Here is a 72,089-nt window from a genome sequence, read left to right on the forward strand (position 1 = left end):
TGTACATGTGCTGAAATAAATGATAAAAAAAATCAGACGAACCTGCCACCTTCCTTACCGATGTTACAATAATAATTGTCACCTTGACTTATAAAGGTCTGGAGGAGGACCGTCGAGATTGTAGACATATTCCGGTCGTATTGTCGAGCCTGTTCACTTACGCATACACCACGCTCATATTTTCCTACCATTTCCATCTAAATTTAAATGCGAAGCTCACTTTTTTGCTTTTATTCACCACCTGCACTAGCCTTCCTGGGACCCATGTTGATTTCTCTCACAAGTAAATCCGCCGTGCTGCCGTCTTGCGGGAAAACAATGAAATTGCAACGCTATCATAAATCGTCGTATTTCGAGCATGTTGTCATATGTCGAGACAAATGATGAGTCAAATTTTACATCGGATGTCGACTGGATCTTATGTCGAGGCGTTTGTAAGTCAAAGTACCACTGTACACTTAAGATTACACACTTAAATTTCACATTTCACGAAGGCGCCTCAAACGCCTCCACGTGAGGGGTTTGATAAGACTGTCATTTGAAATGGTCAATTCTTGTCGTTTCTGTGGAATACATTTTACCAGCCCTAGGGACCCCTTTATTGGTCAGGGCCCAAAGCAACTGCCTGACTTGGCTGTCCGCTAACGCTGCCTCTGCTTACACAGTGTGCTAACAATTTTGACTCTTTCAAATGCAGAATGGGTAGATCTCACCGCAGAGGTGGGTAGTAACGTGTTACATTTACTGTGTTACATTTACTTGAGTAACTTATCGAGAAAAATGTACTTCTTGGAGTGGTATTACCACACAAAAATATTCACTTTTACTTGAGTAGATTTGTGAAGAAACGCTACTCTTACTCCGGTATTTTGGGCTACACTCGTTATTACATTTTTTCCTCTTTTTTCTACATATTGGATTTTACTTTTTTTCTACCAGTTTCACCAATGAGATGACGCAACAATAATCACATGACTCAATGATACCAATCAGACTCAAGATTGCTGTTTTATGATCATGCCGACATGTTCAATCATGTGGAGTGTTTAAAACACCATATTAAAAAAAAATGTATTTGCCGTAAACACGACTCGAAAGCGCATATTTTAACCTCTCTCCAAGTTTTTATTTGGCACCGATTGGAAAACCAGATATATGATCCATTTGGTTTCTCCACCAGAGGGCACTCATGCCTTTTGGACTAATGCTGCTTCATTTCTGTATTTATTCGTCTCTTGACGGAATTCAATGATTTTTTTTTTTTGTATTTCTTTGGCTTAATGAGGTTATGTCGTACATTATAGACTTTTTCTCTTTTTCTCTAACAGTTCATATAATGTAGATAACTTTTTGCAGAGAAAAAAAACCCATTGTTTTGATAAGAAAAAGAAATTAAACATCACAAGCAGTTACTCACAATGTAACTCATTGCTTGAGTATTCTTTTCACCAAATACTTTTTTACTTGTACTTGTTAGGGTGTGCGACGAGAGCGGATCCAAATGCAGACAGGGGTTGTTGCGAGTATTAGTTTATTGACGAGCACAAGCAATAAGGTGGCGGGGGTAGGTTGCTCTCCTCGGGGTAGCTGAGCCGACGTGAGGCGTGGAAGCTTGGAAGGAAGCCAGGTGTGGAATCAGACAGGGGCGCGCAAAGTCAGGACCTGGGGCAAGAAGATAAACATCGTAAGCCAGGGATCAGATAAATAAACATGTACGCGAGATGCAACTGACGTGGTAAACAGACTAGTTGATCGGGCGACGAGGTGGTGGCGTCCACTGGCTTATGAAGATGGCTGATTGGTATTGCCAGCAGCTGCGGCCGATCTACCCGTCTAGCGTCCAACCTGCAATCAATAAAAACACTCACACCTGTCCAAGGTGGGCCAGGGCTCAGGAGGGAGGGGCCGAGGCCCTAACAGTACTAGAATACATTTTTTGGATGACTACTTTTACTCTTACTTGAGTAAAACTTTTGGCTACTCTACCCACCTCTGGGTCACTGTATGTAATGTCCAGAGATACAACAAATATCTTTGTTGTATCATTTTATGTATGTATCCCTAATGTATGCTGATAAGTTCATGTTTTGTGTATTACATAAACATACTGTGAGGAACCTGTTTTTTGGTCAAACTTGCCTAATATCGATTTAGTGTAGTCTGTAGTGATGCATTCTTTCACTAGTGGTTTGATACGATTTCTTTTGAGGTAGAACATTTTTGCATATATTTGGACTGAGGCTGAAATGGTGAACTGGTTCGGGAAATTCCCTTGTCAAGAGGGAATTAATTATGCATTCCGTCGCACAGGGGGTTGAGCAATACTGTTTAAGGAGCTCTGAGAATAAGGACAACTTTGAATTTGTCCCTCATGTATTTTTTTTCACAAGTGCGCGCCAAATCGTCTTTGCCTCTCTTCCAAACATACACTGGCTCTGACTTCACCCACAGCTTTAGAACACATCCGGAAAAGATGCTGTTGCTTATATATGCCACACACGAATTGTTTACAGAGCTTTAAGATAAATACCTTCAAAGGTGAACTGCACCAGCCCTGAGCAAAAAAAAAGCTAAGTAATAAAAAAAAAACAAGAGTGTGAAATTCAGTGACATTTATGATATTTTACTGTGAGATCTTCAATAATCCATACTAGGGCTTCATAAATTGTAAATACATACAACAAGTATATTTGTTATATAATTCAACTGATTATATTCAAGAAAACCAATGGATCGTAGAAGTTTCAAGAAAGTAGGCATTTCTTTAGGTAAAAACTACAACAACCGTGTCTATGTCAACAGTGTTATATCTTGCAGTTGAAAGATCTTTCTCAACCTCAGTGGGACAGTTACATTCCAGTGAAGCCCACATTGAGCTCATGTTTGTTTTCCTTCTCCCTTGTCATGAATTTTTCATCAGCCACTCAGTGACATATTTCACGTGTTTCCCCTATAAAGAGCACAGTAAGCATTCTTCTAGTAGGTGATATTTGCTTCTGCCCTACTGTGACTTTTGATTATAGTCTGTTTACCCTTGCCTTGTGAGGGGGAAAAAAGAATGTTGTTTTGGAAAAGGCCGATAAGCTAGATAATCATGATCGTATCACAATGAATGTACTGCATATGAAAATGTTCCAAAATCATATTTGGGAGTGTTTATACTGTACATTATTTACTGTGTAAATTCTCAACATCCAGCTCTGTATTAGTGATGGTTAGCCAGTCATTATTCGTAAATTATAGTTACAAGACTACAAATGCCTCGAATTAGGATCATTTTTGTCCATATAATATCCTTGTAGCTGCTTAAAAAAACAACCCCCCCACTGACAAAACATCTATCCAATCAGCTATTTATCAAATCTTTTTATCTCTGTCTTTACAAGGACTAAGTAAAAATCCAACCGTCCACCTGCCAGTATATGACCCATCAAACATCAACTGACCAACCTAACAAAATGACTTGCTAAATCCCTATCATTTAAAAGTGGTGCATTTCGACTGAGATAAAACTGGTATATTGGGGACGGGCTAATTTTAGCCAGTATCGTAGAATCTTTACTCTGAGTACACAAGCAGTTCTGTTAACCACTAAAAACAATAGGAAATGTACATACAGTATTCCCCGAAATAGAAATGTATATTCTACTTCAAACCCATTCCACTTTTGCAAAGCAGCACTAAAATGACGTAATCGATAATGGGAGTACTAAGAAAAAAACAGTGTTGTTAATCTTAATTTTAAAAAAGTAATTAGTTACAGTTACAAATTAATTCTCCCAAAGTAATTCAGTTAGCAACTCAGTTCCCCCAATTGCAAGAGTAATTAATTACTCAGCAAAGTAACGTTATTGCAATATACATTCTACAACATCTTTCTGATCAAAAATGTTTATTTTAACTGGTCTAAGAAATAATATGTACTGTATTTTAGAACATTTGGTATTTATTTGGATCAAATATGTTAGTCTGTTCAGTAAACACACATAAATTGACCATTAATCAGCGCAAATCTCTGAAACTATATGTTAGGCACAATAAGCAGAACACTATCCTTGAATATTCTGTAATGTAACAATATTAAATATTGGAAATAATTCAAGTGCAAAAACCAATACCCAAAGCGTAAACTTGTGTAAAAGGACTCATTCTTGCCTTTAATTTCAAAGCGCGAAAAGTGATGCCGGTACTTCCAGTTTGATAACGCTACCTTTGAAATTCTTTGGCCTGTTGCCATTATCGTTGTCTTGTTGTGTTTGCTAGAGCGTACAGTGAAACAGGGCATGATCCGCCCACCTAGCCAATCATCATCACGTTTGCAACGGCGTCCCCACCCTCTTCCCTCCTTCCCACTCTCGCGCTGCTCTCTCCAGGCAGGAGGCAGCGAAAGTGTGACAAAATCAACAGTCAACAATTTGCGCTCCATTCAACTAAATTGCTGTAACGCAACCCTTTGCATCCTCAGTAACGGTAAAGGTGTTGCAAAGATAGGAAAAGTAATTAATTAGATTACTAAAAATATGCCGAAAAATAATAACGCTGTTAGAATTCCCGTCATACTCTAATGTTGTTATTAACAACAGTGGAAATAACGCCTCAATGCTGCGCAATATGTCTTGTTGATTTAAATTCCAACCACTGGTCGACCTACCCAAGATAGCCACCAGCTACACACACACACACACACACACACACACACACACACACACACACACACACATACGTGTTTTCATGATATATCAGGACGTGTCACAGAAACGTGAAAAATGGGTACATGCCTTTCCCGTGGTCCTACAGGCTCCAAAAAAAAATCGTATGTACAAAAAAAAATTAGGAACACAACCATCTATTCAGATTTTAGCTAGGGCTTAATTTATTTTTGATTTATGACAGGAATACGACATATGAGGACATTAACTTGTTTTTGTGAAATATGACGACCATCACCTCACACTCTTTGCTATTTCATGTTTTTGTGAAATTTGAAACCCATGACACACAAAACTGTCAAATATATGTGACATATAAAGACCAACTCATCTTGATTTCAGTATTTTTTCTCAAAAGCCCCTAAGTATAAAATCTGATTAACAAGGGTTATGTGCTCTAATCAAATGACCTCAGACAGAAAAATTGGTCTTCACATGTTCATTCCACATGGGAAAAACTGGCAAAAAAGGGTGTTGAAGCTTGTGGCAAAGCATCTTCGATCTTTACTTCACCTTCAAGTACAGTATATGTGGCATAGACTGTAAAGACCAACTCATCTTGATTTCAGAATTATTTTCCTCAAACACCCAAAGTATAAAATGTGATTAACAATAGTTATATGCTCTAGTCAAATGACCTCTGACAGAAAAATATGATATTCACACGTTAATTCTGCATAGGTAAAGTGGAGGTGTTCAGGTAGAAAAAAGTTGAAAACGGGATCTCAATCTACTGTTCTTCAGGTATCTCTATTTTTGCTTTTATGGTCAAATGTGAATTGCACACTGGAGACAGTAATGATGATCAAAATCTCAAATTATTTCAAAATGTAAAACAATGATTAGAACGTCTATTTAATGCCATTTATATCTTTATTAAGGACATTTGTTTTTCCATTTATGTCTGAACCAACTTATTAAATTTTCTTGTCAGATCTGGTTTATACAAAGCAAGCTGAGCAAAGTGTACTAATTGCTGACAAGTCTGACACATGTCATTTAAAGTGTGTACAGGTCATAATAACATCGCTTGTAAAGGTAAAATTTAAACTCAAAATCTAATGTCCCTAACTTTTTGGGAGTATTTTTTTTTTTAACAGTAATAAACATTGAAACATAACACATTGAAAATCAACCCCAGCCTCACCCTCCGCACATGTTTTTTGAGCTTATTTTATCTGATATTGAACTGTACCTGTATGGTGGACCAAAGCTGCCAAACTTAAAAGGGAAAAAATACAATCGAAAAAAATAGTGACTATAAATGAAAAAACAAGAAATGAGATCTAAAAATACCCAAATATATATGGAAATAAATACATAATTAAATACAAGTAAAAAATAAAACAATATAAGAAAAAAAATGAAATAAGATTTAAAAAAACAAAACAAAAAAAAAAAGGTCCTCCATATACAGTACCTGGGCCAGATCAAATGATTAAGCTCTAATTATTCATCTTTCTCTTTAAGGTTACTATTCTGTTGTGAATGTAGTATTTAATAGCAACCCAGTCTCTCTCTTTCAGAGCTGCTGGCTCAGCTTGGAGGCAAGCCTCACAGCTCTTTTTACCTGGTACTTTCAGGTTGCTTATGAAATCCAACATGTGCCGCTCAACAGCTTTCACTTCACCCTCTGTCCACTTACTTCTCGCCTTTCCACCTATGAAAAATGAAAACAAAAGAAATTTTCTTTATAATGATATAATGGATTTACCATTATGAAAAATGCGTCCTAGGATTGAAAATTCATTCATCCATTAATTTTCCGAGCCTCTCATCCACACAAAACTCGCAAGAGTGCTGAAGCCTATCCCAGCTAACTACAGGCAGCAGGTGGGCTACACCCTGAATCAGTTGCCAGGCAAACCCAGGGCACAAGGGGACAACCATGCTTGCACACACTAATACCTAGGGACAATTTTGAGCATCCAATCAGTCAACAATGCATATTTTGGGGATATGGGAAAAAAACGGAGTAACCGAAGAAAAACAGAAAAGCTCTTTAACCTTGCTTCTTCTTGCTGGAGCACCTTGACCGTGTTTGGGGTGAACTCGGTTGAAGTGCTGTCCTTTGCTGGGAATCTGAAATTAATATATATATCAATAGAATATGCAATTACTATTTAAAAAAATAATGGGCTTTTACTTGTTTTTGGTATTTGGTGCCCTTTATACAGTCCTGATCAAAACCTTAAGACCAGTAAAAAATATGGCAAGAATTTGCATTTTGCACTGTTGTATCTTAGGTTCTAAGTAGTGTTTCAAAATGCAAAACGGAGAAATGAGAGCAAGAGACAGTAGCCACGTTTACATGCTTTTATTCATACCGATTCAAATCATTCCGAATGGAAATTTCAGATCAGCTGTTACATGTTACTTCATCTATTCCGATCCACCGTTTACATGTATCCGCCTTTATTCCGAAAGGACGTTTGACAACTGCCGTCTGACATGCGCAGATTAATCAAAACAAAGCGTCACGTTGCAAAACATGGAGATCGATCGTCAGAGTGCTGCTGTTTTAACTTTTACCCACTTGTTGTGTTTGTGGGGTCGTATCCGCTTCTGCTGTTTTGCTCTTTTGCCTTGTAGTAGCCGGTTTTCAGCGTTTTCCACCGGTTTCTAATCTGGTCAACGCTCCGGTCTATTCCGGCTTCGGGTAACCGCTCGTGAACTTTTTTAAATAGTTCACTGTTCCTCGTTTTACGCCCGTCTAAGCGAGCAATTATATTCAATTCTTTTAAAGTTTGAATTAAATACAAACTTTCCGCCGGACTCCAATTAGGTGCGCTGTGCTTGGAAGCCATGTTGCAAGTGACGTTACTTACGTCACCAAGTGACGTCACCACGTCAGTATGGAGCATGTGCAGAAAGAACGCAACCAGACACCATTCCGCTTCCCTGTTTACATGATATAATTTTACTTCTAATCGGTTTGGGAAAAGGAATATTCCACCCCTGTGAAACGGAATGAAATTCCATTCAGTTTGGGCCTGTTCATTCCGAATGAGGTGTTTATATGGAACACATTTATTCGGTTTGAACATCTAAACCGATTGTAATTGGAATATTTGGCTCCATGTAAACGTGGCTAATGTTTTGAGCAGGCAATTTATTGAAAAGAACAATATAACTGAAATAGGCTGTTCATCAGCTGATCAAAAGTTTAAGACCATAGCTAAAAAAACAACAACCTAAAACAGAAATTAAAGTCTCAAAAACAGACTCAGTAATGAGTAGCCCCACCATTATTGTTGATCACTTAAAAAATTTGTGTTGGCATGCTTGATGCGAGTGTTTCCAAAAGGCTTGTAGGAATGTTGCTGCAAGCGGTGAAGATGGCTGTCCATTTTTGTAAACTTTCTTCGCCATCCATCCCCAAATGTTCCCAATTGGATTTAGATCAGGGGAACATGAAGAATGATCCAAAAGAGTGATGTTATTCTCCTGTAAAAAATCCTTTGTCAGACAGGCATTGTGAATTGCAGCATTGTCCTGCTGAAAAACCCAGTCATCACCACACAGACGAGGGCCCTCAGTCATGAGGGATGCCTGCTGCAACATCTCCACGTAGCCAGCTGCTGTTTGACACCCCTGCACAACCTGGAGCTCCATTGTTCCATTGAAGGAAAAAGCACCCCAGATCATAATGGCGCCCCCTCCGCTGTGCCGTGTTGAAAAAATCTCAGGTGGCATCTTCCTGTCATGCCAGTATCGTTGGAAGCCATCAGGACAATCAAGGTTAATTTTTTTCTCATCAGAGAATAAAACTTTCTTCCAACTTTGAACGTCCCATGTTTGGTGCTCCCTTGCAAAGGCCAAATGGGCAATTTTGTGGCGTTGAAGGAGACGTGGCCTTTGAAAACATTTTTGGTTTTTGAAGCAGTTCCTTTGCAGTTGCCGCCTGATAGTTATTGGGCTGCAGTCAGCACCAGTACTGGCCTTAATTTGGGATAAGGATCGTCCCGTGTCTTGACGGAAACCCTTCGGATCCTCCGGCTCAGTGCCGTGAGATTTTTTTGGGTCTACCACTTGATTTTTTTGTTCCATAAACCTCAGGATCTTTTAAGAAATGCAAAATGACTGTCTTACTGCGTCCAACCTCAGCAGCGATGGCATGCTGTGAGAGGCCTTGTCTATGCAGCTCAACAATCCTGCCATGTTCGAAGGCAGTGAATTTTTTTGCTTATCCCATCAAGAGGTCTTGACAGTGTGATTACTTGACAGAAAATGACATGAAATCCAAATTTTTGCACAGATTTTGGCTTGTAAAGGATGTGGTCTTAAACTTTTGATCAGCTGATGAAAAGCCTATTTCAGTTAAATTGTTCTTTTCAATAAATTGCCTGCTCAAAACATTTGGTCTCTTGTTCCCATTTCTTCTTATTGCATTTTGAAACGCTACTTAGAACCTTCTTAAGATACAACAGTACAAAATGCTAATTCATGCGATTTTGTAACTGGTCTTAAGATTTTGATCAGAAGTATATGTTATTAATTCTTGTTCTTCCAAGTGGTTGAGAGAGAATTCTTATGACTTTGAAAACAAGTCAACTTTTCTCGTTGTCTTTAAAAACATTTTACCTGTAAAACCCAACATGAAAGCCTGTGTTATCTGCCATTTGAACAGCAGTCACAAAAACACAACTTAACATCTGCTAAGAAAACTAGAAAAATCCAGTTCAAAAGTTCAGTACCCTAAAAACTAAAAATTAAATAATTTGGATGACTGACAATATTTACATGGACTGTGAGGAGAATAGTACCATCCATGTTGTCAAATGATGTCGAAGCAGGTATGTCTTCCATGTTACCAAACAAAGTTGAGGCAGAAGTGTCTTCGATGTTATTGAAAGAAGTTGAGACAGCAGTGCGATCCATGGTGTCCGGCATGGTTGAGGCAGGCACATGGCTTGGGTGTCCAAAGGTCTCAGTTCTTGAGCCTAAAATGTTTATTATATAATTTAATTAGACTTTTTAGCATTTCATTTGTATGTGACATTTACTAGTTTTTTTTATTTCTACCATCTAGACCAGGGGTGGGCAAACTATTACACAAAGGGCCGCAGTGGGTGCGGGTTTCCGTTCCAACCCATCAAGAGGAAACCTTTTTACCAATCTAGTGTCTTGCAAGCGCAATCAGTTGATCGCAGTCAGGTGCTTCTTGTTTCAGCAGAAACCTCATTGGTTAAACTGTCCTTTCTGGATCAATTGGAACAAAGACCAGGACCCACTGCGGCTCTTGATGACCGGTTTGCCCACCCTTGATCTAGACTTACTGGTTACAATATCTTCATCTTCAATATTTTCAGATTTGATTTGCACCATTTTACAGCTGATGTCTACCGTTGTCTCATTATGATTTAAATATAGTTGTTCCTAAAGCCTAATATTAAGATGTCTCTTTACTCTTATAACCTTAACATCTAAACAAAGATTATGAGGGCCAGGTTACCTTTTTGTTCACGAAGGTCAGTGGTCATTTCTTTGATCGAATCATAATCATCATCATCATCATCACTAGTGGGTATGTCATCTGGGTTGATATAGAACATACTCAGGACAAAGCATTTACATTCAAAGCAAAACACAAAAATGCAAATATTGAGTCTTTATAAACAAACAAAAAAAAAAAAAATCACCTTCAGGATTGATCTCAATATCATCCAGCCCTTTTCCCTGAAAGTCAGAGAGTTGTCCTTTCTCCATTGCCATCAACAGTTTGCTGACTTTTGCAAGCTGCAGGGTACTGTCTGGGAGGCGGTAAAATTCTCGGTGGACACGGATGTCGTGTCCGAGAAAGGTGGCAAGTTGATCCATTTCATTTTCTTTTAGGTTCAGTACTGTGGACAAGGTGGCAACTTGCTTCCTAAGTTTTGTGGAAGTGAGTGCTTCTGGGTGTTTTGCACCACATTGGTTTGCAAACTTGTGGAGGCAATCACAGCCTCTGTAATGTGAAAGTACAATTGGACGGGCAAACAGGTACACATTTTTTGTGTCGACTTGACAATCATTTCTCTTGTTCACAAGGAACTCCATTGCAGAAATCATACTCGGGGTGAGAAGCACAGGTACCATTCTTGACCTTTTACCACGGATCTCAACTCTGTCAAAGTGCTTTGCAAGCTTTCTTTCTAACTCAGAAAGACACATCATAATGTCCGGATTCAACTCTGCGCGATTCCGGGATGTGAAAGACTGTAGGTCCATTTTTGAAACTTCCCCTTGCCTTTTTCTGTTAAAAAGTATGACTTGTGTCAAAGTCACCTTAGCAAGATTTCCATAGGTTATGCTGTTGGGTTTTTCCTCCAAGTCCTTCATACACTTAGCTGACTCAGTAGCAAGAAAGTTGTGCAGCAGTGAAACATCCTGTGTAAATGGTAAAACCTGTGGTTTATTCCACTTCGCTTGTTGAAGTGTACCCAATGCGGAAGCTGAAATGGTTTCATTCCAATTTTTCTCATATAGAGTAACAAACTGCTTGGCTGACTCTGCAATACTACTACAATTTGCAATAATGGCACTGCACTGCACAATGCCTGCAACTTTGGCCAAACTGTGTCCTAATTTCAGAGCCAAGGATGGAGTTTTATAAGAGTTGCTTTCCAAATCATAACCTGCAACAGCCCTCACTGCTTGGATGACATGGGGGAAGTTACCCGGCATAACAAGGTCTTCTGTGGTTTTCAACGGGGTTATAGCTCTTGCTGTTATCAATAATCTTGCCATCTCTCTCATTTTTTGGCGAATGTAGTCATTTCTTCTCTCTTGTGGTTTTCTGGCATTGTATAATGACTCACCAAGGGAAAGGATGTGTCTTTCACTCCTTACTACAGAGGAAATGTTGTCCTGGTTCATTTCACAAGCAATCTTCCAAACGGCTTCACTGACTTGTTCAGGTCTCGGTAAGACCAGCTGAATTCGTTTTTGCCCAGCCGAAGGTCCCACCTCAAAAGACTTCTGAGGGCAGTTTTTCACATGCCTCCAAAGGCTAGCTCTTGCATATAGTCCTTGACAAAACCTGCAGTGACGGTAGCCATCAGACTGTGTTGTCTTTTTGGGTCTTCGACAAGCAACCATTTCCCCAGCACCACAGTTGATCACTCTGGCATTATGAGTAAAATTTCCCTTCTTCTTAAGAAAGCGTAACAAATCTCTTCTTTCCCGGGACCTTTTATCGTAACTTAAAGCCTTTGCAACAACAGGCTGTGTACTGTGGGCAGATTCAAGGTGTCTTGCCAACTTAGAAATGGGCTTTTTACAATAAAAACAATGCTGTTTTTTGTTGTATTTGCTTTGTTTTGATGTCCTTGGCAATGGTGCTACCGTTATGGGGTGGCTAATGTATGATGTGTTCCCTGAACAATTAGCACTGCAACTTGTCACTGAAGTGCAATGATTGCTGCTTCTCGGTGATGAACCTAAACTTGTAACTATCGCTGAACTGGAGATTTCCCCACACTGTTCTGCATCCATCTCCAATGGCACATTCTTAATCACATTTTGGGGAGCAAGAAATTCTGTAATGCTCAGATCCTTACTGCAAACACATCCATCTGAGGAATTCCCACTTGAGTCTGGAATATAGTCAATGTCTTCATAATCTGTACAATCTGAATACGGATCAGGAGAGCTCTGAAAGAAAATAGTTTTTTTTTTCTGTTTTCTTCCTCTTTTTCATTTTACATTAATATACATTTTGGATATCTATCAACACCCACTACTGCAATTCCATAACACTTGAGCATTCAAACTTTTACAGATAACATTGAAAGTAATATTTTGATTCTGACACAATTGTTTCTTTTTCCATAATTGACCATATAATCATCAAAGAACACGACATTCTGGACAAATGTATATTAATGCTTTGTAATTACCTGTTGAGAAGATATGGTAGCGTTCTCAAGAAGTTCGTGGTCCGTAGAAGGTTGAATGAGGATATTGATGCTTGTTATCTAAAGCAAACAAATACAGTATTAGAAATATTATACAACATACACAATACGAGGAACTTGACGATGGTTGAAAAGTCCATGTTCCTCTCATCTTAATAATCTTTACTTGTCAAAAAAAAAAGCTCTAAACCAACATGAAATGTGAATTGATTAAATGTAATCGCCTGTTGGAATTACACATGGTTGCTACAATAAAAGACATTTCATTGTCAAAAAACTTCTGTACTATGGCGTCAAATTCAATTGTAAAGAATAAATATTTAAGTTAACATTATCCATTGAAGGCTCTAAGGTCATTATGCTAGAATAAAGAAATTATTTATGCTGTATCACGCTGAAGACCAACAATACAGGACATGGTAGCAGACACTCACAGTGTTTGGTTGAGACAATATGAGGACATGAGTTAGGCTCAGACAAAAGATTTTTCTAAAAACACACTAGTTTTCCCACTCAAACAATATCAGGACGTGACGATGGGTAATAATTAGAATCCATTTTCCTGACGTCTAAATCTTGTTTTGATGTCAAACAAAGCTGTAAACCAACACGCAATTGTGAATTGATCAAATATAATCACCTGTTGGAATTCTCTCTTGCTCGCTTCTTCATTTTCACTTGGTTGAGTCAGGATCTCAACACATGGTATCTATAATAAACAAAAATACAGTGTCAGATAACATTTATACTATGGTGCTAGACTCAGTTATAAAGTAATAAGTAAATATGATGGAGTGAACATCGTTTACAGAAGGATCTGAGGTCATTATGCTAGATTATAGAAACTGTTTACGCTGTACCAACAAAATAGGGACATGGTAACACACACTCGTTCTTGGATGAGACAATATAAGGACATCAATTTGGTTCAGACAAGGGATTTTTCCTGAAACACACTAAAGCTTTTCACACTAAAACAATATCAGGACGTGACGAAGGGTAATAATTAGAATTCATTTTCCTGACGTCTAAATCTTGTTTTGATGTCAAACAAAGCTGTAAACCAACACGCAATTGTGAATTGATCAAATATAGTCACCTGTTGGAATTCTCTCTTGCTCGCTTCTTCATTTTCACTTGGTTGAGTCAGGATCTCAACACATGGTATCTATAATAAACAAAAACACAGTGTCAAATAACATTTATACTATGGTGCTAGACTCAGTTATAAAGTAATAAGTAAATATGATAGAGTGAACATGGTTTACAAAAGGATCTGAGGTCATTAGGCTAGATTATAGAAACTGTTTACGCTGTACCAACAAAATAGGGACATGGTAACACACACTCGTTCTTGGATGAGACAATATAATGACATCATTTTGGTTCAGACAAGAGATTTTTCCTGAAACACACTAAAGCTTTTCACACTAAAACAATATCAGGACGTGACGAAGGGTAATAATTAGAATCCATTTTCCTGACGTCTAAATCTTGTTTTGATGTCAAACAAAGCTGTAAACCAACACACAATTGTGAATTGATCAAATATAATCACCTGCTGGAATTCTCTCTTGCTGGCTTCTTCATTTTCACTTGGTTGAGTCAGGATCTCAACACATGGTAGCTATAATAAACAAAAACACAGTGTCAGATAACATTTTAAACTATGGTGCTAGACTCAGTTATAAAGTAATAAGTAAATATGATAGAGTAAACATGGTTTACAAAAGGATCTGAGGTCATTATGCTAGATTATAGAAACTGTTTACGCTGTACCAACAAAATAGGGACATGGTAACACACTCGTTCTTGGATGAGACAATATAAGGACATCAATTTGGTTCAGACAAGAGATTTTTCCTGAAACACACTAAAGCTTTTCACACTAAAACAATATCAGGACGTGACGAAGGGTAATAATTAGAATCCATTTTCCTGACGTCTAAATCTTGTTTTGATGTCAAATAAAGCTGTAAACCAACACGCAATTGTGAATGGATCAAATATAATCACCTGTTGGAATTCTCTCTTGCTTGCTTCTTCATTTTCACTTGGTTGAGTAAGGATCTCAACACATGGTAGCTAAAATAAACAAAAACACAGTGTCAAATAACATTTATACTATGGTACTAGACTCAGTTATAAAGTAATAAGTAAATATCATAGAGTGAACATGGTTTACAAAAGGATCTGAGGTCATTATGCTAGATTATAGAAACTGTTTACGCTGTACCAACAAAATAGGGACATGGTAACACACACTCGTTCTTGGATGAGACAATATAAGGACATCGATTTGGTTCAGACAAGGGATTTTTCCTGAAACACACTAAAGCTTTTCACACTAAAACAATATCAGGACGTGACGAAGGGTAATAATTAGAATTCATTTTCCTGACGTCTAAATCTTGTTTTGATGTCAAACAAAGCTGTAAACCAACACGCAATTGTGAATTGATCAAATATAGTCACCTGTTGGAATTCTCTCTTGCTCGCTTCTTCATTTTCACTTGGTTGAGTCAGGATCTCAACACATGGTATCTATAATAAACAAAAACACAGTGTCAAATAACATTTATACTATGGTGCTAGACTCAGTTATAAAGTAATAAGTAAATATGATAGAGTGAACATGGTTTACAAAAGGATCTGAGGTCATTAGGCTAGATTATAGAAACTGTTTACGCTGTACCAACAAAATAGGGACATGGTAACACACACTCGTTCTTGGATGAGACAATATAATGACATCATTTTGGTTCAGACAAGAGATTTTTCCTGAAACACACTAAAGCTTTTCACACTAAAACAATATCAGGACGTGACGAAGGGTAATAATTAGAATCCATTTTCCTGACGTCTAAATCTTGTTTTGATGTCAAACAAAGCTGTAAACCAACACACAATTGTGAATTGATCAAATATAATCACCTGTTGGAATTCTCTCTTGCTGGCTTCTTCATTTTCACTTGGTTGAGTCAGGATCTCAACACATGGTAGCTATAATAAACAAAAACACAGTGTCAGATAACATTTTAAACTATGGTGCTAGACTCAGTTATAAAGTAATAAGTAAATATGATAGAGTAAACATGGTTTACAAAAGGATCTGAGGTCATTATGCTAGATTATAGAAACTGTTTACGCTGTACCAACAAAATAGGGAAATGGTAACACACTCGTTCTTGGATGAGACAATATAAGGACATCAATTTGGTTCAGACAAGAGATTTTTCCTGAAACACACTAAAGCTTTTCACACTAAAACAATATCAGGACGTGACGAAGGGTAATAATTAGAATCCATTTTCCTGACGTCTAAATCTTGTTTTGATGTCAAACAAAGCTGTAAACCAACACGCAATTGTGAATGGATCAAATATAATCACCTGTTGGAATTCTCTCTTGCTTGCTTCTTCATTTTCACTTGGTTGAGTAAGGATCTCAACACATGGTAGCTAAAATAAACAAAAACACAGTGTCAAATAACATTTATACTATGGTACTAGACTCAGTTATAAAGTAATAAGTAAATATCATAGAGTGAACATGGTTTACAAAAGGATCTGAGGTCATTATGCTAGATTATAGAAACTGTTTACGCTGTACCAACAAAATAGGGACATGGTAACACACACTCGTTCTTGGATGAGACAATATAAGGACATCGATTTGGTTCAGACAAGGGATTTTTCCTGAAACACACTAAAGCTTTTCACACTAAAACAATATCAGGACGTGACGAAGGGTAATAATTAGAATCCATTTTCCTGACGTCTAAATCTTGTTTTGATGTCAAACAAAGCTGTAAACCAACACACAATTGTGAATTGATCAAATATAATCACCTGTTGGAATGCTCTATGGCTCGCTTCTTCATTTTCACTTGGTTGAGTAAGGATCTCAACACATGGTAGCTATAATAAACAAAAACACAGTGTCAAATAACATTTATACTATGGTGCTAGACTCAGTTATAAAGTAATAAGTAAATATGATAGAGTGAACATGGTTTACAAAAGGATCTGAGGTCATTATGCTAGATTATAGAAACTGTTTACGCTGTACCAACAAAATAGGGACATAGTAACACACACTCGTTCATGGATGAGACAATATAAGGACATTGATTTGGTTCAGACAAGAGATTTTTCCTGGAACACACTAAAGTTTTTCCACACTAAAACAAAATCAGGACATGACGAAGGGTAATAATTAAAATCAATTTTCCTGATGTCTAAATATTGTTTTGATGTCAAACAAAGCTGTAAACCAACACACAATTGTGACTTGATCAAATGTAATCACCTGTTGGAATTCATTCTGGCTCGCTTCGTTATTTTCACTTGGTTGAGTCAGGATCTCAACACTTGGTAGCTATAATAACCAAAAATACAGTGTCAGATAACATCTATACTATGGTGCTAGACTCAGTTATAAAGTTCTAAGTAAATATGATAGTGAACATCATGTACTGAAGGATCTAAAGTCATTATGGTAGACTATAGAAATTGTTTATGCAATACTGCCCTAATAACCATTAACACATTGGCATGGTAGCACACACTGTTTGGATAAAAAAAGTTGGATGTTCAGACAATGAAGACTGAAGACTTCTAAAACACTCTCAAGTCCTTCCGGCTTAAACAATATGAGTAGAGGACGACGGGTGCTAACGTGTGTCCAGCTTCCTCTTGTCTTTATAGTCTTTAGTTGTGAAACAAAGCTCTATACCACCACGCAAATGTGAACGGATCAAATGTAATTACCTTTTGGTATGATGCAGATGATCTCAGACTCACTTCTTCGTTTTGTATTGGTTGATTTTGTGTCTGCAATAAAACAACAAAACAGTATCAGAATAGTTTAGTACCATAGCACCTGACTATTCTATTATGTGATGTTCACACTTGTGTTTGGGAAAATTATTCACAGAATAGTTTGGGTTATACGGACATCCATTAGTTTTACAATAAGATATCAAACACGCAAATTGTTCTTGCTAAAATGAAAAGAGAGCAAGGTGATGGAAATTAACTCTATTTCATTTTCTTAACTTCTCATTGTTTTTTTTTTCTTGTGTGTGGTTTTTTTTCTTCGTTGTTTTGTTTCAGACAAAGCTGCCAAAAAACACACATGTGAACTGGGCAAAAGTAATCACCTGATGAAATGATGCATATATCTGACTCTGTTCTTGGTCTCCAGAAGGCTGAGTAAGGGTCTTAACACTCGGTATCTGTCACAATACAGTATCAGAAATATTCAGTTAGAAAGCATCTGATTAACTCTTAAATTATTGTTGATTCTTGTTTCGTTTACTGAAGGATCTGGGCTCATGCCAGACATTAAAAACATATAACTGTACACCTGTAAAATCCATGTATGTGAACTTATCTTTATCAAGGATGTACTTTTAAAATCGGATCGCCAAAAGAGAGCGAGAGATGTTTTTTTTTTTTTTTTTTTTTTAAATAGTCTAACAATTAATCAGTTTCATTGTCTATAATTGATTAGCAGTATTTCCTTACCATTGCTCGCCATGGCCACTGACATTCTCCATAGTCGTAGGTTATTTCATCCCCTGCTTGGATGTTTTCAAGAGCAAACAAGCAAAGATGTGGTTTACCCTTTATGGTCAACTTTTTCATTCTGCAGTTTGGGCCTTTATTAGCATCATTCGCCAATCGGCCCATTGAGTCATCTTCACGTGAGGCATCAATGCTGAAATTGAACACATCGCAAATGTTTTATCTATTTAAACCTTAATGTTAAGAACAAATTTATATTTATAAAGTCCTTTACTTACCACCACGTGCTACCATTCCATTCAAAATCAAAGAGGAAAGAATTTTGTTTTTCTGTGTACTTTTTCTGCCTCTTCTCCCGTTCATACTGTGAGATTAACTCCCCACGGTACTCCAACACAAAGGATCCCTTTTCAATTAGTTCATTGGTAAATACACCACGTCCTAATAGGAAAAAAAATCCTTATTAGTGTAATGTAAAACAACCTAAATTAAGTTGAAACTTAAACTTGAAACTTGAAACCATGAAAGACAATGAAACCATGAAAGACAATGTGGAAAAAAAAAACAGAAAATGACATTGTTTGATTTTTAAAGTATTTGGTCACTTACAAACAAGCAAGATTTCTGGCTGTCAAAGAGGTCTAACTTCTTCTAACGAGGTCTAACGAGGCTCCACTCGTTACCTGTATTAAAGGCACCTGTTTTAACTCATCCATCCATCCATCCATCCATCCATCCATCCATCCATCCATCCATCCATCCATCCATCCATCCATCCATCCATCCATCCATCCATCCATCCATCCATCCATCCATCCATCCATCCATCCATCTTCCGCTTGCTCCGGGGTCGGGTCGCGGGGGTTTTAACTCATTATCGTTACAAAATACACCTGTCCACAACTTCAGTCAGTCACACTCCAAACTCCACTATGGCCAAGACCAAAGAGCTGTCGAAGGACACCAGAGACAAAATGGTAATCCTGCACCAGGCTGGGAAGACTGAATCTGCAATAGGTTAAACTAACCTGTAAAGAAATCAACTATGGGAGCAATTATTAAAACATACAAGACCACTGATAATCTCCCTCGATCTGGGGCTCCATGCAAGATCTCACCCCGTGACGTCAAAATGATAACAAGAACGGTGAGCAAAAATCCCAGAACCACCTGGGGGGACCTAGAGAATGACCTACAGAGAGCTGGAACCACAGTAACAAAGGCTACTATCAGTAACACAATGCGCTACCAGGGACTCAAATCCTGCACTGCCAGACGTGTCCCCCTGCTGAAGAATGTACATGTCCAGGGCCGTCTGCGGTTCGCTAGAGAGCATTTGGATGATCCAGAAGAGGACTAGGAGAATGTGTTATGGTCAGATGAAACCAAATAGAATTTTTTGGTAAAAACACAGGTTGTCGTGTTTGGAGGACAAAGAACACTGATTTGCATCCGAAGAACACCATACCCACTGTGAAGCATGTGGGTGGAAACATCATGCTTTGGGGCTGTTTTTGTGCAAAGGGACCAGGACGACTGATCTGTGATCAATGATCCCAAAACACACAGCCAGGGGAACAAAGGAGTGGCTGTGTAAGAAGCATTTCAAGTTCCTGGAGTGGCCTAGCCAGTCTCCAGATATCAACCCCATAGAAAAATTTTTGATGATGTTGAAAGTCCGTGTAGCCCAACGACAGCCCCAAAACATCACTGCTCTAGAGGAGATCTGCATGGAGGAATGGGCCAAAATACCAGCAACAGTGTGTGAAAAGCTTGTGAAGAGTTACAGAAAAGGTTTGGCCTCCGTTATTGCCAACAAAGGGTACATAACAAAGTATTGAGATGAACTTTTGGTATTGACCAAATACTTATTTTCCACCATGATTTGCAAATAAATTATTTAAAAATCAAACAATGTGATTTTCTGGGGGGTTTTCCCCCACACATTCTGTCTCTCATGGTTGAGGGTTACCCATGTTGACAATTACAGGCCTCTCTAATATTTTCAAGTGGGAGAACTTGCACAATTAGTGGTTGACTAAACACTTATTTGCCCCACTGTAATTATAAAAATTATAAGTTTTTAAATTTATGTTAAAGACTGCCTCTTTTTTCCTCCTCAAGTATGCTTCTTAACTGACTATTGTTTGGTCAATTAATCAATTAAGCAATATTACCCAAACACTTTTTTATGGGCACAGATAATTTGATACGCATTTTATACATTTCAAATGCATGTTATTTTATCCCCAAAATTCATGAAGAGCAACGGCTGGAATGGCTGGAATTTTGTCAATGTATCCTGTTGATACTGTAATTTGTGACTTTTCCAGCCCCAATAATACGTTTTCAAATAAATGGATTAGTGACAATGCCAGTCAGTCAGTCATCCAGATGTTATCAACTTATTTCCTTCCTTTGTTTTTTTGTGAATGTGATTTCATTAATGATGACATTGTTTTAGATATTTAATTTGGATAAATGCTTATGCGGTATGTTTGATTAAAATTATTATTATAATCATGAATATGTACATATAAGTGAAAAATAGTTTTTTAATGATAAAAAAATTCACAATTTTCCAATTCGATCACCTAATTTAGTAAATAATACCTCATAAAAGATACTTATAAGTGATCTCCATGCAATAACCACAGGAACAATACTTTATGTATTTCAGTACATACCTTTATAGTCATTGATCCACTGGACTTTTAAGCAAGGCCTGTCAACTCCAGATAAAATAAACTGAGTAGCCTCAGATTCAGGACTGAGCCTGGCTCTTCTTTTCATCATGCTCATCACCATGGAAATATCTACAAACATTTATAAAAAATTACAGATTTCAATAAATTTGGTGCGAAGGCCAAAAGACAAGGGAACATGTTTCAATCTGTTAACAGCAAAACATTACATAAAGTATTAACCTAATGAAGTACCAACAAATCAAACAACTGCCATACTTCAATTACCAAAGTATTTTACTTCCACTACACGTAATGAGTAATTGATATACATATGCATTAGAGGTATTTATGTTGGAAAATATCAGCTAGGATATATATTAGTTAATATATATTATAGCTGATATTTTCTGGTAAATATATAGTATTATCTACTGTTAATTCCAATACATCTTTTTCCTGCAATAAATTTTGGTGACCAGTTAAATGACATTGCAGCTTAAACACAGCAGGTCTATGAGACATTTGTATGGTGAGCTAGCTAGCACATACTGTAGCTATCTAATTATTTCCAGCTAGCACGGGTGGGCATTGTTGAAAAAACAGTTACTTTTAACACCAACTTCTACTCTCTGTTACTTCTGATACAAGTAAAGCAATGACTTACCATTTATTGGGCAGACATTCCACAGTTTGAGTCCAAACTCCAGAGCATGTTATTTGGCCTCAATTTAGCAGGCTAGCTGGCTAATTAGCCAACCTAGTGTCAGCTGCTGTGCGTGTAATATTGAAGAACACTGCATAAAGAAGCTTTTACTCCTGAGGTGGATGTAGGCTTGGTTAGCCTAATAACTATCTTACCCTACTAGATGTATTGTCACTCAAAACTAGAATCTGGTTGTGTCTTTTTCAGAGAATTTACTATGGTGTGACTGCAGGCCTATCTTAATCCCGCCTCACCTGTTGTAATGTGTTTGTGAGTCAAAAAAAAGTGAAATATGAGGACCTGTGCAGTGACGTCACTGAAAGTGTGTGAAAAGTGTGTTAAAGTACAGAAGATGGCCACTAGGTGTTAAAATAAAAAGTGAGTCGATTGTTAAACACACTTTCACACTGAATTTCCCAAAATTATGACATTTTAGGACATGCGTTTTTTTTTTGTGTGGGAGCATTCTGGGAGGCCTCCCGGTGTCGTAGACGGCGTGGAAAAATGAGGACCCGAAAAATGTCCTTATTTTTCCACAGGTCCTGAGAGTGAAGGTGTGTTATCATAAAATTGTCCTGATTTGTCATGAAAACAAACGCACACACACACACACACACACACACACACGCACACACCCACACAAACACACACACACACACACAGAAAAAGGAGCGCTTGTCGCACTTTTCAAAACGATGACAAACGTCCAATCAAGTGGCATCCAATCATCCTTTTGCTGTGAATTTCAATAGGTTTATCACTAGAAGACGTCCAATGCATTTGAACTGCAATGCCGAATTATTATTTTTTTGTTCATTCGCTGCGAACAGTCCCACAGGATTGTACGTCCAACATCGTAATTGGCAGCCAATGAGTTAAGCAGTGTCTGACCAAGTCACGATAGCAATATTATTTTTTCATTCAAGTGAGTTTGCAGCAATTCGGTATTAAAGGAAATAGTATATTTTCTTACCCTGGGATGCCCTGGGTATGAATTGGCTGTCACTACGCATGCATCCATCCTAACAACCAAGCACATCTATATACGTACTTGCCACCATCCACACAGCCACATACCTAACCATAATCCATCTACAATTTACCCTTCCTTCCAAGACACTAATCCACCAGCGTGTCCATCCATCTGGTGGTTATTCTTGATCCAATCACTGGAGGCAGTGAGTGAAAGATGGGACATGTTAATATTCTCATGCCATTCCTTCGCGTTTATTTGAATTGGAGTCAGATTTGGACTTTGTATTATAATGGGAGGTAAACATATTATTTTTATAGTATAGTAAATATACTAGTGTTGCACCGATACCAATTTTTCCTCATACCAGACTCTGATAACTGGATTTCTGATATCGGCCAATACTTTAGCTATACCACGATTTAAAAAAAATATATATATATATATATGGCGGAAAACACTCAGGTGACTTGAAGTTCTGAGACCCCCAATTTGACTAAATTTAAAAATTGTCCTATATGCATGTGTGATACATCATTGGAAAGCTTAAAATCTGTATTTTCTGGGGGAAGAAAAATTTTGCACAGAAGGGCATTTTTAAAAAAGATTTCTTTTTTTTAAACAGCAAAACCCTAACTGGGGGCGAGAGCGAATTAAAGACGCCATGATTTTAACAAGATATTATCGCGTACTTATCTCGTTTCAATCCAAAAACTCCATGTAGCATGTATCATCGAGTGTCAAGACACAGATATGACTGGCCACAACCGGATTTTTCGGGGATTTTATGGGTGAAATATGGTAATATAACAAGGGTGGCGATGCAGAAATAGCAGACATCAACTAGTGGTTGAGATGTTATTTTTCATATATTTACCCTTTTAAACTTTTTTTTTTTTTTTTTTCTGGATCGATTATTTATCATTTAAGATATTGGGGAAAATGCGACAGTAATAAAAAAATACAATTAATCAATAGTTATGAGGTAGATATCCATGACTTTTTTACAGACGCCATTGTTTTTTATTGTGATGTCATTTGTTCAAAAGTTTAAAATATGCGAGTGAATAGTTTCCTAAAGTCGTATTTTTTTTTTTTTTAACGAAATATTAGACATCTATTAATGATTCCAAGGTAAAAATGACAGACATTTTGATTAATAAATATAATTACTTACCTTCTTTTTATAGCAGAGTTGAAACAAAAGTGGTTGCGCGACATCTGTAAACGGGGGTTTCCGGGGTAAAAGGGACAAATTAAAAATAGTTCAGTGGCTTAATGCGCCATGAATCTGCCATGGCAGCATATAGACATATTGTTCTATCAAACACAACAGTTCTTTTGGCTTAAAATACAGCAGTTTCTTTTAAAGACGAGTGCTAGAGCAGAAACTGCTTTTTCAGTCTTGGCTGTGTTTTCCGCAATATATACAGTACTTTTTTTCCCTTTAAATACAGTTATTGCGTACTCACTTGAATGTAAAATACTTCTCTCATGGCTATGACTGCTATTGACTGCGCTGGACGTCTAATACATTGGAAGTGAGAGGGCTGGCAGCGAGACAACGACTGCTCATTGGTTGCCACTCTACCGTTTCAAATGTATTGGGCGATTGGACGCCACATGATTGAACGTCTGCCATCGTCTCGGGAAGGGCGAGAAGTGCTTTTTAATGGTGACGTGCATAGCTGGCGGCCATCTTGGGTAGAGCGACTGGCAGTTGAAACCTAGATTTTAAAGACTATATATTTCTCAGCACCTGAACATACATTTCTTAGTACTTGTCGATGTCATTTCAGTGTCGTATCGGTACCGATACGCGCAACACTAAAACATACTTAATGAGATTTTATTCAAGTGGTACGAAGGCAGTATGTCAAGAAGACAGTGATGCTGTAAGTAAGGAAAACATAGTCAATTTTTAGCCTTAAGTGACCGTTCAGGAGCTGATCCCTCTGTAAGTGTATGTCAATACATCTCTGAATGTGGAAGGATTTAGACGTGTACTCCTGTGCTTAGAGGTAACTTTTAACTCCCTACAGAACAAATCCATCCTGAAATCCAACTGTCAAAGAGTCACACTACTTGTAATGGCCCTGCAGTTGGTATGTTCTGTGTCATCTAGGGAAAAGCCTGTCGATGTAAAGACAACCAGGCAATGAATGGAAACCAATTTGTTGGACATTTGACCTAACTGCGGTGGAACAAAATGGCCTCCATATCTACAAAAAGGTAACCTATGTTGAAAAGCATTTTAGCTGTGATTCAATTGCACAGAAACTGTAAACGTATATAAAAAAAAGGTGTCTCCTCAATAGCAACTTCTTTTTGAAAAGCAGTGCTATTACTGAAAAGCACAAATCGAGACAAAGTGTGCTGTCTACAGTGGTGGATGAAGGACTCACTTTTTTTTAATTGAGTAAAAGTACAGATACAGGGGCCAAATGATGACTTAAGTAAAAGTACAAGTATCTAAGAAAAAAAATACTCAAGTAAAAGTACAAAGTACAGTGGTACCTCGACATACGATCGCTCCGACACACAATCTTTTCGACATCCGACGTAAAATTTGACTCGCCATTTTTCTTCTATATCTGACGACATGCTCAAAATACATCGACTTAACAGCACCACAGACAGACGCACAGTGGATTTTTACTTGTGAAAGAAATCAACAGGAGTTCCAAGAAGGTTACTGCAGGTGTTGAAACAAGGGAAAAGGTGACGCTTACTATTGAAATTAAGAAAAATTTGAGCGTGGGGTGCGCATCTGTGAACTGGCTCAACAATATGACCGTAGAATGTCTACGATCTCCATGGGCCTCCTCCGACCTCTGTTCGCCAGTCTTTATAAGTTAAGGTGGCAATTATTATTGTGGTAACATCGCCAAATACATCGCCAGCTTTGTCAGGTTTTTATCATTTATTTCAGAACTTGTGTGAGACAACACGCCTAATGTCCACCACAGTTGACGGCAACAACAAAACATTAAAAGAGAAAGTGAAATCTCAATCACACCTTTCACTCTCTTTCACGTCAGCTATGCGTTACATTATTACAGGAATTATTATTATGATTATTTTATTATTTCGTTTTTTATTAATAATGTATTTGTTTTGCTCTGTGTAACTGCCATTTTTAACAGTACCAGCAGTATTTATTAAGGATTTAGTGTAGGTTTTAGGGCTGTGGAACAGATTAATGAAATAATAATGTATTCTTGTGGGAAAATCCTCCTCGACATACGACCATTTCGACGTACAAACACGGAGCTGGAACAAATTAACTTCATAAGTAGAGGTACCACGGTACTTACTTTAAAATTGACTTTAGAAGTACAAAGTAAAAGTATTTTCTTGCGAAGTAAAAGTAGATACGTATCAGTCGTATGAGAATGTGTATGCACTACTTTTGTTGCCTGGCACGGCCAGACTGTTCTCCCTGTATTTTTCAAACACTGAGAGAAAAGTCTGGGAACCAGACCATTAACGGCCTCTCCAGCAGGTACAAAATCAATCGACAAATCAGATTCGTTTATTTGCGTGACGTGTTCTTAACGAGCAACGTCACTCTTGCGCGTCGGAAGTCGTCTTCACAACAACACAGATGGTGAACAGGAGAGCCGAGAATATGTTCCAATCCACGGTAAAATCAGTTTTAAATTACCAAAAACACATCGACACGAGTCATTGACAACAGTCTGTCTCGCGCTAGCCATGTTGAATAAACGCCGCTCTCTTTGTATGTTTACTTCCGCGCGCAAGTCCCTCGTCCTGCCCTCGTCGTTTTACTAATGTCAAGTCTGCCCGTTGCTGATTGGTCCACTCCGCTGTCTGTTTGCTGTAGCTTGCTCCGCCCTGGAAATTTTATCCGCTGAATGGTGGCCAGACTCAATAGCTGGAACAGCGGTGAGTCTGGTGTACCAGGCAACTACTTTTGCACCAACAATATTACTATTTTCTTTTTCACTTTTTAAAACTGTGGAGAAAGGGAAAAAACGAGAACTGTGCAGAATGGGAAAAAAACAAGCAATAAAATTGACTGCACTGTAAACAGAAGCTTAACAAGCTCAAAAAACTCCGAAATGTAGTCAATGGCGGATTGCAAGCAACTATGAGATGCATACCCCCTCGTACTGTAAAAGGGTGTGCAGCACCCATCTGAATGTGTGCTGGTCTCACTGTTTTTTTTTTTTTATCTTAATATCTTGTTCACCTGCCTAATTTTGCTTGTACGTGTTGCTGCCTCAAGTGCTCAATTAGGGTATCGTTGCACGGGTTTTATCGATTGCGCCGGAAGTATGAAAACAAAACTATCAATTCACAACGAGAAAAAATGTAGGGAAGTAAAAGTAAAAACTACCATTTCATGTTTGTACTCCAGTTAAGTACAGATACACAAAAAATGTACTTAAGCACAGTAACGAAGTACTTTGACTTCGTTACATTCCAACACTGGCTGCCTATCTATTTCTCTTTGCCCGCTTGTGTTCACAATGTGTGTGTTATCACTGAAAAGTGTGTTGTCCATTGGTGTCTGTTGATCTACTTGTGTTCATAACATTATCATTGGTGTCTGTACTGAATATATGTGAGCAGTTTTAGTATACCATAAGTTTTTATACTAACATTCATACTATAAAAGCATTAGTACTGTAGATATATATTCCCATTTATTCACACAAATACATATCTGTTCATTTCACATTGTTGTACATGAACTTTTCATAGCTATGTGTTATCAATAGTACAAGGACTTCGGCTCTTTTTGTTTTGTCTAGCTATGGGCAGCATAGTATGCGTGCCGAGATTTGGGACACTTCTTCTGGGGTCACCTCACTGTGTTTTGGAAGATGTGTCCTGATCGATCAGCTTTAAATGACTTTTTCCTTAATTCAGTGTATCACAAAAGTGAGTACACCCCTCGCATTTCTGCAGATATTTAAGTATATCTTTTCATGGGACAACACTGACAAAATGACACTTTGACACAATGACACTTTGACACAATGAAAAGTAGTCTGTGTGCAGCTTATATAATAAAGATAATTTATTTCCCCCTCAAAATAACTCTAAATAAAACCAGTAATATCCAAACCCCTGGCAACAAAAGTGAGTACACTGCATGTGAACTATGTACATCCTTAAATGTCCAAATTGAGTACTGCTTGTCATTTTCCCTCATAAATGTCACGTGACTCGTTACAGGAGTGCTGTCAGCTTTAAGAGGTGGGGGGTCAGCCTGTTAGTGCTCAGACCATACGCCGTTCACTACATCAAATTGGTGTGCATGGCTGTCACCCCAGGAGGAAGCCTCTTCTGAAGACGGTGCACAAGAAAGCCCGCAAACAGTTTGCTGAAGACATGTCAACAAAGCACAGGGATTACTGGAACCATGTCCTATGGTCTGATGAGATGAAGATTAATTTGTTTGGTTCCGATGGTCTCAAGCATGTGTGGCGGCGACCAGGTGAGGAGTACAAAGATAAGTGTGTCATGCCTACAGTCAAACATGGTGGTGGGAATGACACTCCCAACCCTTCAATCTCTGCAGCAATGCTGACAGCACTCCTGCAACGAGTCACATGATATTTTGGAGGGAAAATGACAAGCAGTACTCAATTTGGACATTTAGGGATGTACGTAGTTCCCATGCGGTGTACACTTTTGTTGCCAGGGGTTTGGATATTATTGGCTATATTTTGAGTTATTTTGAGGGGAAAATAAATTAACTCTATTGTATAAGCTGCACACAGACTACTTTTCATTGTGTCAAAGTGTCATTTTGTCAGTCTTGTCCCATGAAAAGATATACTTAAATATCTGCAGAAATGTGAGGGCTGTACTCACTTTTGTGGTACACTGTAAACGTACAGTATATATCTTTGGTGATTAATGCTTTCTTTTTGTTTCTGAATTGTGTGTCGTCATCTCCTGTTCGTTAAGAGAATTAAAGAACCTGTAAAAAGGGAAAGAAAATCGACTTTCTTTTCCTTCAGTACCAATGGACTTCGTGTCATCTCTGTTTGAAAGCAATTGTCAAGGACAATGTGTCTGTCATTCAACATTTTTTGATTCGACATAGTACTCACAACCCTACAAAACCCTTCAACAACCAACTTATAAGACACACAGGAGAAAATGTTTCAACCATTTTTACTGAGTTGAGTTACAACTTCCATTCTTAATAGGTTGGTTTTTTTTTTTCAAGGTCGTGCATTCATATCATCTGCATGCACCGATTTGTAAGAATAAATATGTTAACACATTTTTGAGTCAAGTATCACAATTTATTACAAAAACTAGAACTTTTCATCTGTTAGTGCTGCCATGCTTTAAGCATATAACAATGCAGTATAAAACCTCCACCCAAAAATCCAGCAGTAAAAGCAAAGGTCATAGATGCTTGCACAGCATTTACAGAAGTTAAGACATGCTGTTACTGTACAGTTAACATTCCCATTAATGTACAAACCTTTGCAAAATGTCCCATTGCCTTTCATGAATTTCTGGACAACGCCGTTAAAGTTTAAAGTGTTATGATGACACATTTGGAAATTGGATTCAAGAAAATAAACAGGTACACACAAGCACTCAAGAAGGTGCTGACATTCTTTTCAACAGCCCAAGGCACTCAGGCTTGAATGTTGGCAATGGGCATGTCAACCTTCACACGAAATCACGTCAAGCAGTTGGCGGGAGATGAAAAGCAGAGAAACCCAGTGTTCTGTTGAAGAACGCACTCTCTTTAAAGAAGTTCGCCTTGTCCATTTTCACAGTGAAAATCTCCCGCAGTCAAAACAAAAGAAATCTCTGGAGGAAGTTGTTTTGTTGAATTACAGGACATCTTTTTTACAAAGACTACATGACCTTCTACTGCATTGAACCTTTCATTCGCGTTGCCATGAACATCATCAGGTTTCTGAAGTGGCAACATCATACAGGGCCACAGATAAACTTGTAGTGCATTCAAGCACCATAATGCTGTAAATGTTTATTACCAAAGTAGGCTTCCAAAGAGAAAATCTGAAGGAAAAAAAAGGTTGCACACTTTTTTTGTTGTTTTTAGTTTCTAGAACAATTCAGCCTCTAGCCACTAAAATATTTGCCGCTGTTGCCTTCAAATTCCTTTAGAGATGCTTGTGACCACCGTGGCCACAACAAATAAACTGATTTTCTCTCATTCTGTCTTTAATTGAGATGGCGGCAAGCTTCAAATGTCCACTTTGAGGCACCTCCATAAATTTCAAGGCTTGTTTCCAGCCAAGCAAAAACATTACCCACTTGCGCTTTGCTGCTGCAAGTTGCCAGGTTGTATATTTCTCCCATGGATAGTTTCCGATCCCAGATGTGAAAGTTGGCCAGATCTCCAACAAACGCTTGTGTTGCATCGAACCCACCTCCATAAGTGTCCTGTAGCAAAGACAAATTGAGTTAGTCCCTTAACTCATTGACTGCCATTGACGGCGATAGACATCCAAAACATTTGAATTGGGAGGGCTGCAGTGAATGAACGAATGTTCACTCAGCCAGCCCTCCCACTTCAAATAGATTGGAAGTCTTCACAAACTCATTTACTGTGTTTTTTTCGTCAACAATGAACAAAACAAAAATATTTTATCAAACGATAACTTCTTTCATGACAATGACGGGACGATAATGAGCTAAAAACATGTTTTTGGAGACTAAAACATAATGAAACGAGCGCTAGTTTTCGTGTGATGAGACAAGAACGAGACAAAAAATGCTCAATAGTTTCCGTCACATGTTCACATTATGTGTAGTTAGCCTGCATCGTAGGAGTGTCTGATTGTGTCACTCATGTTACGTGCTGTGGCCCCCCACTCCCAATTCGCCAGTGTCCTCTTCTCTCAAGGCTTGCACACACGGTTAGATTTGCTTTCTTATCTTGCCCAGAAAGAATATGCAATGTTGGTTTAGCCTTTAAAGGTCTGTGTTGAGTGATCATCACACACTAAAGGTAACTAGTAGCATTAGCATAGCATTTGCATTCGGCTAATGCTAACGGCAAGTGTCCTCTTAAACTATTGGAAAACTTTTTTAGATACAGTTTGTGGTGTCCGGTTGGGTAAAATTACTTTAAAACAACGTACTGTCTTCCTGCTGAGAATGTATAATCACTGAGTTGGCGTTGTCCTTGTAGCCGCTACAATACAGTGGGGCAAATAAGTATTTAGTCAACCACTAATTGTGCAAGTTCTCCCACTTGGGTTGGGTAAACCTCAACCATGAGAGACAGAATGTGGAAAAAAAAAAACAGAAAACCACATTGTTTCATTTTTAAAGAATTTATTTGCAAATCATGGTGGAAAATAAGTATTTGGTCAATACCAAAAGTTCCTCTCAATACTTTGTTATGTACCCTTTGTTGGCAATAACGGAGGCCAAACGTTTTCTGTAACTCTTCACAAGCTTTTCACACACTGTTGCTGGTATTTTGGCCCATTCCTCCATGCAGATCTCCTCTAGAGCAGTAATGTTTTGGGGCTGTCGTTGGGCAACACGGACTTTCAACTCCCTCTACAGATTTTCTATGGGGTTGAGATCTGGAGACCGGCTAGGCCACTCCAGGACCTTGAAATGCTTCTTACGAAGCCACTCCTTTGTTGCCCTGACTGTTTGTTTGGGATCATTGGGAAATTGGATTCAAGAAAATAAACAGGTACACACTAGCACTCAAGAAGGTGCTGACATTCTTTTCAACGGCCCAAGGCACTCAGGCTTGAATGTTGGCAATGGGCATGTCAACCTTCACACGAAGTATTTTTGGAATAATTTTTTTTTTATTATTTTACAGACGAAAACATTTTTAGTAAACGTCAATGAAAAGTAGACCAAATTATTCTTGGGTTTTCATTTGTTAAATAATCGCATTCCTTATATCCAATTTCTTATTGGATATCAGTAAATATATGTGAATATTATTTTTATATTTCTGTTTCTTTTCACTCTAAGTTGCTGGAAATTCAAAGTAAAGGATGGTTAGACACAAAGGACATTCCTTTACATGTTGTTTTTTTGGTTAAGCAGGTCAGATTCTATTGACCACCAGCTCATTATGTTGCTCCCTTGAATGCCAGACCTTGTTGTTTAAAAAACTGCTTTAAACCACTACCCTATCTCATGTGTAATTTTCCTTTAACAATCTCAGGTTGTCAATATTCACTGTACCTAGTCTAAGACGTAAAACAGGCCTCGCCACGCGTTCACTCCAGTTTGTCCCCATACACAATATCCTTACGTACAGTTCCATAAAATTACTGACTTTACCCAAAAAGTACACGACGCCAAATGAGATGTCTTTTATACAACTATTGTGTGAGTCCACGGAACTTGCCCTTTAAGATTTAAAATGTTTTCCTTTACGAGAAGAAATTTCAATGTAGCTAGGATAGGTCAATTAGAGCTGATAATGTACAATCGTTAGACGTCAATAAAGCTTGTCAATTATGCTTGTATTCTTTTTAGGGCTCACTTTCCCTACTGTCAGAATTTTTTTAATCACTTTAATTTTCACCCACTCCAAGTTATGAATTGCTGTGATGGAGTATTTCACAAAAACTCATGAAAAATAAATCACGTACACTGTAATGTAAAATTAAATACACAGATATAACCCAAATTTAAGGAAAAATACTCGCAGCTGTGGTTGCCAGAATTGTACTGTTCAGTAAAAGCGTAAAGTGATCATTGTCAAATTAACAACAACAAAAAACATACAACTTTTTATTTTATTTCATCTTATTTTAGATACAATGGGGCAAATAAGTATTTAGTCAACCACTAATTGTGCAAGTTCTCCCACTTGAAAATATTAGAGAGGCCTGTAATTGTCAACATGGGTAAACCTCAACCATGAGAGACAGAATGTGGGGAAAAAAACAGAAAATCGCATTATTTGATTTTTAAAGAATTTCTTTGCAAATCATGGTGGAAAATAAGTATTTGGTCAATACCAAAAGTTAATCTCAATACTTTGTTATGTACCCTTTGTTGGCAATAACGGAGGCCAAACATTTTCTGTAACTCTTCACAAGCTTTTCACACACTGTTGCTGGTATTGTGGCCCATTCCTCCATGCAGATCTCTTCTAGAGCAGTGATGTTTTGGGGCTGTCGTTGGGCAACACGGACTTTAAACTCCCTCCACAGATTTTCTATGGGGTTGAGATCTGGAGACTGGCTAGGCCACTCCAGGACCTTGAAATGCTTCTTACTTAGCCACTCCTTTGTTGCCCTGGCTGTGTGTTTGAGATCATTGTCATGCTGAAAGACCCAGCCACATCTCATCTTCAATGCCCTTGCTGATGGAAGTGTTAGGTTTTGTGTTTGTTTTCTCCTAGTGTGACTTGTCCCTGTGATTGCCCATTGCTCTCACCTGTGTGTGTTCTCCCAGTGTATCCTGCAATCTGCATCCACCTGTGTTACCCAGCTGTTCCTCGTCTTGTTACCCCTTGTCTGCGTGTGTGTATATAACGACCCAGTTTCTTGTCACTCCTTGTTGCGTCATTGTCTATGTCAATGTCCGTGTCTACATCAACGTTCAAGTCAAGCCCCGTCCAAGTCCTCGTGTACCCGTCCCTTCGCTTAAGTAAGTTTTGTTTGAACATTGCCTTGTGAGCCCTAGCCCTTTTGTTTGTACTTTGTGATTTTGTTAGTTATCATTAAAAGGTTTTTTTGAGTTCACTGCCACCTGCCTCGCTGCGTTTTTTTTTTTCCCTGCATTTGGGTCCATACAACCTGCCTGCCCGCGTTCCTTGACAGAATGACACAACCAATCCTGGACCCAGCGGGAAAGATTCATTTTCGGCCAGCGCGCCGACACCCTCAACCCACCCACAGACCACAACACATTTTTTTGGATTCTGATTTTTCAGACTTTGAGGAGGATCACAATTTATATGACCTCCTCTATTCTGATTCTGACTCCAACCCAGATTTTTTTTCCATGCCCTTCTCTTCACCCTCTCGGTTTTTTTCAGGCCTCCCCGCAGTCAAGTTCCTCCCGCGCCGGCTCTCCGCAGTCAAGTTCCTCCCGCGCCGGCTCCCCGCAGTCAAGTTCCTCCCGCGCCGGCTCCCCGCAGTCAAGTGCCCGCGCCGGCTCCCCGCAGTCAAGTGCCCGCGCCGGCTCCCCGCAGTCCTGTGCCCGCGCCGGCTCCCCGCAGTCCTGTGCCCGCGCCGGCTCCCCGCAGTCAAGTGCCCGCGCCGACTCCCCCTGTCTACTCCTGCGACCCCGCTGCCTTCCCGCCAGCAGACTCCTGCGTCCCCGCTGCTGTCCCGCCAGCAGACTCCTGCGACCCCGCTGCTGTCCCGCCAGCAGACTCCTGCGACTCCGCTGCTGTCCCGCCAGCAGACTCCTGCGACTCCGCTGCTGTCCCGCCGGCAGACGACCACGCTGCTGTCCCGCCGGCAGACGACCACGCTGCTGTCCCGCCAGCAGACGACACCGCTGCTGTCCCGCCAGCAGACGACACCGCTGCTGTCCCGCCAGCAGACGACACCGCTGCTGTCCCGCCAGCAGACGACACCGCTGCTGTCCCGCCAGCAGATTCCGAAGTTCCTGGCCCTCGCTCCGACGATGCTGCTCCCCGCTTCTTGCCGTGGCTTGGCGGCATGAAAGACCGAGCACTGCCTCGCCTGGGATGCCCGCCTGATCGGCCCGTGCGGTCGCCCAACGTCTGGCGCCCTGGACGCCCTCCAGATCGACCCTTGCGGTCAGCCCATGTCTGGCATCCTGGACGCCCGCCTGACTGGCCCTGACGGGCTGGTGTTGCTCCCTCCCCCGAGCAACCTTCTGACTTTTTGTTTCTTCGGGACGTCTGGAATCCGTCCCTTGAGGGGGGGGGGGGTACTGTTAGGTTTTGTGTTTGTTTTCTCCTAGTGTGACTTGTCCCTGTGATTGCTCATTGCTCTCACCTGTGTGTGTTCTCCCAGTGTATCCTGCAATCTGCATCCACCTGTGTTACCCAGCTGTTCCTCGTCTTGTTACCCCTTGTCTGGGTGTGTGTATATAATGACCCAGTTTCTTGTCACTCCTTGTTGCGTCATTGTCAAAGTCTGTCTACGTCCTTGTCCATGCTCTGGTCAACATTCTTGCGTCTCTCCAAGCCCTCGTGTTCCCCTCAGTAAGTTTTTGATACCCAGCCTTTGTTAGTAACCTGAGTTTTGTTTTCCGCTGTGTTTTTTGGAACCTCGTCATTATTTGTTGGTACTTTGTTTTTCGCTTGCCATAATTAAATCATTTTGCACCGTCAATCTGCCTCGTCTCCCTTCCCTGCATTTGGGTCCACACACAACCTGCCTGCCCGCGTTCCTGACAGGAAGGAGATTTTCACTCAGAATCTCTCGATACATTGCCCCATTCATTCTTTCCTTTACACAGATCAGTCGTCCTGGTCCCTTTGCAGAAAAACAGCCCCAAAGCATGATGTTTCCACCCCCATACTTCACAGTGGGTATGGTGTTTTTCGGATGCAATTCAGTATTCTTTCTCCTCCAAACACGAGAAACTGTGTTTCTACCAAAAAGTTCTATTTTGGTTTCATCTGACCATAACACATTCTCTCAGTCCTCTTCTGGATCATCCAAATGCTCTCTAGCGAAACGCAGACGGGCCTGGACGTGTATTTTCTTCAGCAGGGGGACACGTCTGGCAGTGCAGGATTTGAGTCTCTGGCGGCGCATTGTGTTACTGATAGTAGCCTTTGTTACTGTGGTCTCAGCTGTCTGTAGGTCAATCACTAGGTCCCCCCGTGTGGTTCTGGGATTTTTGCTCACCATTCTTGTTATCATTTTGACTTTACAGGGTGAGATCTTGCATGGAGCCCCGGATTGAGGGAGATTATCAGTGGACTTGTATGTCTTCCATTTTCTAATAATTGCTCCCACAATTGATTTCTTTACACCAAGCGTTTTACCTATTGCAGATTCAGTCTTCCCAGCCTGGTGCAGGACAACAATTTTGTCTCTCGTGTCCTTCGACAACTCTTTGGTCTTGGAGTTTGGAGTGTGACTGACTGAGATCGTGTATAGGTGTCTTTTATACCGATTATGAGTTAAAACAGGTGCCATTAATACGGGTAACAAGTGGAGCCTCGTAGGACCTCGTTAGAAGAAGTTAGACCTCTTTCACAGCCAGAAATCTAGGTTGATTTTAGGTAACCAAATACTTATTTTCCACTCGAATTTGGAAATATATTCTTTAAAAATCAAACAATGTGATTTTCTGTTTTTTTTTTCACATTCTGTCTCTCATGGTTGAGGTTTACCCATATTGACAATTACAGGCCTCTCTAATCTTTTTAAGTAGGAGAACTTGCACAATTGGTGGTTGACTAAATACTTATTTGCCCCACTGTATGTATATGCTGTACAACTGTTGTTTTACATCAAAAGACTGTAAAAAGTGCAACATTTTAACATTTGCAACATGCGACTAACTCTTCATTTGATAGTACACTTCTTAGGCTCTCATTGATTCATGTTTTTATAATCCTCTACACCACAGGTATCAAACCGATTCCAGAAAGGCCCAAGTGGGTGCAGGTTTGCTTTCCAACCAATGAAGAGGACACCTTTTCACCAATTAGATCTTTTACATGTTTAATCAGTTAAACTTTGTCAGGTGCTGCTTGATTCAGCAGGAAGTTCATTGGTTAAACTCTGCACGTTATCGGTTGGAACAAAATCCAGCACCCACTTGGCCCTTTCTGGAATCGGTTTGACACCTGTGCTCTACACACACAGCACTTCCATCAGTTGGTCTGCGATAGCTCAGAGGTTGACACGTTTGAATTCCAAGATAGCATTGTGGGTTTAAATCCCAACTGGAGCAGTGGGACAATGACAAAAGGAGAAATATGAGGTCACCAACATTTAAGACTGATTACAGTACAAAATATAACAATGTCAAATTCATGCTATAGTGATTTTCATTTTTTATTTATGTATTTTTTTAATGGCTACGGAAATCTACCGTAAAATTTACAGTAACTAAAGCACGATATGGTTACAGTAACCAAAGCACGATACGGTTTTTAAGTTATTTTTCCGTTTTTCCTGTTTTTTTTTTGTTTGTTTTTTGTTTTACTTTGCATGTAGACAGTCACCTTGTAATTAACCGATCCAGTTTGTAGTTTGCATTTCACCTTAATGACACCTTCAACAGGATTGTTACTACATAAATGAATGCATGTCCTCGACCAAGTTTTAACACTGATCAATTTCTATCTATTATGAGGTGTCACTGCCCCTTGGGAAACAAATTTCGCTTGTACAGTACATGTGACAATTAAAAAAATGTTAAAGCCATTACCTGCTCTTGACCAAGGATCAGCAGTCCTTGCGGTTTTATAGGATGGTATGGGGCCAAGTTCTCACCACTCCCTCTTTTGACACCATCTTGGAAAGCTTCCCAGACACCATCACGAGTGGTCCACGTCACACAGATATGATGCCATTTACCATCATTGATCAGGAAAGGCAGTTTTGCAACCTTTACGGGGCGCAGGCATAATGTCAAAGCGTGAATTTCAATCAGTCCATCCAATACAAATGACTCACTAAATGTTGCCATTCGAGCAGTATTCAAACCTAATACCTTATCATTGATCAGTATCTCCATCGGGTTGTTTCCCCATTCGATGAGCACTAGCTCATTAGCCTGACCGGGAACGGCATAGGAAAAAGGTGTGCCCACTCCTGGGGATGCGTTGGACTTGAGCCACATGCAGACAGTGAGGGCATACATCTCAGGCAAACTCTTCTTCACCTTTGCGTACATGTAGTTGGTTCTCAGTGGAAATGTAAGCTGGAATTTATCCAGAGGCCTATTTTCTCGCTGACCTGTTTAGAGGAAATAAAAAATGTGTTTGCATGGCAAGTATTTTGGATGATGCAGTCATCTTGCAGACTGCGGGTAGATCCCTTTATCCACAAGAGCTCGCCCAACCCATTTCCATTTCTGTAAAACATGGCCACTGACATTTACAGTAATTTTACCAAGCATAGATGCACAGTCTTATGCACTCTGGCTTTCTCATATACCTACACAAGACAAATGAAATACGAACTCCAATGTCTATGTTTGAACCAGGGGTGTCAAATTCATTAATGCCAAGGGCCACATTGCCATTATGTAGCCAACCTATTTAAATATTTTACTCATTTCACTGCCATTGACAGAGCAAGACGTCTAATCCATTTTGACTGGGAGGGGCAAATTAACATTCACCGTCAATGGAAGGCAAACTAGGGCTGCCATGACTAAACGATTAGCAAAGAAATCGTCATCTATTTGGATAGCCAATAAAGTGTAGACATTGCTGACCTAAAAATTGTCCAAATCATTTTTATGAGCCTCTTGATAATGATTTTGTTTTTTTAATTTAGCACCATTTTTTGAAATTTCCCTTTAAAAGAAAAATGTGGGAGATGGTAAATATTCTATTTTTGATTTATTTATTTTTTTAATTCATTTAATTAAAAAATATACAACACATTTAGTAGTTTATGTAATTTTCATTTTTATTAATTATTTTTTTATTTCTTATTTGTTTGTAAAGTTCAATAAACCGAAAAGGGAAACATTTGTAAGCTTTCCTTTATTCATTTTTTTTTTTTATCTAATTGACATAAAAAAAAAATACATATTTTAAAAATAAATAAGAAAATAAAGAAAAGAAAAGAAAAGAAAGAAAATAAAATAAAATGTATTTTCTTCAGTTTTTAATTGTTGTTTTCTTTTTTAATTTATAATTTCAAGAAAAAAAAAAACCTGTAAATGTCCTCCAATTTCTGAACTATGAAAATGTTAGATACATTTTATTTTGGCGAAAAACATGATTTTCTTTTGCCGGCCACACGAAATGATGTGCTGGACCGAATCTGGGACCACATGCTACCAGTTTGACACATGCTACCAATTCGACACCCCCTGCATTAATCTGTAGATTAATCTGAAGTACAGTTTTGCAGAGATAGCTCCTCTCCAAACAATATAATAAATTATTAAGTAAATATATATATATATATATATATATATATATATATATATATATATATATATATATATATATATATATATATATATATATATATGCATCTATTTAATATAATATTTATTTAATATTATATACTTAACTGCTCCCAAAATTGTTGACGAATGGCACATATAACTTTGGTACAATGACATGTTCTTCTACTAGAAGGTACATGATTAACCTACAGTTTGTAAAGATGCTGCACACTAAAAGTACATACAGTGCCTTGCAAAAGTATTCGGCCCCCTTGAACCTTGCAACCTTTCGCCACATTTCAGGCTTCAAACATAAAGATATAAAATTTAATTTTTTTGTCAAGAATCAACAACAAGTGGGACACAATCGTGAAGTGGAACAACATTTATTGGATAATTTAAACTTTTTTTTAACAAATAAAAAACTGAAAAGTGGGGCATGCAATATTATTCGGCCCCTTTACTTTCAGTGCAGCAAACTCACTCCAGAAGTTCAGTGAGGATCTCTGAATGATCCAATGTTGTCCTAAATGACCGATGATGATAAATAGAATCCATCTGTGTGTAATCAAGTCTCCGTATAAATGCACCTGCTCTGTGATAGTCTCAGGGTTCTGTTTAAAGTGCAGAGAGCATTATGAAAACCAAGGAACACACCAGGCAGGTCCGAGATACTGTTGTGGAGAAGTTTAAAGCTGGATTTGGATACAAAAAGATTTCCTAAGCTTTAAACATCTCAAGGAGCACTGTGCAAGCCATCATATTGAAATGGAAGGAGCATCAGACCACTGCAAATCTACCAAGACCCGGCCGTCCTTTCAAACTTTCTTCTCAAAAAAGGAGAAAATTGATCAGAGATGCAGCCAAGAGGCCCATGATCACTCTGGATGAACTGCAGAGATCTACAGCTGAGGTGGGAGACTCTGTCCATAGGACAACAATCAGTCGTACACTGCACAAATCTGGCCTTTATGGAAGAGTGGCAAGAAGAAAGCCATTTCTCAAAGATATCCATAAAAAGTCTCGTTTAAAGTTTGCCACAAGCCACCTGGGAGACACACCAAACATGTGGAAGAAGGTGCTCTGGTCAGATGAACCCAAAATTGAACTTTTTGGCCACAATGCAAAACGATATGTTTTAAAAGCAACACAGCTCATCACCCTGAACACACCATCCCCACTGTCAAACATGGTGGTGGCAGCATCATGGTTTGGGCCTGCTTTTCTTCAGCAGGGACAGGGAAGATGGTTAAAATTGACGGGAAGATGGATGCAGCCAAATACAGGAACATTCTGGAAGAAAACCTGTTGGTATCTGCACAAGACCTGAGACTGGGACGGAGATTTATCTTCCAACAGGACAATGACCCAAAACATAAAGCCAAATCTACAATGGAATGGTTCAAAAATAAATGTATCCAGGTGTTAGAATGGCCAAGTCAAAGTCCAGACCTGAATCCAATCGAGAATCTGTGGAAAGAGCTGAAGACTGCTGTTCACAAACACTCTCCATCCAACCTCACTGAGCTCGAGCTGTTTTGCAAGGAAGAAGGGGCAAGAATGTCAGTCTCTCGATGTGCAAAACTGATAGAAACATACCCCAAGCGACTTGCAGCTGTAATTGGAGCAAAAGGTGGCGCTACAAAGTATTAATGCAAGGGGGCCGAATAATACTGCACGCCCCACTTTTCAGTTTTTTATTTGTTAAAAAAGTTTAAATTAACCAATAAATTTTGTTCCACTTCACGATTGTGTCCCACTTGTTGTTGATTCTTGACAAAAAATTAAAAATTTCATATCTTTATGTTTGAAGCCTGAAATGTGGCGAAAGGTTGCAAGGTTCAAGGGGGCTGAATACTTTTGCAAGGCACTGTATAATTCCCAAGAGAAGTAGATGGAGAGGAGAATTTTTTGTTTTGTTTTAAAGGAAAGGGAAATAAATCACTGCATGCTACATCATCACAAATGATTCAAAAGGGTACCATAGAGATATTTGTTCCCATATGTTCATTCATTGTACTTGGTACATTAATTACTATGTTGATTTGTCTTTCTGACTGGATATGATTTGCACAGCTTTCAGCGGCTTCTCTGAAGCAAGGTCATAAACACAGCTTTTTAGTAAAATTACACTTTCTTGTGAGCCAAACCATGGGTTAATATGAGTGCCTGCCTATTTGCATTGGAAATAACAGAAAGTGTAGGCCTTGAGAGTTCAGGGAAGATCTTCTCGATGGCACCTGGGTGGGGTTCTCGGGGAGATTTGTCAGCCGGCCAGCTTTTAATTATTCTTTCCTCAATAAATGTTTTTCTTAGACATATGCCAATTACCGGTTTAAAGGTATACCGCGGTAAGAAAACGTCAAGGTTTCAAAACTGCAAAAATTTTCAGCACATGCGTAGTATTTATCTTTAGTGATTATTGTTTTCATTTTGTTCCTGAATTGTGTGTCGTCATCACCTGTTCATCTAATCACATTAGATCAAAGAGAATAAAAGAACCCGTGAAAGGAGAAAAATGACTTTTTTCTTCTTCAGTACGAACTAAAATGAAACTTTCTGTTTATATTTCGACATCATGAAAAAGTAGGCAGCACATTGGGATAGAAGTGCGCGTGACTCGGGTACTTCTGTGTGTTGTTAACATGTTCTGTCTGCTTCCCCTCGGATCAAGGTTGTTGATTTAACTGTAATTATTTGTATGAGCGTGACTGTAAATGGATGTTTGTCAATATGTGTTCTTTGGATCAGCTAGTGACTATTCCAGGGTGTGTCCCACCTCAAGTCCAAAGTCTGTTGGGACAGGCACTAGATAATATACTGTAAGTAACAATGAGGACATTCACGTGTAAAATATGAGTGTTTTATTGTTTAAAAGATTTTATTTCTAGTTGCATTTAAATAAAAATGGACATAAATCTAAATTGTGTTTTAATTTTGTGAGAACGTGCCAATTTTAAGGATTACATCTAAGACTGATTTGAAATAAAAATGTAATGAATGCACCTCATATGGCCAAAACATTAGGTTAACCTACACAATTTAATGAGATTTAATGCATGAAAATGTTGTGGCAAAAAAATCAGTAGTGGTTGTAGTGTTGCATGTTTCCAGTAAATATGGCAAACAGCGTGTTGTTTACAAATACCCCCCAGACATGGTCAGTCCAAAACATTTTGAGATTTTTTTTTTTTTTTCATCTATGTGGTGATTACACCATCTTTTTGCAACTAACTTTGTCACGAGTCAGTTATTCAATGTTCATGATTTCATCTTTAACACTGTTTATATTAACATTTTTCGGCAATTATCATTCAGTGTTTAGTTGTGTTTTTGCTGCACTTTCCTCTTGGTTTCTTTTGCTGTTGCGGGGATGCCTTTTTATAATCAATAATCGGAAGAAATTAATAAGCAGAAGCTACTTCCTCTGCTCCATCGCACATCAAAATGTTTCAGTGTCCAATGAATACATCAATCCCAACACACTCATACACACATACAGGGGATTTACATTGGAATTATACATTACACAACAAATCCACGATCGAGATTTGCTTTAATCTCAATTTGATAAATACATCTGAAGAGTAGTGACGTAGTGAAACCGTCATCTCGTGCTGCCACACGGTTGTGTCTGCCAGCAGATCAGAGCTGTCCCAAACGCATGCCCGCATTTTTAGTTTTAGCTTTCAAATGGAGGGATAAAATGGATTAATCTGCTGGAAGAGCAGCAAAGCCTCCCAAAATATTTGCTCCCTCACGAGTCGATAAACCTGCCAAATCAGAAAAGATCTGATCTCACACAGCTTTTTCTTTACTCGAAGAACTCCTTCTCAACCTACCAGAAGTCTGCTTTATGTGTGTTCTTTGGTTGCACAAACCTTTCTCCAGGTTGGTGATTCTCTGGTGCAAAGATGTGAGTGTGGATTCAACTCTCCCACGCTGCGCTGTCTCATTCCGGAGTCCGGGCTTCCCCTCCTCAATGCTATTCACTCGGGACAGCACCTGCTTCTCCAAGTCGTCGATTTTACTTTGGAGCAAGTCTTTGAGGCTGTTGGCCTGCACTGAGTTGTTACTTCGACTGAATTGCTGTGTGAAAGGAGGAGAGAAAGATACACTTTCAGCTTTATGTAAGGAAATCATTCACAATCTGCAGCTTTAGATACGCCTGCACAATTGAGCAAGATCCATGAGGGATGAAAATGCTTTGATAGATTTAATAATTTGATGTTGCATCAGACTAAGCACTAATTTTGATGTGTCTATTGTACATTTGTGGTTGTAAGGTTACATCCGCTGGCAAAATTTGAAAAATGAAATAATGAGAAGGAAGGAACATATGATTGATGACAGAACAGAGACCATCTCATTATTTTCTTCATTGTAATGTTTTATTTCATGACTGTTCCATTGTAAAATGCCTTGCATATTTGCGACTTTAAATCCCGTTAAAAGTCATCAGTAACTCATGTTTCTACAATACTTTAACCCTTTTATGCAAAGAAGTTCTTTTTTTCACCCTTACAGGGCACTCATTATCTCTCTGGCTGCCATTGACACTGCTAGATGTCCAATCCATTTTGACTGGGAGGGGCGAATGAACATTTGTTCATTTTTTCCATCTATCACAGGGCACTTATATAACTAACTGGCTACCATTGACGGCGCTAGATGTCCAATTCATTTTAAGTGGGAGGGGCGAATGAACCAATGTTTTCATTTACACTCAGAATTAGCAATCACAGCCATTCCTCCCAGTTTAAATGAATTGGACATCTATCGCCATCAATGGCATGCAAAGAGTTAAATATTATTAAAAAATAAAAAATAAAAAACTTACTTTTTCCTTCATTCATTTTTTATTAATATTATACGTATTTATATATGTATCTATAATTTTAAAAATAGATTAAAAATACAATAGTGATAATAATGAAAGAAAAATATAATAATAATTGCTAATATTATAATAGTAATAATAATGCTATGATATAATTAGCTAATAATACTAATACTTTTTTTTCAAATGACCAAAAATAGTCACTTAATATAGAAAGGGTTAAAGGTCTTAAGTTTTGAATACCTGTTCACTGTAGTAAACGCCGTCCCTGAAAGTGTTTAAGAAAATATTAAATACCTTCTGCTCAACTCATCATTATAATTGTAAAAATCACACCATTTTCAAGTATTTATCACATTTCAAAAAAAATAATCTTATGCAAATATTTGGCTCAGGAAAACTGAGTATTATTGTATCTGTAAAGATAGATTTATTGCATTTTATTGGATCACAACATTGAATATATCTTTTGGTTCAATCATCTTTGAATATATTTTAATCAAATGTGCTAAAAGAAAACATGTTTTCAGAAGCCCCATCTTACCTCAAGGTTCTCCAATCTCTGCTTGAGGGACTGTAAAGTCTGTGAGAGTTGCGCCAAAGTGTCGGCGGGGCCCCTGGATACATCACCCATGGTGTTTTTGGTCCCAGCCTCTTTCTTCCTGCCCCCGGAGCGCCCTTCCCCTGCCTCAGCACCACTCTGGCTCTCGCATCTGGCCAACTTTGAGGTCAGTTCTCTTATGGTTTCTTTCTGGTTAATGATGGTCTCCTTCTGCTGCAGGACCGTCTCCCTCAACTGCGCGACGGTGCTCTTCAAGTCATCACCGGGGACGCTGTTTTGCAAAGTGGCTGCGCATATGTCCATATCCTTTGGGACTGAGGTGCAAATAAATTGCGTCTGTCCTCCAAAGTCTTGACTGGAACTCTGCAAAAAAAGGCATGAAAATAGAAAAAATCTCCAAAAGCTCACATCCTCTGTAGTTTGCATGTTGCTTTTGGAGGTTTGTGATTTGCTTTGGTTTGGAAAAAAAAAAAAAAAAAAAACGAAGCCGCAGTGACTTCCCGCGTGTAGTGTAATCCGTGTGTGGAAGAGGACCCGTTTTATACAGAGAGCATGCTTGTGCGCAGAGCTGCTTCACTGCATCACCACCGGAGGGGAGGGAATCTGAGTCCCTCATTAATAGGCACCAGAGGCAGCGTCACTTCCCAAAGAAAAGCCCCTCCATTCTGCTCCAGGGCTTGCACATGTTCAATTTTTCGATCAATTCGACTATTTATCATTTATCAATGTTGATCATTGTTTTTGCGCGGCAGAAAGCCAAGACACCCAACTGTTTTTGTTATATTTTTTCACTCACTGAAAGATCTCTCATTCTCTCTATATATTTATCTCTCTTTCTTGCTCTCTCTCGCTTTCTCTCGCTCTGTTTCAAACACACGCCTCACAAAAGAACACAAGTTGAGTTTCAGCACGAAGGACAGCTACCTCCAAAGAGCAACGTTTTCCCCCTGCCCTTTACTTTTTACTTCAGCCACACGCACGCCCGCAGATGCATGCATGCACAAACACACAATCACAGCAGCATCATTAACCCTTTGATGCCTATTGTCGCGAATTAGTGACATTCCAGATCAAAGCAGCCTCAATGTTTATACATGAAATTATTCCTCATTCCTGCCGCTCATTCTAACGAGAGTTGAAGGGGTGCTCGAGCTAACTATCGGCTAACTATGGGAAGTAGGGGAGGTACACCCAGTACTGGTCGCCAGACAACCGCACGGCACCTTTAAATACACTGTATATAATAAAACAATAGAGCTGTGCATTAGTTACAAATTTTAATCACAATTAGTTGGATGACATTAATTGCGATTATTCGCATCTTGTATAGTAAATAATGCCATAGTAACAATTAGTACACTTTTAGTTTCAATGTACTGCCATATTAATTAAAAAAAAGAAAAAAAAAAAAGTCATATTACCGTATTGGCCCGAATATAAGATGACCCTGATTATAAGACGACACCCTCTTTTTCAAGACTCAAGTTTGAAAAAAGAGTTTTTGAACACCAAATTGATTTTTATACAGAAAATAATTACAGTACATCTGAAACAAATGATTATAACAATATATTTGAGAGAAAAAGCATGTTATTTTGCTCACTTTCCCAACTATTAAAAAGAATTTAAATCACTTTAATTTTCATCCACTTCAAGTTATAAATTGCTGTGGTGGAGTATTTCACAAAAACTCATGAAATATAAATCACGTACACTGTAATTTAAAAATTAAATAAATAGATACAACCTAAATTTAAGGAAAAATACTGGCAGGTGTGGTTGCCAGAATTATACTGTTATAGAAACAGTGAAAGCGTAAAATGTGCATTGTCAAATTAAAAACAAAAAACATAAAATACCGTATTGGCCCGAATATAAGACGGCCCTGATTATAAGACGACCCCCTCTTTTTCAAGACTCAGATTTGAAAAAAGAATTTTTGAACACCAAATAGATTTTTATACAGAAAATAATTACAGTACATCTGATACAAACGATTATAACAATATATTTGAGGGAAAAGCATGTTATTTTGCCTCATTCAAATCTTAATATCTGAACATTTAAAAAATGTAAACTAAAGTGCAATCACATTTGTAAATGAATGGCTTCTAGTTTTGAAATGTAAATACCCCAAAAATAAATGGCTTCTGGTTTTTGAAATGTAAATAAACCAATCCATTGAGATAAAACAACAACATTGCAATAACTGCATTAACCATCAAAGTGAGGTCTAACTGTAACTGTAGTCTTTAAAGGGATCCTCTATTTTTAAGGCAAGTAATTCTTAAAAGATAAATGTTAGTATGAGTTATAATAATTTGATATTAAAACCCCTCTTAATGTTTTTGTTTTAATAAAGTTTGTAAAATTATTTTAAGTAATAGGTCGCCATTCTTGCTACGTCGCAGCGCGTGACGTCATTGGTCCCGTTGCCGAAATTCCAGTGTGTCACTCGTTAGCTTCCCCAACATGTCGTCAGTTCTACCCTTCCTATAGACCCTACTCACATGACATCACAACCACGCCCCCTCACCAGATTGTCCGTCAACTCGTCACTGTTGATGCATTACCGCTACGTAAATTCCTCCTATTATGGCGTGTTTTTCTGCTCGTTAACATTAGTAATCAAAATGGTGAAGGCGTGTGTGGCGGTCGGTTGCAATAACAGAGAAGATAGACGGAGAGACTTGAAGTTCTACCGGATTCCGAGAGACCCGGAGAGGAGAGCGAGATGGGCTGCTGCAATTCGACGAGAAAACTGGGCTCCAAACGATTACCACAGATTATGTAGTAGTCATTTTATATCTGGTAAGATGCATTTAATATATATTTAGAGGGTTTTGGGCTGACAAACACAATTAAGATCATTGCTAGGCTAATCGCCGACAACATACACTCAGACGTTGTGAATGAACTATCTGAAAATATATAACTATAAGGGGATAATAAGACAGTTGTCATACAATTAATTTACAATTTCACTATTGAGGTCAAAAGCCAAAAAATAAATTCAACTAGGGACAATCTGAAGTAGTGCTATCGCACTTCATATTTATTACATATTATATATGTATGTAGTGAGAGTGCTATCGCTAAACCATATAAACATTAAAAGCCCTAGCTCCATTGACAAATGACATGAAATACGTTAGACTTGACAGTGGATGTTAGCAAGAACAAAAGATTTTGAATTGAAAATTTCGTAACTCACCTTCCCGAGCACAAGATAGATTCCTGCCGAATTTTCGTGGACGTGGACCTGTTTCACCCAACCAGCAACGAAGTATTTATAAGCCTCCAAGCTTTTAAAGTTTTTCAAACTTTCGTGAGAATAGGCTGATTTTGTGTGGACAAGGTAGGTGTAAATATCAGGGTAGCAGATGTCAGGCAGAGACGGCGAAGACAGCGGGTCGAAAAACATCGATTTAGGCATCAAATATGGATCTGGCAAATGGATAAACTGAAGCTTTTCCACATAACGCCTTTTATGCAACGCATCCAATGAGTTTACAGCGTCAGATAACACCGGGGCTTCCATGAATTGCTCTATAAATTGCACGACTAATTGAAACCATTGAGAATAGGGCTAAAAAATGACGGACAATATGGCGGCCGGATACAGCGACACGTCATTTTGTGACGTAGGTGAGTAGGGTCTATTTGAACCAGATCTGAAAAGTGAAGAGCAGGACAGCACTATCGGTCATTCACAAGACGAGCTTCAGGGGAAAATGTGTGCAGCAAATACCTGATAAGACAAAAGTTGGGCAAAACTGGTGATGCGAGAGTGTATGCTGTTTGGCACTCCGGTTGGGAGCGAGAGTGTATGTTGTTTGGAACTCCGGTTTTATTAGCAGATATTCAAGGTAAGCATATTGCGTTTTCAAACTTATCCCAAAATGATTATGTAGATTGTTAGCATCCAGAGCTGTCGTGTGCTTTACATACAGTACAGGCCAAAGAGCACACCTTGTGTAATCCATGTCTTGTACATTGTAACGTGTGGTAGCTAGGATAAGTGTATAAAAGTACCAAAAAGGGGAGAAGCTTCCACTTATGCACATTTATTCACAAAAAATAGTATTTCCACCTTGACCACTCTTCACTCGGGAGCTCAGCAATACGCAAACTCACATTCCCTGACGAACTCCAACATTGTTGTAAGGTCCACGTCAGAGTCACTGTCGTCACTGTAGCGTGCCATAGTGCTTTAATTATTCAGTATGATTTGGGGAAAACTCCCACTAAGAATAGTCAACATAATAGATAGCAATCGTAACCAAATCTGCATTTTTTTACTCACTCTAAGATGCAGGAATTAGACCGATCCCATGACAATGTCGCAGCCGCGATCAGGCCGTCGATTCCACAAAATAGACTGATCCGAAAAGCCGCTGTGGGACCGACGAATCAAAAAAATGGACAGATCCGAAACCAATATTGCAGACACGGTGGGACCGTCTGATCCAGAAAATAGACGGATCCCTTATTTGACTGAAAAATGTTCGGGCGCCAGTTGTAACGCATGGTGGATAGGATATGTGAATACAGGGACCAAAAAGGGGGAGAAGCTTCCACTTATGCACATTTATTCACTAAAAATAATAATTCCACCTTGACCACTCACTTCACTCCCCTTGGTTCCATTTGACTGGAAATTGCATCCAAAAGCAGCACATCGTGGCATTTTACTTCACGAGTTTAGGCAGCAATAAGCAATTGTTGAACACGCTACACATTTGGAAAGATCCCAATTACGTCATCACTGCGAGCCCGCAAACCATGGCGCCAACTAACGGTCAAAGTATGGACTAAATATTATAAAATATTGCCATTATTTAACATTTTATGTGTTTCGAACAACATATTTCAGTAGAAGAGAACAATTGGGGTTTATTAGAGCCTACATGTATTTAAGTTAGAGGATCATTTTAAACAAATCTGAATAAGGAAAAACAAATTGCAATAAAATAATGCGAACTGGTTAAAGTTGAGAGTAGCTGAGATCTGTCATGACAGAACATTTCTCCTCAAGTTCAGCATTCGCTTCAATGATATCTGGCGCCATCTAGCATCGTGAATCGTGGGTATAATGTCTACACCCCAAATATAAGATGACTCCCACTATTTCAGTCTTATTTCAATGCAAAAAAACACTGTCTTATATTCGGGCCAATACGGTAATCCATTGGCTGCCATTGATAGAAATAGACGTTCAATTCGTTTGAGCTGGGAGAGGCTGCCAGCGAATGATTGCCCGCCTTAAAATAATTACCCGTGAGATTAATTGCAATCACATTCTGGATGAGAATGAATTAAAAAACAGTACTGTGTTTTCGGCACTATAAGGCGCATCGGAGTATAAGGCGTGCCATCAATGAATGGCGTATTTTAAAACAGTTTTCATATATAGGGCGCACCCGTATTATAAGACGCAGTAATAGTAGTAGTAGTAGTAGTATTAGTAGTAGTAGTAGTAGTAGTAGTAGTAGTAGTGGTTGGGGTTGCATTATACATCCATTAGATGGTGCTGCACCAAAGGGACTGTCCTGCCATGATTGACAAATATTGATCCATACAGTATATAAGGCGCATCGGCTAATAAGGTGCACTGTCTTCTTTTGAGAAAATTGAAGGCTTTTAGGTGCGGAAAATACAGTAATTAGCACACGTTGATTTAAAATTTATTGTCATATTATTTCATTCACTGCCTTGAGAAAATTGAAGGCTTTTAGGTGCGCAAAATACAGTAATTAGCACACTTTGATTTGAAATGTATTGTCATATCATTTCATTCACTGCCAATGACAGTTTGAAATGGGACGACTGGCTTTGAGTGATTGTTTCACTACTATTGAAAACGATCGCTGCCAACCCTACCAGTCAGTTACAAGTAAGGATGGGAATTGATAGGATTTTTACGATTCCGATTCCATTATCGATATTGCTTAACGATTTGATTCTTTATCAATTCTCTTATCGATTCTAATTTGGGGAAAAAGAAGAACAAACATTTTGATTGGCATCGAGTTTGTTTAATCAGAAGTCACAACCTTACAAACTCACAACGAGATCAAAAGAGGCCCAAAGCCTCAATGTTAACTGTGGCAATAAGTGGCAAATACACAAGAATGTGTAACATTTTACTGAAACATTTATCTAATAGAAATACAAAATATTGGTATATATTGGCAGATAGGTTGTTGTTCTGCCTTTGGCAATATGTGTTAAAGCAGGGGTCCCCAAACTTTTTCCTGTGAGGGCCACATAACTTTTCCCTTCTCTGATGAGGGGCCGGGGTCAGTTTGTAACAGAAAAAGTGTGACGATTGCAGAAGTGCATAAATGTAAAAAATTATTGTTTTTCAGAAAGCCACAATCAAATAACCCTTTCTGGATTCTTTATAATAATAATAATAATAATAATAATAATAATAATAATAATAATTAATAATAAAAACACTATTAATTAAACAGATGATAACCAAATAACCCTCTCTGAATTCTTCAAGGAAAAGGCCAGGAAATAAATAACACGATTGAGAAAAAAAAAAAATTCAAAATGGCCGGACCAAATGTGGAGGCGGGCCGTATTTGGGCCGCGGGCCGCAGTTTGGGGACTGACTGCTGGGTTAACGTGTATTATTTTACCATTACATTGAATTGCATGCCTTTTAGTTTTTGTGGCGCTTACACGCTCAAGTGGGGGCGCCCTTGCGCTTCCTCACGCGAAGAAGAACGCGCTCACGTGAAGAAGAGCGTGCTTACACCCAAAGAAGAAATGCTGCATCCAAGTGAGTGAGCGAGTTAGTGAGAGAGGGAAACACTTCTACGAGCCTACGTTCTTTGTTAATGTTAATATCTACAGAGGCAACGCCTTTATGTATCATCTTTTGTGTTGTTGTTGTTGTGTTTCCACTCGCGATCGGACACTTAAATCCAGTTGTGTAGTGGTTTGAACGATGTGCTAATGCTAGCAAACGAATGCTAACCATTTGTTATTACTGTTATTAGCAGCTAATCATCGCTGATTTACGTTGATGCAAACCTGTTTGTTATTGGGGACGAAATTGATTTGTTTCATTTCTATTCTTAGTTTCACTCTTCAAGTGATGGTTGAATAAAGTCAGCAAATTATACCAACGTCTTCTGCATCGTCATTTAGGAGTTTAGCTAGCTGTATAGCCAGGACTGAGCCTTAGCCTCTCTGTGAGGACAGTGCAGTCGTATTCCCTCCCGATGCAGTTATCTCCACCTTGCAATGACTGCAAGTCGCTTTGTTGTAATTTTTCCGCGTGAAGTGAAGACACACTTTCGAGCGTTTGAACCTACGTGCTGTCATTGTTATGTTTATGGCTGCAATGCTCGTGCTTACCCGTCGTAACCTTTCATTTTCACACTCTTTCCTGGTGAAGTGTAGTCAAACTTTGGAGCGAGTGGTTCTTGGCGCCATGCTAGTTTGATGCGTCTGGACAACAACACACGTCACGACGCAATACGCGTCTTTAGGAATCGTTAAAGGGATCGTTAAGGCTTTTTCATTGTGATGTCGAGGCCTCGAAACACTCGGAACCGGTTCCGAATTGGAATCGGATTTCGATTCCCATCCCTAGTTACAAGCCATCGTCAGCGGCTTAGATTTTATTTTTTTCATATCCTGTTTTATTTTGGTGGGTTCCTCTGTGCCTTTGTGTTCTCTCAGGGGCCGTTTACATGGTGACTTCCTGAGAATACGACAAATTTCATGTTTCCATTTACATGGTATCATCCTGGTTCCGTCTCTATTCAAACGATGTTGCAATTCCGTGTGAAAACGATGTAGTATTAATGCCAGGCCCTAATGGGCCTGTGCAGTTTTACAAGGCGGCAGCCAATGATGCACTTCATTACACAACAACTTCCTCAGCCTGGAAAAAAACATACCCGCCCACTCGAAGCAATGGCGTGCACGTGTTTTTTTCTTTCGTTCCAAAGGGCACAAAAAAGTGAACATATAATATATTTGAATTAAAATTATTATAAAAAAAACTGTTAATTAAAGCCGATGTTCCACCATGTTTGCTGTTTTGAATGTTTAGTAGCAGCGACTGCTCATGCCCAAAGTGACTTGTGCCCATAAGTCAACTTTGTCTTTCCTCCTCTATCTACCTGAGTGCCTTGACCTGTTTACCATTTAACCCACTCCTTAAATACCCCTCTTGTTTGTTGTCTTGTGAGTTTTCCTATTTTGGAGTGCGGTGGAAAGCTACGTCACCAGCTTTAAAATGCCTTTGACAATTTTTTTTAAATAGCATTGTTATGTGAATTGAAATCATATTTTGACACGATTCGACTACATACAACAATTTGGAAAAGCGCATATGACGAGAAATGAGTCTTTTAAGTCTTTTGAGTCTTCTGCTGTTCAGCCCTGCCTGTCATTATAGCGCTCTAGTGCCTCCATCTGAGTGATGATGTCGGCAGAGTAACGATTTCAGCTGATTCAGAATTCAGCCCAGTTGGGAAGATTGAGAGGTTAGTTCGGCTTTTGTCCTTTCCCTGCCCCAGCTTCCAAGACGGAGGAAAGAGCGTAAACAAAACAGGAGGCACGAGAGCTAGGAGACATGCTAACTCGAACTGAGCAGCTCTTCCAAGTCTTTTCCTCACCTTTCGAAAACAAAAATCACACAAAAATAGTTCGACTCATGTCACACACGACGGCGGGGTTGATTGTCTTCATCGATCGGCCACCCCCCAGCTCGTTGTTCTGCTGCGGCAGGCCAGCAGTGCTAGTTGCCGGGGACGCAGGACGCAGAGGGGAATGAACGCCAAAAATGGCACATTTTCGGTGGACAAATTGGCCGACGTCGGAGCACCTGGCTGCCCGAGCCCAAGCCGAGTATAGCGCTCTCTAGGTGGGCACGTGAAGAGGGCCAAGGGGGGTCGAAGTCTCGACACAATCGAGATCCAAAGACGAGAGCGGAGGGCTCCCCGGGCCCAAGCCGAGGATAGCGCTTTATAAGCGGCATGCCTTTATCGACCGGCGACCGTGGTGTGTGAGTAACCTTCTCGGTGGACAGGGAGAATTGTTACCCACAAAATGCAAGCCACCACCTTATTAAAACATTTGCCATGATCCCAGTATTTGACATAACATAAAACACGTAATTTACCCACTTAGTCATCCATCCAATGGTCTCTTGATTGTCAGACTTGTTTTGCCCATTCTTCGCGATGAACAGGACCTTTTGGAAATCCAAAAAGCCTCACACCACTTTCCACAGTGTAGCAACAAAAGCTTGCAGCACATTGGGCTGGCGTGACGCAAAAACAAAAAATAAACAAATTAATCCGCAAAATCCGATGAATCCGCAGTCCTTCTGCGTACGATAGTAATGGCTGTATTGGGAAGATGATTAGTCCTCTTACATTCACATTTGCCTTCTTCCTCAATCCGAGATCATGACCAGAAGTCTCTCATTTTCATAGTGCGGGATTAAAAAAATGAATAAATATATCGATCGCTTCCACATACATCCAAGCAGTCCATTTCATTAAGGAGCATAAAATACCGTGAGTAATATGAAATAAACATGCTTTTTTGTGTCACAGGCACTTTAAGCTATGTTTTTTGCCTTTTGATGTTAATGCCTGGTCATGTTTTTGTTACAACTTTGGAGAGTGTTTCCATATTCCTTTTTGAATGAAACATTTATTGGACAATGCCAATCTCTCGCATCTCACACATTTGTGTCCAGACGTGTGTGGCCCAGCTTTGACACAGTCAAAATTAACTGGACATCTATCGCAGTCAATGGCACCAGATTTTTTTTTTTTTTTTTTTTTTTTTTTTGGGAGGTCAATGGGTTAATACTGTACTTTTTAAAATATGTTGCTGTACAATCAAGTCACCCGCACACACTTGCCACTGCCCCAAAACTTATTCATGGCATGCATTATGCAGGAATGACACATTTACTACTCTCCTTTGTCCATTCAGTGCACATCATTCAGTTAATGCTGAATCATAATACAAGACCATTCAATTAGCAATGAAAATGTATTAGATCAATTCGATTCAAATAGATGTATTAGCAAAGAGGATTGGGGGTGGGGGCTATAAGAAGAATGATTAACAAATGGATTTTATTGTGTTCGAGGAAGGTGCTTGGGTAGCGTTCAATGTGTCATGGATGGCTTCCATCATTCGCACCTAAATGGGTCATATACTGCAGCTGTCAATGTACATAATGACTTAATTTCAATGCAACAACACCTAATGGGAGCATCAATTAAACTAGTAGTTGAAAGCTCAAAGGTATAGCCCTTTATTTAGCAAATAACAGCAATCGATTTTCTGCGATATCCATCCCCACTTGGAGCATGGGTAATTTAGTTTATCACAGATCAATCGCAGTATTTCATTGACCATTTTATAAGCTTAGCTATTTGAAGCTTTTTAAAAAATATACAGTGCTGCTCGAAAGTTTGTGAACCCCACAGCGATGGTCAGATTTTTTGTAAAAAAAACTAAAATAACCTTATTAAATGTTAAGTTATACCCAAATCCACAATACTGACATTCCAACTAATGGACTGAAACAAAAGAAATAGTTATATTGTCATTCTTTATTTAACAAAAGTGGTTGATTTAAGAAAAACTCAGATATCATGTGTGCAAAAGTATGTGAACCCCTTCAGTTAATAGGATATTGCGCCTCCTTTTGCAGAGATTACCTCAACCAAACGGTTTCTGTAGTGACTAATCAGCCTCTCACATCTACTTTGGGGGATTTTTGCCCATTCTTCCTTGCAGAACGCAGTCAGTTGAGAGAGGTTTGATGGGCGTCTGGCATGAACTGCTCGCTTCAGGTCCCGCCACAGCATTTCAATGGGATTTAGGTCAGGACTTTGACTGGGCCAGTCCAGAACACGAATCTTCTTCTTTTTCAGCCATTCCTTGGTTGTATTGCTGGAATGCTTTGGATCATTATCATGTTGCATGATCCACCTTCTGCCAAGCTTTAACTTCAAAACAGATGGCGTCAGGTTATATTCTAGGATTTGACAATATTCCTCAGAATTCATGATTCCCTGGACTATGTGGAGTTTTCCAGGTCCTGAGGATGAAAAGCAAGCCCAGATCTTGACATTCCCACCTCCATGCTTCACTGTTGGGAGAAGGTTCTTTTGGTGGTATGCAGTGTTGACTTTTCGCCAGACATGGCGGTTTTGGTTGTGACCAAACAGTTCAATTTTGCACCTACATCAGTTGATGAAAACTCTTTTTAATTTAGTCTCGACAACACAACTGTTAAAAAAAAAAAAAAAAAACTACTGAATTGATTGATTAGGAAATCAGGTTGAAATAATAGAAAATTCCAAAATGTTGAGGGGGTTCACAAACTTTTGAGCAGCACTGTATCTCTGAAAAATTGATAACTAAAGGTGGATTTATACTAGTGTTGCACTGATACCAACACTAATATGGGTACTGATATGGCACAAAAGTGACAGTGAGTACCAAGAAATAACATGCTTTTTTTTAGTTCTAGTTTGCAAGCTCCAGTCGCACTACCCAAGATGGTCGCGAGCACCACACCACCATAAAAACGAAGCACTTGTCACCCTTTCCAATGATGATAGATGTCAAATTGTGAGGTGTGAGAAGTCCAATTATCCATCTGCTGTGAATTTTTATGAGTTTATCACTAGTAAACATCCAAACCATTTGAAGTTGGAGCGTGGCAACTCTCCCAACTCGAAATGAATTGGACATCTGGCACTGTCAAAAGCTGTCAAAGGTGTTTGGGAAGGGTGGTGTTTTTGTATCGTTCAATGTGTCATGGATGGCTTCCATCATCCGCACCTAATTGGGTCATATACTGTAGCTGTCAATGTGCATCATGACTTCATTTCAATGCAACAACACCAAATTGGAGCATTAATTAACCTGGTAGTTGAAAGCTCAAAGATATTGCCCTTAATTGAGCAAATAACAGCAATCCATTTTCTGCGATACCCATCCCGTCTTGGAGCGCAGGTAACTTTGTTCATCACAGTTCAATCGCTGTATTTCATTGACCATTTTAGAGCTTAGCTATTGAAGGAATCTGACCTTCTAGCCAGACCGCCGGAATCGCGCCAGCCGAACCACGGGACCCGTGCTGGCGCAGCTCCAACGGCTTGGGGCGGCGGGATCCCAAAAATCCGGCCAGTAGGCCAAACTTCGCGCGTTCACCTTATTCTTAACCCTTTGTACCGATTCCATTTTTAAAGGTTTAAAGTAGACTAACCGAAAACAAGTTGACAATTTATTCAGGTTGACAGCGGTCAAAACAACAAGGCAAAACAGAAACACTCAGGCGAGGAGGCAAGGTTACCCTATCACAAATCAACAAAAGGTTCCCGAGAAAAATGACCACGATTAGTTAAACATGCAGTCTTTTGAAGGCTCTCACTCGGCAGGCAGGAAGAAGGGTGTGTTTGGGCGTTGTTTAAGATTATTGTCTGTTTGTGGATTGGACAGGAGGATTCAGGAGTCACTGTTGTCAGGGAACGAGAATTGTGGATTTTGTCACCTCAGCATCAAAGGGGCTCTTGGAGTCTTGTCAGTCATGTTATCAGTTGGATATCAGGCGTTGGTTTTCCTTGTGTCGGGACAGGGCGTCCCGCCATTTGTTCTGGAAGGTCTGGAATACTGATTGCGGGAGTTGGTGCGTCAATCTTGCTCAGTCAGTTAAATGATGCACGCGCTGGGCTTCCGTGATAAGAAGGCATTGTTTATCTCTTATGCCATATATTCTGCTTATTTTCCTTAAACTATGATATAAGTGGTATATATTGTATATTGGGTGTGTTAGGGTAATACACACAGTCAAACAGTAAATATGAGAAACGATATTATTCCCTGATTGATTATATTAAGTGTGTTAGAATAATGCAAACTCTTAGACGTTGCCTACGAGAAAAGGTACTCCTCACTATTACTCTCCTTCACTATTCAGAGCTTTTTTATGTATTTTTATCTATTTATGTATTTCCCAAAAATTGATGACTAAATGTACAGTGGGGCAAATAAGTATTTAGTTGACCACTAATTGTGCAAGTTCTCCCACTTGAAAATATTAGAGAGGCCTGTAATTGTCAACATGGGTAAACCTCAACCATGAGAGACAAAATGTGGAAAAAAAAAAACAAAATCACATTGTTTGATTTTTAAAGAATTTATTTGCAAATCATGGTGGAAAATAAGTATTTGGTCTATACCAAAAGTTCATCTCAATACTTTGTTATGTACCCTTTTTTGGCAATAACGGACGCCAAACGTTTTCTGTAACTCTTCACAAGCTTTTCACACACTGTTGCTGGTATTTTGGCCCATTCCTCCATGCAGCTCTCCTCTAGAGCAGTGATGTTTTAGGGCTGTCGTTGGGCAACACGGACTCTTAACTCACCCCACCCCTCAACTCATCCCGTGGCGTCAAAATGATAACAAGAACGGGGCGCAAAAATCCCAGAACCACACGGGGGGACCTAGTGAATGACCTACAGAGAGCTGGGACCACAGTAACAAAGGCTACTATCAATAACACAATGCTCCGCCAGGGACTAAAATCCTGCACTGCCAGACGTGTCCCCCTGCTGAAGAAAGTACACGTCCAGGCCCGTCTGCGGTTCGCTAGAGAGCATTTGGATGATCCAGAAGAGGACTTGGAGAAGTGTTATGGTCAGATGAAACCAAAATAGAACTTTTTGGTAGAAACACAGGTTCTCTTGTTTGGGGGAAAAAGAATACTGAATTGCACCATACCCACTGTGAAGCATGGGGGTGAAAACATCATGCTTTGGGGCTTTTTTTCTGCAAAGGAACCAGAACGACTGATCTGTGTAAAGGAAAGAATGAATATATCAAGACATTCTGAGTAAAAATCTCCTTCCATCAGCAAGGGCATTGAAGATGAGACGTGGCTGGGTCTTTCAGCATGACAATGATCCCAAACACACAGTCGGGGCAACAAAGGAGTGGCTTCGTGAGAAGCATTTCAAGGTCCTGGAGTGGCCTAGCCAGTCTCCAGATCTCAACCCCACAGAAAATCTGTGGAGGGAGTTGAAAGTCCGTGTTGCCCAACGACAGCCCCAAAACATCACTGCTCTAGAGGAGATCTGCATGGAGAAGTGGGCCAAAATACCAGCAACAGTGTGTGCAAAGCTTGTGAAGAGTTACAGAAAACATTTGGCCTCCCTTATCGCCAACAAAGGGTACATAACAAAGTATTGAGATGAACTTTTGGTATTTGATTTGCAAAGAAATTCTTTAAAAATCAAACAATGTGATTTTCTGTTTTTTTTTTTTTTCCCACATTCTGTCTCTCATGGTTGAGGTTTACCCATGTTGACAATTACAGGCCTCTCTAATATTTTCAAGAGGGAGAACTTGCACAATTAGTGGTTGACTAGATACTTATTTGCTCCACTGTAACAAAGTATTGAGATGAACTTTTGGTATTGACCAAATGCTTATTTTCCACCATGGTTTGCAAATAAATTCTTTAAAAAATAAACAATGTGATTTTCGGGAGGGGGATTTCCACATTCTGTCTCTCATGGTTGAGATTTACCCATGTTGACAATTACAGGCCTCTCTAATATTTTCAAGTGGGAGAACTTGCACAATTAGTGGTTGACTAAATACTTATTTGCCCCACTGTAGATTTAAACTAGTGTTGCACTGATACTGACACTAATATTGGCACTATACGGCACTAAAGTGACAGGGAGTAGCAAGAAATAACATGCATTTTGAGTTCTAGTTTCCATACACTGGTCGCCCAATCAAAGATGGCTGCCAGCTACTCACACACCTCCATAAAAAAGGAACACTTGTCACCGTTTCCAATGATGATAAATGTCCAATTGTAAGGTTTGAGGTGTCAAATCATCCATCTGCTGTAGATTTGTATAGGTTTATCACCAGTAGACATCCAATCTATTTTAGGTGAGAGCGTGGCCACCCTCCTACCTCAAAATGGATTGGACATCTGGCACTGTCAAAGGCAGCCAATGAGATAAAAAAATAAGTTAATCATGAGTAGACGTCCAATCCATTTGAAGCCGGATTCCGGCAGCCAATGAATATTCATTCATTTGCTGCAAATTACTTTACAATCAAGTGAGTATGCAGTAATTTAGTATTAGAAGAAAAAAAATCTTACTTATAGAAGACATTACCACTTTTTCTGCTGCTTACATGCATTTCCTGTACAATAACATGTTTCTCTGGCACTCGCAGTTGATTTCCAGGTACATTGTCAGGGGTATTATTCAAAGTGCTACAAAGACACAATGTACTAGTATGTAGCTCCTTCTGGCTATCTCTGTATTTCCATCATCTAGTATTTATCTGTCTGTCCATTTAGCTATCTATGTAGCTAACTGTCTATCTGTCTGTCTGTCCGTCCGTCTGTCCCACTATATCATTGTCTGTTAATTTACAATATTAATTTTGTATTTCCGTGTGTGGTACAGAACTCTTGTATCATACTCTTTATGTCGTCATCGTTTAATACAATTGAGAGATACTGTATAAAAGTCATATCGGCATAGTGAGGTACCCTATGTGATATAACTGCATTTTAAGTAGGTTAGAGTTGCTTTTTTAATATTCCATTTGAAATGATGTACAAAAAAAAAAAAAAAAAAACATACAAGAGATTGAAAGATGAACGATCGATTTTGTTAAAAAAAAAAAAAAAAAAAAACTCTTAACTAAATGGGTTTTTTGCCATCTTTATAATGATCAGCAATAACATATCTGTTCTGGAGGTGGATTAGAAAATCATTTTTTATTCAGAAGCGGCAGGGATGATGTAAGACAAAGTGCATTTAGGAAAAAGTCTGGAATTACATAAGATAATTCCAGACGGTTCGTCTGGAAGGTAATTTTTTTTTTTTTTTTTACCTAGTAGAGTAATTGGGTGATATTAGAATAAAATGAAATAATAATTTGCAGAATAAATAATTTAGTTCCATAATGGTGATTCCATCAAGCAAAACCAATTAAAAACATGTTTTGTACTAGTGGTGATTGTAAACCAGCACAATCTATTTTTTATTATTCTAATTTTGCCTGAATTTAGTTGCAGTGAATGTACAAAAATTGGGCTAAAGTGATTAAAATGAAAAGAGTTTTGCAGCACACAACTATCCATATGCATGATAGAAACAATAACAAGCTCCTTTCATACTAGCCATCTGGTATATTTACTCTTTCAATACAAGCTATTCATCAGAAAGTGTATGTTCCTGTAAAAGAAAATTGTAAACTTGTTTATTTAAACTTTTAATTTTCTGGGAGCAGAAGACAAATACTTTATGGCAATATTATTCAAACTTATAAAACACAAAGCCCTGACATGTCCAAAATTTGCCTCATTGTGAAGTCATTATTTAGTACCTCCTACACAAGTGTTCGAGCCAGATGCTTTAAGTGGGCAGAACCTCATTAGCTTGCATAGTGTTTCATTATTTTTGTTAGTTTTTTGTTTTTCATGAAGTAAGCTTATTACCAGCTGTTGAATACACAGCATAATGTTGTTAGTCACCATGTGCATGAATTAACAATGGAGTTCTGAATAAGTTATTTTTCATGTTCTTATATTTTTTTTCTGTTGCCTACGTGACAACAAAACAAAATGTGACACAAGGCGATACTAATCTGGTACAAGCAACTGCTGGTCGCACAATTACACACACTGCAGCAATTACTTTTGTAACAGGGCTTTGCAGCCGGACAGCCTCCACCTGTTGTCTCCATTAGAATACGCTCCAACAGGATGGGAATGTATTCTACAAGGCTAATAATCAATAGTTGTATTCTTAAATATTGCTTGAGTTTTTCTCACTGCCTTGGACTTTTGCTGCTGATGTTATGATCAGGTGAGACAAACAGCGACACTGAGTTGGTGCACTACATATTTTCATGTTCATTGCAAAGGATAAATCCGATTACTCAATGTGAGTATCATGCAGACCACTCCTGCAGACATCATGTTATATAGTAGTGTAAAAATCAATGGTACTGTTCATGGTTAGCTTGGTATGCACATATTTTCTTGAACGTAAAAAAATGAATTTGCCTGTAGGGAGTGCTGACATTTCCCATCTCTTGATCAAATGTCACTAGTCATTTCTGATCACAAGACTTAACATTCATCAGTGATAGAAGTAAAAATGTTCCAACACATTTAACCCAGCGGGGACAAGGAATTCTGTGTTATCACTTTTTACCAAGGAAAAGCAACCACCTACAGTGGGGCAAATAAGTATTTAGTCAACCACTAATTGTGCAAATTCTCCCACTTGAAAATATTAGAGAGGCCTGTAATCGTCAACATGGGTAAACCTACCTCAACCATGAGAGACAGAATTTGGGAGAAAAAAAAACAGAAAATCACATTGTTTGATTTTTAAAGAATTTATTTGCAAATCATGGTGGAAAATAAGTATTTGGTCAATACCAAAAGTTCATCTCAATACTTTGTTGTGTACCCTTTGTTGGCAATAATGGAGGCCAAATGTTTTCTCTAACTCTTCACAAGCTTTTCACACAATATTGCTGGTATTTTGGCCCATTACTCCATGCAGATCTCCTCTAGAACAGTGATGTTTTGGGGCTGTTGTCGGGCAACACGATTTTTCAACTACCTCCTAAATCCGTGGCTTAAAATTGAATTCACAAGAACGGTGATAAAAAAAAATCCCAGAACCACACGGGGGGTCCTAGTGAATGATCTACAGAGTGCTGGGACCACAGTAACAAAGGCTACTATCAGTAACACAATGTGCCACCAGGGACTCAAATCCTGCACTGCCAGACGTATCCTCTTGCTGAAGAAAGTACACATCCAGGCCCATCTGCGGTTCGCTAGAGAGCATTTGGATGATCCAGAAGAGGACTGGGAGAATGTGTTATGGCCAGATGAAACTAAAAGAGAACTTTTTGGTAGAAAGACAGGTTCTCCTGTTTGGAGGAAAAAGAATACTGAATTGCACCATACCCACTGTGAAGCATGGGGGTGGAAACGTCATGCTTTGGGGCTTTTTTCTGCAAAGGGACCAGGAAGACTGATCTGTGTAAAGGAAAAAATGAATGGGGCCATGTATCGAGAGATTTTGAGTGAAAATCTCCTTCTATCAGCAAGGGCATTGAAGATGAGACGTGGCTGGGTCTTTCAGCATGACAATGATTCCAAACACACAGCCAGGGCAACAAAGAAGCGGCTTCGTAAGAAGCATTTCAAGGTCCTGGAGTGGCCTAGCCAGTCTCCAGGGCTCAACTCCATAGAAAATCTGTGGAGGGAGTTGAAAGTCCGTGTTGCCCAACGACAGCCCCAAAACATCACTGCTCTAGAGGAGATCTGCGTGGAGGAGTGGGCCAAAATATCAGCAACAGTGTGTGAAAAGCTTGTGAAGAGTTACAGAAAACATTCGGCCTCCGTTATTGCCAACAAAGGGTACATAACAAAGCATTGAGATGAACTTTTGGTATTGACCAAATACTTATTTTCCACCATGATTTGTAAATAAATTCTTTAAAAACAACAATGTGATTTTCTGTTTTTTTTCCACATTCTGTCTCTCATGGTTGAGGTTTACTCATGTTGACAATTACAGGCCTCTCTAATATTTTCAAGTGGGCGAACTTGCACAATTAGTGGTTGACTAAATACTTATTTGACCCACTGTACTTGTAGTATGATTGCACCCTAAGTGGCCAAATTGTAATTCACCATTTATACAATTTATATGTACTTGAAGCTCACTAGAAACATTAACCGTACAGTTAAAATGGTGGGTAGAAAATTAACACAAATGGAGAATGGGGATTTTTTTTAATGGATTTCAGAGTCAATGAGCTAAAGGTTTAGTGGGTCCTATTCACTGTCATTGGGACCCAAATGGGCCTTGTTTTTGGATTGGAGTTCAATACGAATGTTAGGGAATGGGAAGTTTTTGTGGCTCCAGTAACATTGACCATGGAGTTAAAATATTCAATAGGGGAATAAAAGGGGGCAAAGGGGGAATAACACAATGGGTCCGTAACAGTAGGTTGACGGGGATTAATAATACTAACATAGTGGTAGGCAGAGAGCTGATCAACAAAACAAATACACTGAAATACCAGCACTACGTAGGGGATTTCAAAACAAGGGCGGCAGACGAACAAGCTAGCAAATGCACGTAATTCGAGAGTACAAGGTGTTCAATGGTGCGCAGCCAGTTAATATCACGGCACCCTTCTCTTGGATCACCTCGGCTTAAATACAGTCTTGATGAACTTGAATTGGCTGCAGGTATGACGTCAGAATGTGACAGCCGATGGCGACCAAAAATGACGTAATGTGCAAGCTATAAAATCGCGCCAGCAGCCCTCTGCGCAAAGGGAGTGTCGAGTAGGCAACACTGGACAAGTCTGTGAGAGTGGCCAACCCTCGTCATCCACGGGATATCTCTCCATGCGTGAAAGCAATGATGCCAGTAAATCCCGAGTCACCTTACACGGGAATTTACTGGGATATGTGTGTGAAAGAGGCTACGGGAAATGGCAATCTGAGTGTCCTATTGGTCTGAACAGTTTTAATGTATCATGAGGGAGTCTGACATACTCCTATTGTGTTTCTGTTATTTGGAGAAAGCAGCAAACAGGAAGGGGTTATGGGGTGACAGAAAAAAAACAGGAGAGAGTCAGAAGAGAAGAACAAAAACAATAAGAAATGCATTAAACTCCTACGCTAACTATGACTATGTTAGTGCTATTGTTAGCTAACTGTATTTCCAGTTGACACCATGTGGAGGGCCTGATGACCAAGGAGGAAAAGTAAGGAGGGCGGGGTCAGAAAGAGATATAATTGGGGAGCGTACACAGATCAGCAATGGGTGGTGTGGAACCCAGTATTACGTGAATCAATTATACGTGAAGATATGTTGACATCCTATTCTATGCTGTCTGATAGCTAATCCTGGCATTGATAGTTTCTCTACTTGAGTGTGTCTAATTGCACCTAGTCATGCGTGAATCCCATCAGACAGTCCTGCAGATGAGTGGAAATGCTGCACGGGGGCCGCCCCAGGGCCACGGCCCTTCCCCAACCAATTGGGGGGCAGTGCAGCTCATCCCTCCTCCAGCAGCTCCAGCAAGGGGGCCGCTGTCATCCACTCATGATACAGAGTTGTCCCCTGGGCCATCCCCGCCCCCATTAACCGGCCTTCAGGGAGGGGATGAGGGGCCACTGAAACCCCCGCCTGCCCACCTGACCAACGAGCCACCACCGCAACACCCCAACGGACACAGTACACCGCGGGACCCCCATGGTCCACTAAGCCCCCAGGACCCTCACCCAGAGTAGGCAACACCCGCCGACCCAATGGCACCAGTTAGCGACCCATGCCGGAGCCCAAGGAGGATACCTCGGCAGAAAACAGAGGGGAAGGCGGAAGCAGGAGAGTGCAGAGAAGCCACCGGCAGCCCAGGGAGCCATGCGAAAAAGTGTGGGACCCACTTACCGCCCTATTAATGTGGCTGCCAGGTCCCCGACTGGCAGCTATTACCCAGCACCGTGATGGGATTGTGTTAGGATGGTAGTGCAGTGTATGCATTAAAAGAGCGCCCGGAGAGCCCGGAACACAGGAACACTGTTCAAAGAATAATGACAATAACAAAGTGAAGAATGCCTGCATGTACAGTCCCTGACAAAAGTCTTGTCGCTAATCCATTTTGTAAAAACAATTGCTATTAACCTTTTAATTATTCAATTGGTTTCAGAAATGGCTCACATGAAAGCTAAGACCCTCCTAAATGATGTTGAATGTACAAAAATATATTTGTTTCACTGAAGAAAAGGATTTATCATTTAATGAAGACATAAAGGTCAAATTTTGGCAAGACAAGAGTTTTGTCGCCTACAGAAAGTAGTGTGAAAATTGAATGAAAAATGTACTTCAAATAAAAAAATACGTTACATAACATAAGCGAATTAAGTAGTGGTGCTGTGAGATCCAAATTTAATATTTTGTATGACTTCCATGGGCTTGAAGGACTGCATCCATGCGGTTCGGCAAGGATTCATACAATTTATTGATGAAGTCATCAGGAAAATCAAAGAAAGCAGTCTTGCATGCCTCCCAGAGTTAATCAACATCTTGGGTTTGGATGTAACCCCAGACCATGATTTTGCTACCACCAAACTTCACTGTTTTCTGAGTGAATCTCGGATCCATGCAGGCTCCAGTAGATCTCCTGCAATATTTGCTTCGACTGTGGCATAATTCAATGGAAGATTCGTCTGAAAAATCGATCTTTTGCCACAAAACAGTGAAGTTTGGTGGTGGCAAAATAATGGTCTGGGGTTACATCCAGTATGGGGGTGTGCGAGAGATTCACAGAGTGGAAAGTAACATAAATAGTCCGAAATATCAACAAATCTTAGCTGCCTCTTACATTCCTAACCATAAAAATTGACAAATTCTGCAGCAGGATAGTGCTCCATCACATACTTCAATCTCTACCTCAAAGTTCCTTAAGGCAAAGAAGATCAAGATTCTCCAGGACTGGCCAGCCCAGTCACCAGACATGTACAGGATGAAAGAGGACGCATGGAAGACGAAACCCAAGAATGTCGATGAACTCTGGGAGGCATGCAAGACTGCTTTCTTTGATTTTCCTGATGACTTCATCAATAAATTGTATGAATCCTTGCCGAACCACATAGATGCAGTCCTTCAAGCCCATGGAAGTCATACAAAATATTAAATTTGGATCTCACAGCACCACTACTTAATTCGCTTATGTTACGTAACATATTTTTGTATTTGAAGCACATTTTTTTGTTAAATTTTCACACTACTTTCTGTAGGCGACAAAACTTTTGTCTTGCCAAAATTTGACCTTTATGTCTTCATTAAATGATACATCTTTTTTCACTGAAACAAATATATTTTTGTACATTCAACATCATTTGGGAGGGTCTTAGCTTTCATGTGAGACATTTCTGAAACCAATTGAATAATTAAAAGTCAGGTTATTAGCAATTGTTTCTACAAAATGGATAAGCGACAAGGCTTTTGTCAGGGACTTTATTTATTTCACTTAATTAAATGATTCACCATGACATGGAGAAAAGGCTATTACAGGGTGGCATTTTTGTGATCTCACTGGACGTCATCTGTCATTTTGCATTGTCCGGACTCTCTGGAGGCTACAATTATAGCGGCGGCAAGAAAAAGCTAAATAATGGCCAATACATTGCACACAAATAACTCAGAGCGGCTAATTTACACAATGATACAGTATAGTTTATCTTAATTTATTTTGACGTCTAATTTCCATTATGGTCTTCAGATGCTGTATGATTCCTATCCTTGTGTTTTTATTTATTTAGAGTTGGTGACGTAATTGCTTTTTCTTCTGCATGAGATATGATGCCATCGGAAATTGATATAGCACATCAACTAACATAAGAATCATCCTCATTAGGGGACTTTGTTTTCCTTAAACGTCAGAAGATGAGAAAATACTGTTATAACCATCTGCATGCAAACACTTTCTCTTGGCCAATACTGTGAGAAAGTCTTAATGTATCCAAGCTTGATTTTTTTTTTTTTTTTTTTTTTGTTAGTGCTCACTCATTCCTGATTTAAATCCTCACATTTTATCTGATGCCAATGTTTTGGGAAGCCAATGTAATATTTGTAACCTGACAGTTTTTTGCTCTCTCTAGTGCATGTTTGGTTTTATACACTTGCCCTCTCTGCTTCTATCTGTTTACACTGTCTATGTTGACTTTTTCCTGTGGCAGTTTTCAACCTTTGGAGGAAATGCTTTAAACTTTGAAGGAGGCAGAGAGCCGCACGTTGAACGTTTGATTCATTAATGTAAGATTTATCATGCAAGTACACAGTTGTATCAATCAATAAAAAAAGGTTTGTAATGCTCATTTCTGATGTGATAAATTCACCAAATTATAGTTGCACCGAGCCTCTGGTGTCTGTCGTAGATTGATTTTTCTTTGCCTATTTAAATGAACTCAAGTGCAGGATGGGTGTTACATTTTGACTTTCAAATCAAAACAGTTTCTGATTTGATTAGTGTAAGATGGATTTTTCCAGCACTTGGTTACGAAGACTTATTTGGCAACTTTTTTGATTTTATTTTTTACAATTTAAAACATTTCCAAGCCTGTACAATTTTACATTATGATTTCCCTTTAACCAGGGCCGCCGCATCGCATAAGCAGATAACACGTTAATATTGGGACCCCGAGTGGTCTTAAGGGGATCATTCCAAATCTCTCGCATGGTCATCAAATTTAGAGGTTGCTTCTTGGTTGCTTCTTATTTTCATAAGAGATTGGCCACAAAATCGGTAAAGATGAGACACTGATCAGACACAAATATTCGAAGATTCTGAAGTAGCTTGTGAGTAAGTAAATGTCAAATTAATGTGAATTCAAGACAGTGTATTAGTCAAACCTGAGTCTGTCCACTGCTGTTTTTTATTACATTATTCATTCCATCATTAGTCCAATGTGTTCACTGTGATAGGTGTGCGATAAAGAAGTGTTTATTTCGTATATGTTTGTGGAGTTTTTTTTCCACTGTACTAAGCACCCAGTGAAGCATACTCTGTGCTGTCAGAGAAACTGTGGAAGCATGAACGCCTGTCAGGAGTTGCCGTTTAATGAAGGGATGTGCTCTTGCTTAGCAACACAAAAGAGAGTGAGTGACTTGCTCAAGGTCTCTGTCTGGCACCTTCTCTGCAGGAGAGACGGCACGCCGAAGCAATCATGCTGGCTCAGGCCTGGCACAAGAGAAAAGTAAATTGGGAAAAAAGTTATGCCTTGCCGATCTTATTAAGATTCCAACACTCCCGCACACTTAGCAGATGACAGATTCCAACAGAATGCACTCAATTAAAATTTAAAGGGGAAAAATCCCCATCACGATTCAGGTAAACTCTGCTTGTAAACTTTTTACACAATCACATTCCCGATTGTTGGGCAACACACAAATGAATTTCATATTCAATGGGTAATGTGATGACCAAATGCATCTCTCACGCACATTTAGTGCCGATAACTGCAATCTTCACTATTTAAAGAGCATACGACAGAAGGAAAAAAAAGTCTTAAATAGCATTATTATGTGAATTAGAATCATATTTTGAGACGATTCGACTATATACAACAATTTAGCAAAGCGCAGATGACGAGAAATTAGTCTTTTAATCTGCCGGTTAGCCACGCCTACCATTATAGGGCTCTAGCGTCCCCAACAGGGGGATGACGTCAGCGGGTGACTGGGCTCATCGGTTTTGCTTTTCAGCCCATTGAAGGGGAATTATTCAGAACGAGGAAAACGCGACGAAGAGAGCCGCAAAATGTCATTGTTTTAGTCTCTCTACTCCAATATTTTTACAGGATATTCTTTTTTATCCAAGTATTTTTCCCCAATAGCTAAATAAATGGCTTGAGAAGGACCAGTCAGCCCGTCGAGGGGGAACTATTGACAATGAGGGAAACGCGATAAAGAGAGCTGCAAAATGTCATTATTTGTCTCTTTACTTCAATATTTTTACAGGATATTCTTTTTATCCAAGTATTTTCCCCAATTGCTAAATAAATGGCATGGTCATGACAAATAACAGTCTTGTGCTAAATGGAATATGAAATAATATAAATTCACTTATTCAGGACGACATGGCAAAATTACTCCATAACGCTCAAAACTGTCGACTTCACCTTTACTGTCGCACCTCCCGAACGATAATTTATGACACCTAAATCCGACATATGTCATTTCCCTTCCCCGGCTTCAGAGAATGTAAACAAACCAAGAGGCGTGACAGCTAGCCGACATGCTAACCCGAACCGAGTGATGTTTCAAAGTCTTCGAAGCGGAAAATCACACATAACTAGACTGGATTATTTGACATGACGACTGGGTTGTCGATTGTCTTCGCGGATCGGCAAACCGCCCGGCGGAGAGCAATTGACAGCTCGTTCCCCGGAGGACGGCAGCTGCAGTTGTTGTGCAGCTAACGTGCAGCTAATGTGCATGAAGAGAGCTTTTTACATGCCTATAAATGATCAAACGCAAGTAGGCCTTTATTTAAAGAAAGTTTGTAGTGTTTACTTTGTAATCGCTGTATTCGTATTTGACATAATACAAAACAAGATGTTTACTCACTTCCTCGTAAATCCAATGGTCCCACAGTAGTAGGGCTTGTTTTGCCCAATATCCACGGTGAATGGGAACCTTTTGAAACTCTAAAAAGGCGCACACGCCTCTCCCTCATACAGCAAGATTTTTCTGCAGCCGTTTGGCTGGCGTGATGCGAAAAATAAACGTATTAATCTGAACAATCAGCTGAATCCTTAGTCCTCATAAACAACAGTACGGCTGTATAGTGAAGAGGACGCCTTTTCCCGTACACGTCACAGCACCCTCCTCCTCAATGCAAGACCGAAGCCGGAAGTCACTCATTTTCATGGCGCGGGATTAAAAAAACTAAATAAATATAGCAATCGCTTCCACACACATCCAAGCGGTCCATATCATTCAGGAGCATGAAATACTGCGTGTATTATGAAATAAACATGCTTTTTCGTGTCACATGCACTTAAAGCAACACATGGTAGCTTTTAAGTTTTGGTCGATTTAAGTGATGCTGGTGGACAAATGCGGTAGTTAGCCTGTCGCAATATACAGTAAGTCATATTATCGCACGATAAATAAAAATGATAGCGGTAATTTTCCCGGCTGTGATTTATCGTATACATTTGTGTGTGCGTGTGCTGCGTGCACTCGGCATACGTGCGTGTTGATTGCATATGAGACTCCACTAGCTTTCACAGATGTTTATTGGCTATTAACACGCTATAGAATTAAAGTTCAGACATACAAAGTAAGATAGACCATTACATTAAAGACCAAATGTGAAGTAAGGCTGGCCAACCATGTTTTTGAATAATATCAATGGCTAAACAATTATAAGCATATTTTCGTTTTTTTTTTTTTTTTTTAACGCAACACTTCCAGATTCTTTGTCTAACCCATGGCAACGCCCTTGACAACGAAAATGCTTTTCTTCCACAATCTTCGGAAATCTTCGGAAATTATGTCACACAGAGAACTGCGAGGGAAGTCCGCCATAGAACAGTATTGTTGCATTGCTTCTCGGTAAGATGCCAAGGCGGTGTGTGGCGATATACGTATTGTTCTCAATCTAAAGAAAACCTGTATGAGTGGCCAAAGGATAGCAGGGCACGTAAATGGACATCTTTCGTTTGCATGAAGCGAATGAATTTCACGCCAACATCGATTAGTGTTCTCTGCGACAAACACTTCGAAGATGCCTGCTTCCTCAACCAGTCTGCTTATGACCAGGATTTGCAAAAAAGTAAGTGTGATTTTTGGATCGATGACTGATGACTTTGTCAAAGCGGAGCTGCCAACTGTTGTGGAATGAACAGTAGAAGGTAGCGACGCTAGCCGTAGGGTAACTCGAGGCAAAACCCCAATCGTGTTGTGGAATGAACAGTAGAAGCTAGCGACGTTAGCCGAAAACTAACTCGTGGCATTCCCCGATCATAGTTGTATTGAGTTCATTTTGCCTACACTTATAAATTCGTAAAAACTTTTCTTTTACCCCAGGCAATAGTAGGTGGTTTATTTACCTGACATGTTTCGGCGAATACTTCCGCCTTCGTCAGAGGGTCCGAAGGCGGAAGTGTTTGCCGAAACATGTCAGGTAAATAAAAGCTAACGTCGCTAGCTTCTACTGTTCATTCCACAACATGATCAGGGATTCGTCAAAACTTTTCTTTTATCCCAGGCAATAGTAGGTGGTTTATTTTACCTGACATGCTTCAAATCATAAAAATGATAACAGCCTATATCTTACCAATCTTGTAATCTCGATGGGTCTTGTCTCCATTCCATGTCAGGTAGTCCGGGCACATTGTTTGCATCCTGATTAGCGTCTGGCTAATACATGAACCTCCTCCTCTTCCTCCAACTCATCAAAAACTTGGATCTCCTCACTTGCGCTCGATCTATCGCTTATATCACTGTTTGAATCATTGTTTGAAGGGCTTTGTATGGCAGCCGTATGGAGCGCTGCCATCGCTGTTCTCGGTGTGACATATCACTTCCGGGTTCGTCCCCTTTCAGGCTCAAACTTCAGAAACGCGATTGTTTTGTCAAATATACAACATATAAATTATTTTTTTCATGCTTTATTTGTTGGACAATGTTTAATTACTTTAATTGTGACCCTGTTTGGCATTTTATGAGATTACTTTACACTTGGTCTTTAAGGCTAATGGAAAAATACTAATGTACTGACAACTTTAGCCTGCTATAAAACATTGGCAGTCTTTTCCACAACGCAAAATTGCGGTTAAAAGTTGACACTTCAAACACGAAAACTCGCTGGATTAAAGAATTTTGCAAGCAAAAGAAAAACTTACTTTTTTAAATTACTGACACCATATGCTTGACGAAAGCCAAGTGCATTTTTTTTTTTTTTTTACTGAGTGTAAAGTTTACCGTTAGTGGCTTAGGAAACATACTTCCGGTGAGCATTTCAAAATAAAAGCATTTCATGTTCAGATTTCTGGAGGCAATTGCATATACTTCAGATTCTACACTAAAAATAAATTTAAAATGACACCCATTATGAAAAATCCATTAGCAATGATAATATGATGTAATAAATAATAATAATTTGGGTTCAAATTTGCTGCATGCGCACTTTGGACAAGTTCAAGATGACAGTCATTTTGGATCAAATTAACACTTTTAGTGGGCTCTAAATGGCAGACAACAAAAGTGACATTGGGTTTCTCACCTATTTCATATTCTGCACTTAACTAGCTTTAAAATGACTCATGATACATAGTGTTTTTTTTTTTTTTTTTTTTTTAATATTAAATATTTTAGATATACATTTTAATATAGTTTGTGTTTTATTTAGGAATAACAATTTATTGCATTGGAATAGGTGATTTATTTGGATGTATTGTCACTATATTCCTGGTTGAATAGGTTAAAAAAACAGGCAATAATATCGCATATCATCAATAATTTATGAGACAATATATCACCAAC

At 39.2% G+C, this 72,089-nt stretch overlaps 2 protein-coding genes across 2 annotated transcripts; both read right to left on the bottom strand.

Annotated features, from left to right (window-relative positions):
* Window positions 1–6,117: 6,117 nt before the first annotated feature.
* Window positions 6,118–22,088, bottom strand: LOC130904834 (uncharacterized). Its single transcript, XM_057817898.1, has 20 exons — window positions 21,490–22,088; window positions 20,826–20,954; window positions 18,417–18,579; window positions 18,139–18,331; window positions 17,772–17,846; window positions 17,380–17,442; window positions 16,919–16,987; window positions 16,459–16,527; window positions 16,000–16,068; window positions 15,542–15,610; window positions 15,083–15,151; window positions 14,624–14,692; window positions 13,707–13,775; window positions 13,248–13,316; window positions 12,590–12,667; window positions 10,352–12,344; window positions 10,165–10,245; window positions 9,476–9,652; window positions 6,717–6,791; window positions 6,118–6,369 (listed from the first exon to the last, which is right to left on the bottom strand). The coding sequence occupies exons 2-20, from the start codon at window positions 20,944–20,946 to the stop codon at window positions 6,155–6,157; spliced, it is 3,786 nt and encodes a 1,261-aa protein (XP_057673881.1). The 5' UTR covers window positions 20,947–20,954; window positions 21,490–22,088; the 3' UTR covers window positions 6,118–6,154.
* A 6,192-nt stretch (window positions 22,089–28,280) lies between these two features.
* On the bottom strand, window positions 28,281–44,491 carry nptx1l (neuronal pentraxin 1 like). Its single transcript, XM_057817922.1, has 5 exons — window positions 43,921–44,491; window positions 42,418–42,625; window positions 37,121–37,365; window positions 36,836–37,015; window positions 28,281–29,914 (listed from the first exon to the last, which is right to left on the bottom strand). Exons 1-5 carry the CDS (start codon window positions 44,362–44,364, stop codon window positions 29,693–29,695), a joined length of 1,299 nt encoding a protein of 432 aa, XP_057673905.1. The 5' UTR covers window positions 44,365–44,491; the 3' UTR covers window positions 28,281–29,692.
* Window positions 44,492–72,089: the final 27,598 nt, after the last annotated feature.

The sequence above is a fragment of the Corythoichthys intestinalis genome, chromosome 16 (assembly GCF_030265065.1).
Source record: "Corythoichthys intestinalis isolate RoL2023-P3 chromosome 16, ASM3026506v1, whole genome shotgun sequence".
In the NCBI taxonomy this organism is placed as follows: Eukaryota; Metazoa; Chordata; class Actinopteri; order Syngnathiformes; family Syngnathidae; genus Corythoichthys; species Corythoichthys intestinalis.

Coding starts and splice junctions, on each gene's coding strand:
- nptx1l (XM_057817922.1), bottom strand. CDS start 44,364: ATGCAAACTACAGAGGATGTGAGCTTTTGGAGATTTTTTCTATTTTCA. Junction 37,016..37,120: donor AGATACTGATCAATGATAAG/GTATTAGGTTTG, acceptor CGCCCCGTAAAG/GTTGCAAAACTGCCTTTCCT. Junction 29,915..36,835: donor TGATCCTTGGTCAAGAGCAG/GTAATGGCTTTA, acceptor TCTTTGCTACAG/GACACTTATGGAGGTGGGTT.
- LOC130904834 (XM_057817898.1), bottom strand. CDS start 20,946: ATGGTGATGAGCATGATGAAAAGAAGAGCCAGGCTCAGTCCTGAATCT. Junction 17,443..17,771: donor TATATGCATCATTTCATCAG/GTGATTACTTTT, acceptor GTTTTATTGCAG/ACACAAAATCAACCAATACA. Junction 12,345..12,589: donor CTACCATATCTTCTCAACAG/GTAATTACAAAG, acceptor ATTTTCTTTCAG/AGCTCTCCTGATCCGTATTC.